Here is a 72,089-nt window from a genome sequence, read left to right as displayed (position 1 = left end):
AGGCATTTTATTCTTACCCTCAAGCTCGCTCTCTCTCTTCTAAGCTATAACAGAATATCTCTAAATCTTACTCTCTGGTCTGTGTTGAAATTCATAAAGACTAGAATCTGAAAGGCCACTGACTCTGAGAGTTTTGTGGGACCATTGATCTCCCGGGGCCTCTAGCTTCTAAGTTGCTGTACACTCAAGAGCCCAGATAAGGCTTGCTGCTCTCGAAGGCACTCCAAAGTTCCCCTCTCAGTATTATATACAGCATGGATATCCTGGACTATGGAACAATGCATGAACTATGCTAGATGGACCAGACAACTGCTTTTCTCTCTCTACTCAGAACTTCATACAATTGAAAGTTACGAATTGGTTTTTTTTTTTTTCCTGGAATTTTCCATTTCATATTTGCAGATCATGTTTCATCATGGAAACTAAACTATGGGTGAGGAAGACTGGCGACTGCTGTATTTTTGTTTATTTACTTATTTGAGAGAGGGAGAGAAAGGATATGTCAGGGCCTCTTGTTGGTGCAAATGTGTTCCAGATGCATACGCCACTTTGTGCATCTGGCTTTACGTATGTACTGGGGAATTGAACCAGAGCCGGCAAGCTTTGGAAGAAAGTGCTGAGCCATCTCTCCAAACCACTGTGTTTTACCTTTTAACCGATACTAAAATTTCCTTTCTCCTGATAAATCTCGCCAGACTGCCTAGGTTTTCATTAGGGGACGCTCTCTTACAGGGACCTTAGTTTTTTCACATGAGGGAGCCAAGCTACAGGTCCTCCAGGATGCTGTGGAGTGCCTGGACCTGATGCTAGAGGAGCAAGGGGCGTGGACATGGCTGGCCCTGGGTGTGTCTTACTTAGTAAGGGCTCTGACCTCCTCACATGGAGCTGCTTCTGTAGACAGCTTGTCCTGATATGTGTGGGCTCTCAATCTGTGATTAGAATCTGTGGGTACCCCGCCCGGGTTCGGCTGAAAAGACACAGATAATTATGCCTGGTGCAGGGCTGGGAGAAGCCTGCTGGGCTGGAGCCTTCAGCCCTGGGCTCATTTGCATGAGAATCAGGCCTTTCGTCACCCTGCAAGCTCACATGCAGACGTGCTGGGAAGAGGCTGTTCTTGGGGCTTGGGAACCAGATGAAAGGGCTCAGGGAAGCCTGCCAGGAGCTGGGCTCTGGAAGGGTTGACAATGGGGCGGGGGGTAGGAGGTTGCTCAGAGGTCGTCCTCCGCAAAACGCACTGTGCCCGCTGGGAGGGCTTTCCAGAGCTGACTTTCCCAGGCTGGGCTGTCTTCCAAGCCTTGCCTCTCTCCAGCAAGACATTTAGCCTTTCTGTGCCTTGGTGACTGGCATTAAAAATGGAGCTAGAGGGTGTGATGAAGCTGTCATCTCCTCCTTCATCTTCATCATCTTTATGGTGATCAGTACCTTCTGCATCTGTGTGTGTGTGTGTGTGCGCGTGCACGCAGCAGTACAAATGGGAAGGTCAGAGGTCAGCCTCGGATGTTGGTCCTCTCCTTCCACTTTGTTTGAGATAAGGCCCCCACCCTTTTGTTTTTAATTTAGTTTTTTCAAGGTAGGGTCTCACCCAAGCTCAGGCTGACCTGGAATTCACTATGTAGTCTCAGGGTGGCCTTGAACTCATGGTGATCCACCTACCCCTGCCTCCCGAGTGCTGGGGTTAAAGGTGTGCGCCACCTCACCCTGCCCCCTTTTCTTTCTCTTGCCACTTGGAAGGCCAGACGAGCTCACATGTGAACTTCGGAATTCTGACTCAGTCTCCCCTTGTTGGGAATGACAGACAAGCCAGTGCTGGCATCTGAACTCTCGGTGGGCAGACTTGCAGAGCAGCAAGAACCTTTCACCACTGAGCCACCTCCCTAGTGTCTTGGCTGGCATCTTTATCCAGCGTCGTGGGGAAATGGTAGTCCCATGACAGGAGCCCTGCTGTGAGGGAACTGGGAATGAATATTCATTTGTCATTATCATTTTCCAGGTGTGTCATAATGAGAAGAGTTATAAACATCCTCACATGTCACCAAAATGAACAGAATAAAGCCCATGAGAGATCTGGGTGGCAGCGAACTAGGAACAAGTCAGTAACCAGAATGTCTTTGGCATGAGTAGTGTGGGGTTTCCAGAAATGGATACTATTCTGTCTCAGAGCTCCCCAAGTGTGTGACTTAATTCACTGACACACATCAGTCAGTTATAGGATGGGCAAACCTCACAAACAGAAAGTTAGAGAAGAAAGAAAGCAGAAATAAGAGTGCATGCTAGGGCTGGCGAGGCATCTTGGTGTTTAAAGGCACTTGCTTTCAAAGTCCGCCTGCCAGGGTTCGATTCCCCAGCACCCAAGCAAAGCTAGATGCCCAAAGTGGCACGTGTACCTGGAGTTTGTTTGCAGTGGCAAGAGACCCTGGTGTGCCCATTTTTATTTGTTTAGTTTTCAAGGGCACAAACAGAGCGAGCGAGCGAGAGAGAGAGAGAGAGAAGTGTAAAGCTGATCTTTCTGAGTCCTCATGCACACTGATAAGTGGCTGGAGGAGGACGGAAGAAGCAGGCGCGACACCACACAGTCGCCACTCACCCTGTCGGCTGAAATTGTTCTCGGCTCCTCTCTAATTCCCGTTGCACTTAGAGGCCAAACAGCGCTTAATGGCTCTCTGTTGCGAGGTCTCAAATGCCCTGTCAGTCGGGCACGGCTGCACAATTGTTTGGCACGATTGGGGAATGGAGAGATCCTCTGTGCTCCCCACAGGAGGACAGACTAAATGGAAGAGGTGGGGGGGGGTGATGTGAGACAAGATGTGTGGGGGGGCACCTGACAGGACCCCACTCTTCCTCTTAGTTCTATCTTCGTTTGTGTGATTTATTATTATTACTATTTTATGTTTTTAGAGAAAGTGCTCAAGCAAGAGAGAGAACTGGCTTGCTAGGGCCTCAGCCACTGCAATCAAACTCCCGACTCTTGCTCCACCTAGTGGCCATGTACAACCTTGCACCCTGTGCATCTGGCTTAGGTGGGATCTGGAGAGTCAAACATGGGTCCTTAGGCTTCACAGGCAAGTGCCTGAACTGCTAAGCCATCTTTCCAGCTCCCTTTTGTGTGTGTGTGAGTGTATGTGTGTGTTTTAAATGTATTTGCCAGGATGGATGGTGTGTACGCTGTCATCCCAGCCCTCTGGAGGCTGAAGCAGCAGATGAGGAGTTCAAGGTGAATTTCTCGTACACAGTGAGGTTGAGGCCAACTAAGCTATGTGAGAACCTGTCTCCAAAAAACAAACGAGCAGGAGAAACAGAGACAGGAGTTCCCTGAGGCTCAGTGGCCAGCCAGTCTATCCTACTGGGCAAGCTCCAGGTCAGTGGAAGAGCCTGTCTCAGGAGGGTGCCTGGGAATGACACCCGAGGTTGCTCTCTGACCTCCTCGCGCACACACGTATGCACACTCAAGCTCACACCCCATGCCAATGGCAGGCCATGTTGGGAAGACGTCCGTCATCAGCCCCCTGGAACTCCAGATGGGATTCTGGGGAGACGTCACCCTCTCTTGATGCCAGGCGCTCTTTACATGTCACTGAAGTTGTTGGGGACGTGTCTTTCCAGCCCCATGGGAAGACCATGTCTCCACTGCTTGAGTTACACTGAGTCAACATTCAATGAATAATGGATTATAATAATCATGACTGGAAGAGATGCATGCCCTAGCGTCTACTAGGTCCCAAACAGAAAGAGAAAACGCATTGTAAATTTACACCCTGGGACCAGTGAGTGAGTAACACAGACGCCTCCCTGGAGACCTGAACAGCGTCAGCTCATTTAAATTAATAAATCCCACTTTCCTCGGTGCCCGAGGAACAGGCTTATTTATGTCTCAGAATCGGACAGAATATCCAAGTGGAGGAACATAACAATTAGTGATGCTTCCTCACACGGGGAGCTTGCGAACTCTTATTTTGGCTGAGAATATGAAAAGGGGAAAAAAGAAATTGAATTCAACCCGATAAATTGATTGCCTCTAAAGCGACAGGCGGCCAAATAACCAAATTGGCTAGATTTTTCACTTTTCAATCGCTGCTCTTTTTGCCTTTTCAAGTCATAGGCCTATAAAAACCCTGACAGAGACTGCTCTTTCTGGAAAATGTCCCGGCTCAGCTTGTGGCCTGGAAGGGCGAGGTTGCTGGGCAGGTCCCTGTATGAAGATCCTTAGCACTCAGGGCTGACATTTGAAATAAATAAAAACTTGTTTGTTTATTTATTAATGGGAGAGAGAGACAGAGTGAAAGAGGCAAACAGTAAGAGAGAATGAGCATGCCAGGGCCTCCTGCCACTGCAAACTCACTGCAGATGCGAGCTCCATTCTGTACCTCTGGCTTGATGTAGATACTGGGGAATTGAACCTGGGCTGACAGGATTTGCAAGCAAGAGCCTTTAATGGCTGAGCTATCTCTCCAATCACAGGGTGACATTTTAAATACTTAGCAAGATGGAAGACCCTGGTCTTGAAGCTCTAGGATGGCCAGGGGTTTGTGGGGGGATTTGGAAAGAACAAGGCAGAGCATTGGAAACTGGGCAGTATGTCCCAATCAGGATAAAAATAGCAATTCTGCCTTACTGATTGAGCAAGTACAAAGGGTCCCCTCAGCAGTATGTGTGTGTGTATGTGTAATATATATATATATATATATATATATATATATATATATATATATATATATATGCATACATACATATATATATATGCATGATCATATGTGTGTGGGCACACATGTGTTCATGATCGTATGTGTGTGGGCACACATGTGTTCCTGTGCATATGGAGGTCAATGTCAGACATTTTCCTCAGTCACCCTCTTCCTTCCTCTTTGTATAAAATGACAGATACGGGGCTGGAAAGATGGCTCAGCAGTTAAGGCGCAAAGCCTAAAGATATGGGTTTGACTCCCCAGTACCCATGTAAAGGCAGATGCACTAGGTGGCTCCTTTGTCTGGAATTTGTTAGCAATGGCGAGAGGCCCTGGCATACCCATTCTTTATCTTTCTCTAAAGATTCTTTTTTCATTTATTGGAGAGAAAGAGAGCCAGTGAGAGAGAGAGAGGCAGATAGAGAGAGAGAGAATGGGCGCACCAGGGCCTCCAGCCACTGCAAATGAATTCCAGACACATGTGCCACTTTGTGCGTCTGGCTGACATGGATCCAGGGGAATTGAACCTGGGTCCTTAGGGTTCACAGGGAAGCACCTTGTTGTAGTCAGGTTCACACTGCTTACAGAAACTATCTGACCAAGAGCAGCTTGTGGGAAAGAAGAGTTTATTGTGGCTTACTGGCTCAAGGGGAAGCTTATAATGGCAGGGAAGACAATGGTATGAGCAGAGGGTGGACATCACCTTCTGGCCAACATCAGGTGGACAACAGCAACAGGACAGTGTGCCAAACACTGGTATGGGGAAACTGGCCATAATTCTCAAAAGCCCACCCCCAACAATACGCTGCCTCCAGGAGGAGTTAATTCCCAAATCACCATCAGCAGGGAACCTAGCATTCAGAAGACCTAAGTTTATGGGGGACACCTGACTCAAACCACTGCACACCTCAACTACTAAGCCATCTCTCCAGCTGCCCTCTTTATCATAAACAAATAAATAAGTAAATAAATGAACATTTTTTAAAAAGACAGATTCTGGTACTGGTCCTTGAGCTCATAAATTATCTAGACTAGACTAGATAACCAGTTTGCTGTGAGAATCTACCTGTCTGTCCCAGCCCTGGGATTACAGGTTGCATAGGCCTTCTTACACAGGGATGGGGGATTTGAACTCAGGGCCTCATGCTTCCATGCCAAGCACTTTACCCACTGAGCCATGCCTCCAGCCTTTCTGCCACACTCAGAGCAGCTGTGGCGTGGACAAGGTTCTGGCCTCTGACTTGGGGATCATATCTGATCTCTCCAGTCTGACCCGCCCAGGTGATTCCTAATCAACTTGCCGTGTCCACCCCAGCTCACCTGGCTAGGGTGCTCTGCACATCTCATACAGACTTTCGCAAAACTGTCCTCACCTGAGATACCAGCCCCCAAGTCCCTGAGGGCCCAGCACACCCATACTCCTGAACCCTACAAAGTTAGAGCATCACAAGTCCGTCTGAAGGTCACTGGTCCACCAGAACGCAAGTATATGATCGCTTCCCTTTGCTTATGTATGGTAAAGGGTGCAAGTCAGGGTGGGTGATGGCGACACCCGTGTGTCCTCAGGACACATCACTCTCCTGGTGATGACTCGTGGTCGGTTGCCTATTTCCAACTATGGAAGTGTGTCTGATTCCAACACCTTCAGCGTGTTTTTTTTTTTTTTTTTTGCATGCGTATGTGTGTGATGTGCATGTTCGCATGCATGTGGGCACATGCGCATTGTTCATGTCAACATGAAGGCCAGAGGCTGATGTCAAGTATCTTCCTCAATGGCTCTCCGCATTATTTGTTGAGACAAGGTCTCTCGCTGAACCCACAGCTCACCAATCCGCCCAGACAAGCTAGATGGGAAGCCCTGAGGATCAGAACCTACCTGCCGCTGGTTCACCAGCGCTGGGATGACAAGTGCATGCCACCATGCCCGGCTTTGGTATGAGGGCTGGGCGACACAGACCTGGATCCTCCTACTTGCCTGGCAAGTGCTCTACCATCTAAGCCGTTCCCCCGCCCTCTGTGTGCAGGAGCTTGAAGAAGCCATGGGATGACCTCACGTGCCGTTCCCCAAAAACCATGTCCATCTCCTTTGAGACAAGTTCTCTCATTGGCCTGGAGCTCGCCAACAAAGCTAGAACAACTGGCCAGCAAGACTCAGGGATTCCCCCTGTCTCCACCTTCCCCAGCTCTGGAAGGACAAGTGTGAGCCCACCATGGACCAATATTTTTATGTGGGTGCTGGGGATTGAACCCGGGTCCTCATGCTTACTAGATGAGCACCTTAGCAGCAGAGCTCTCTGCTCAGCCTGGCACCTGGACTATTTCTTAGGATGTCTTTCCCTGGGCACAGCTGATGGAAACCTGAACCATGTGATCACACTCCATCATGTGCCAGGGGCTAGAGGGGGGCGCCCATGGAGTTGAAGAAACACCAACCCAGCACAGGGGAAAGTGTGTTCAGCACAGGTCTGTGCAGAGAATGGATGACCCCTGTGGGGCAAATTGTCTCCATCCAATCTAGAGAAACAGGTTCTTGGTGACATTTTCTCAAATAGGATGTGTCTCCATACTGGACATTTGTCACTCCCCAGCTAGGGAAGAATTCCTCTTCCTGCCTTCCAGCTCCAGTTTGAGGGCCCTGGGCTTGTGGGGCTGAACCTAACCTGGGCTCTCTATGCAGCAAGAGGCTGGCAGCCTTGTGCTCGCCGGCCTCCTGAGGAGCAGGGGCTCAGAGGAACAGAAACCAGATCTTTGTTTCTCTGCTTTCCTTAGAGAACCTCAGTCAGCAATATCATGTTGTTATTCCAAAGAAGTAGATGAAGCAGCAGAGGAAATAGGTGATCTCCAGAACGTTCTTAAATGACTGCAGGATGGATCAAGGCGAGGCTTGGGGAAGGACTTCCGGAAGGGCAGGAGAGCAGGCTGCAGGGAAAAGGAGGAGGACCCACAGGGACTATGAAACCTCTCACTCAAGGCCCCGCATCTGGGTGGGTCCCACCTGGTGACAGACAGACTGACATGAGGTCATCAGGATCCAGGGGACCAGAAGAGGAGTGTCTGTCTTTCAGAGAGGGGTCGGGGGCCTGTGAGTCCACCTCTCCCTCAGGGATTCTGAGCTTGGGTACTAACACTGTGAATGATGTTATGCTTTGGGTTCTGTTTGCCTTATGTTGTTATTTGCATCAAGGTCTCCCAAAGCCCAGGACTGGCACTGAACTTGCCATGTCACCAAGGATGACTGTTAACTCCTGATCCCCCTGCACTGCTGAAGGTCACACCACGCTGAAGGTCCTGACCCATGTGAGTCAGGTCACACTGTCACAAACCCAAGGCCACAGTAAAGAGAGGGTGCTAATAGGAGCTCCCTACTCCGAGTTACTTACTTTTGTGTTTGTTTTAAAATTATTATCATTTTGTTTGTTTGTTTTTCAAGGTAGAGTCTCACTGTAGCCCAGACTGAGCTGGAATTCACTATATAATCTCAGGGTGGCCTTGAACTCACGGCGATCCTCCTACCTCTGCCTCCCGAGTGCTGGGATTAAAGGATTGGGCCACCACACCCTAAAATTATTTTTATGTATTAATTTGCAATCTGAGAGAGACAGAGAGGGAGAGAAAAAGAGAGAGGACAGAGACAGAATGAGTGCACCAGGGCCTCTAGACACTGCAAATGAACTCCAGACACATGAGCCACATTGTCCATGTGGCTTTATGTGGGCACTAGGGTACTGAACCTGGGTCATTAGGCTTTGCCTTAACAGCTGAGCCATCTCTCCAGCCCTGAGTTACTTTTAAAATCATAGCTGTACATGTGGAAGTTTGAATACATAACTCCCATAGCCTATAATAATTTTTTTAAAATTTTGTGCCTATTTTTATTTATTGAGAACGACAGACAGAGAAAAAGGAAGATAGAGAATGGGCACACCAAGGCCTCTAGCCACTGCAAACGAACTCCAGGTGCATGTGCTCCCCTGTGCATCTGACTTACGTGGGACCTTGGGAATTGAGCCTCAAACTGGGGTCCTTAGACTTCACAGGCAAGTGCTTAGCCGCTAAGCCATCTCCCCAGCCCGCCTCTGGTATTTTATTATTATTATTATTATTAAGGTCAAACTTCCTGCTTAAGTCTCCTGTTGGTAGGGGGGATGGTCACTGGGGGCTGATCTGAATTCCAGCCCAAAGGCACGGAGGGCAGTCTGAGCTCTGGCGGGGTTCCTGTTTGCTGCTTTTTGGTGTGTGAGGGCTCGTGGTGGCGTCTCTGCGCTTGGATTCCTGAATGGGAGCCAGCTTCTTCCACAACGGATGGAACTTCCCCTGCACCTGGGAGCCTGAAATAAATCTTTCCTCCCATGAAACTCTGGTTGGACACTTACCCCAACAGCGTGGACTGTCTACGACAATGCACACATATGTGTTAGTGTGCGTGACCATGTGTGTCTGCACACGCGTTTGTGCAAATGGATGCGTATGCACATTTGTACATGCGTGTATGTGCTTGTGCAGGTCAGAGAACAGCCTCGGATGTCATCCTCAGCAGTGCCAGTCACCGCCCTTGACACCGTCTCTCACTGTCCTGGAGCTCAGCAACCAGGCTAGGCTGGCTGGCCAGGGAGCCCCGAGGATTCTCCTGTCTCTGCCTCAGGAGCGCTGGGGTCACAGGCTTGGGCCACGGCCCCTGGCATCTTTTACATGGGTCCCGGGGATCACACTCAGATCGCTTGCAAAGCAAGCACTTTGCTGATGAACTATCTCCCCAGCCCCAATAAAATAGAGACAATAAAACAGAGGAAGGACTACCTTGAAAGAGGAGGGTCCTCAGTGGAATGGAGGGTTGGTGGGGGAGACAAAAGAGATCAAATGGAGACTGGAGAGATTGCTTAGCGGTTAGGCCACATGCCTGCATAACCTAATGGTCTGTATTTGATTGCACAGTACCCATATAAATCCAGAGCACAAAATGGTACGTGTGTCTGGAGTTCGTTTGCAGTGGCTGGAGGCCCTGGTGTATCTGTTCTCTCTATCTGTCTCTCTTCTCTCTTCTCTCTCTCTCTGCTTGCAAATAGATACATTAATAAATAATGGGAACATGACCAAATTACAGTGTGTTCATATGTTAAAGTTTGTCAACAGACTCTTTTTTTTTTTTTTTTTTTGATGTAGCGTCTCACTCTAGCCCAGGCTGACCTGGAATTCACTCTGTAGTCTTAGGGTGGCCTCGAACTCATGGCAACCCTCCTACTTCTGCCTCCCGAGTGCTGGGATTAAAGCTGTGCACCATCACGCCAGGCTTTCAACAGAATGCTCTGTTAATATGACTTCCTTGGGCTGGAGAGATGGCTTAGCAGTTAAGGCACATGCCTACAAAGCCTAAGGACCCACGTTTGGTTTTCCATGTCCCACGTAAGCCCGATGCACATGGTAGTGCATGTGCCTGGAGTTCGTTTGCAGTGGCTGGAGGCCCTGGCGCACTCTTTTTTTTTTTTTTCTCTCTTTCTGTGTCTCTCTCTCTCCCTTTCTCTCTGTCTCTAATAAATAAAAATATAATAAATCTTGCTTACTGAGTCTTTGGCCATGGAAATGTCACACTCTAGCAATTGTGTAGCTTCCCTCACCCGAGCATCCAGGTTTGATGCAGGATGGCAAGCTCAGGGGTGCAGGTCACGTTAGAAGGAGCAACCAAGACTTTGCCCGCAGACCCTGGACACTAGGTGTTGCATAATTCCCCATCAGGGAGACTGAGTCGTGTGATTACCTGAAGATCCCCTGCGGGAGCCTCCGAGTCCCAATCCTCAGCAAACGCCGCTGTTGACGCCACAAAGGCGTTCTTTCCCACGCTCACACGTCATTCTAGAACAGCCACAGGGCGGGGGTGGGGAGGAGGGTGGGGAGGAGGGTGGGGGAGGAGGGTAGGGGAGGGGGGCGTGACAGCATGGAAGGTGCCTGCGCTCAAAATCCCCGGGAGCTTAATGCCGCCACGACGATAAGGGCCAGACAAAGCACCCACCCGGGACGGCACGTGAGCGGTCGTTCATGTGATGGGATCCAAGAGGACAGAACCCAGAGCCCGAGAGTGAGATTCACTCTCCACCCCAGGGGGTCTTGTCAGCCACGGGTCAGTTTCTCTCTCCGTGGGTGCTAAGAAGCCTGCCAGTTTGTCAGGGCGATGAGACGTGAGCCGCAGGATTTACTTAGCTCATTTCCTTCAGTCACTCAAGAAACACTCTGGGGACTTACTTTGACCCTCTTCCTGATGCCTGGCCTAAATTGGGTCGGGTGGAAAGAATTAATGAAACGATACCCATATAGCTAGAGGACTTCGCTGATTCAAAGCAGGGAGGTGGATTTTGGTGTGTGGGGAAGATATATATATATATATATACGTTCTTTTTAGATGGGAAGGTTCAGAGAAGAGATAGGGAAAAAAATCCTATGATCTGAACAGTGATCTGACTTCCCATTTGACAGATGGCTGTGACACGGAAGCTCAGAGATGGCCAGTGACTTGTCCAGCACGCCAGGCTTACATTACTCGTGAAGGCCTGCAGGTGGAGGAGAAAGCCGGGGGAAGCCAGGTGGCCTCCCACTGGTCCAGGCGCATAGAGGCATGTACCTCTCCCTCCATTAAAAGTTTAAAGGCTGGAGTGATGGCTAAATGGTTAAGGTACTTGCCTGTAAAGCCTAATGACCCAAGTTAGGTTCCCCAGTACCCACGTAAAGCCAGATGCACAGAGCGGTGCATGCATCTGATGTTCGTTTGCGGTGCCTAGAGGCCCTGGTGCACCTATTCTCTCCCTCTCTCCCTCTCTCCCTCTCTCCCTTTCTCTCTCTCCCTGCAAATAAAATTAAAACAAAAAGAGTTCAGGAGCTATCAGTCAGTGAAGTGCTTGTCTCACAAACGTGAGGACCTGAGTTTGCATCCCTAGCACCCCTCTAAAAGCTAAGCAAGGCAGCACATACCTGTAATCCCAGCCCCCACCCCCAGGGAAAGAAGACCCAGAAAGCCCTCCTCCCCTCCCCCCAGCGCCCCAGACTGGCTAATGAATCTAGCCAAATTAGCGAGCGCCACATTTCCTGCGAGATCCCGTCTCAAAATATGAGATGGAGAACAATCGAGGAAGACATCAGACATGGACTTCTGGCTTCCACACATACATGTGTACCCACCCAACCCATGCATGTGAACACGAACCCTCCCCCCCCACACACACACAAATTAAAGAGCCGGGAGGGGTGGGCACACTCATCACTTTAGCACTGGGAAGGAGGAAGCAAGATAGTTTGAGGCTAGTCTGTGTTATGTAGGGAGACCTTGTCTCAAAAAAAAAAATAAAATAAAATAAAGAAAGAAAGAAAGAAATTAATCAAGCAGCAGTTAATCCCCTACAGTGGCAGTAAGTGGTTCCGATAATGGATTTATTTATTAATTATTTTTGGTGGGAGATGTGGTTTCTTGCGGCTGGGGCCAGATGCTCCCCTCTCTGGGACAGAGGAGGTGAAGTTGCATTTCGACCCATGGAACTCTGGGCCCTGCCCCTCCGACTCCCTGGGTGTGCCTTGCTTGCTACCTCTGTGTTTCTTTCTTTTTATTACTATTAATTTTTAATCCCCCGCCCCCCCCCCCCCGTGTTTCTTGTAGCTCAGCTACTTCTCTCTCACATGCTACCCTCTTCTGGAAAGAAAAAAAAAAAAAGAGCAAATGGGGATTAGGCTGAGTGCCCCTGATGGCTGAGGAAGAAGGCATTAGGAAATGCTTGGCCACTGGCTCCAGCCAAGTCTCTAAGCGCTTTGCTCGCACAGCCTGCCCCCGAGCCAGGGGCCCAGGGCAGAGCCCCGCACAGGCCTTCTGTAGGACAGGGTTGACGGCTTGCGGGCACAGCGCACAGCGGGGCTGGATGTGGCCACCTCTCCCCAGGAGTTCTTACTGAAGTCCACGCTCTCTCTTGGGACCTCCTCTGTTAGCAAGTTCATCAAGCTTCCTAGGTTGCTTTTGTGATGGGGTTTTGGGTGTTCAAGAAAGGTAACCTCCAAACCCTGAATTCATGTGCGTTTTTACCAAAGAACTGAAATAAAACAAGGTTGAGAAGGGTGGTTATTAAATTATTATGTTTTTCTTTTTTCTGATGCAAGCCCAACAGTCTGGCCTTTTTTTTTTTTTTTAATGTGTGAGAGAGAGAGAGAGAGAGAGAATGGGTGCTCCAGGGCCTCCAACAACTGTACTCGAACTCCAGATGCGTGCTCCCCATTGCACACCTGTACAGCCTTGTGCACTTGTATCACTGTGTGCATCTGGCTTACGTGGGACCTAGAGGGTCAAACATGAGTCCTTAGGCTTTCCAGGCAAGCACCTTAACCGCTAAGCCATCTCTCCGGTCCTGACTACGGTGAGGGAGAGTCTGTTGGGAGTCTCCCCTGTTTTACTGGGCTGATATGGGGGTTGGTGGAGGGGCTTATTGGGACAGGAAACTGGAAGTTCAGGAAAGATGAACCGTGAACAAAAGAAGGCTTTGCCCACTTAGTACGAATCTATGTATCCTCTTATTGTGGTGGGCTTTCCCCTCAGATGCCAGAGGACCTGAGAGAGAGCAGATTGCTCTGGGCTCAGGGGGCTTGGATCAGGAAGGGATCACCACGTCTGAGCAGGAGGTGAGAGGGCTGACCCACTGAGATGCGGGCAGACGCTGCATTCTAGTTTTGCGGGAGCCCACGTGGGGCAACAGGACATAAGCAGTCACGTGTGTTCCAAGCAGCAGACAGAAATCAATTGATTTCTCTTACGAGCCTCTTTTTTTCTAACTATCTACCTAATAATTGTCTAAGTAGCTCCTTCTCATTTTCACTGTACAGACATGGCCTACCTCCCTTTTAATGCCCTCCTCTGCGTGGAGAACACGTCTCTCACCACTTGTTAGGACCCTGTGCCTGGCACCGTGCCTGGCTGAGCACATTTGAGAAGCGCGGCTGTCCTTTCCCTCCCCTGGAAGCCCGCAGCTATGCACTTTGCATCCGACTCACGTTCTGGGAGCTTCGATTTAAGGAAGACAGCTGTATCTGTGAAACAGGGCTGCACAGCCCAGTACACAGGGATGGGGTTGACACAGGAACTGAAAATCAGAGCAGCCAGCTGAGAGAAAGAGAGAGAGAGAGAGAGAGAGAGAGAGAGAGAGAGATGCTTAGCAAGACTCAACCCCAGAGCACAGTGTTCCCTCTCACCAAACTGAAACTGTGGACACAGCACCATCAGTTATCTGAATCTCTGTGGGATTTGACCAAGGAATTTTGCTACACTCATCTGGAAGCCCTGGCATTGACTTTATCTTGGCGTGGTGAGGTCAAGCAAAACTGAAGGCTGGGTGCTGTTGGCCAGGTAGAAGTGGGCGTTCTCTTTAGTGCAGGTTTCCAATGTCAAGGAAGGGGCAGGGTGGAGAAGAGGCTTTGCAAGCAGGGGGGTAAGAAGTCCTCTTCTGGGGTTGGGGAGATGGCTCAGTGGGTAAGAGCATTTTCTGGACAAGCGTGGTAACCTCTGTTGGATCCCCAGCACCCACGTCCAGAAGGATCCGTATGTCTCTAAGCTCAGCAGGGAGAGAGGTGGAGACAGGGGGATGCCCGGAGCTCATTGGTCAGCCATGCTAACGGAGGAAAAGGTGAGTTCCAGTGAGAGAGCCTGTCGCAAGGAGACGAGGTGGAAGAGCTATGGAGGACAGCAGATGTCCCCCTCTGGCTTCCGTACCTGTGCCCATGGGGCACGGCGTATCTATACACATGCATGTGCACATCAAACCCACCCACACAGAGAGAGAGGGGGTGGGAGAAATCCTCTTTCCCTCCTCTTCCTCTTCCTCCCTCCCCTCCTCTTGCTGTAGGAGCAGAGGCCCAGTCTGAATCTCTATTCTTTCCACAGTCCTGTTGTGGCCTGGGTTCTACAACACTATCCCTGTTCCCTGCTGTCTTCCGGAGTCTCTCTCTTCCACACCTTGCCACTCTCTTCCCTTCCTCATGGGTAAATGAGGAGAGGTAACCTGTGAAGGCCCGGGCTTGCCTCGAATGTCTTCTTTGAGAAGCTCCATGTTTTCAATTACGTCCTAACACACCTCCAGGGAGCCCAGCCAAGCGCGAGGATTAGTAGAATAATGAGTTTAAATTATTTAGGCTTTTTTTTTTTCTCCCCTGTCTTTATTCTGTGGCAATATTGAATCTAATCCAGGTCCAGATGTAGGGAATGATACATAACAGGTGATGGCTAATAACTGATCTCATTTTCAAATTAATATGCAAATTCCCCTGGAGCTGGGGAATGAGAGAAGGGAGCTGGGGATAGCAGGTAAGAGGGTTGTGAGCAGAAGGAACCAGAAGAGAGAGGGGCACCCGCATCCCCCTCTCCCCTGGAACAGAATCGGCATTCTTCACACCATGAGAGACAAGAAGGAGATCTGGCTGATGAGAAATCCTGTCAGATGAGCAGAGGCCCCCCGGAGGGCTGAAGTCTCTCCAACCCAGTTGTTACTTTTCACTTGTTGCAGTGATACAAGCAAAAAAAAAAAATGTATTTGACCCTGTGTTGCACTCAGGTTTGCATTGCTGGTAGAAATCACCCAACCAAGAGCAACTTGTGGGGAAAAAAAGAAGTTTGTTTTGGCTTACAGGCTTGAGGGGGAAGCTCCACGATGCAGGGAAAACGATGACATGAGCAGAGGATGGACATCACCCCCTGGCCCATGTAAGGTGGACAATAGTAACAGGAGAGTGTGCCAAACACTAGCAAGGAGGAGTTGGCTAAAACACCCATAAGCCCACCCCCAACAATACACTGCCTCCAGGAGGCGTTAATTCCTAAATCCCCATCAGCTGGGAACCTAGCATTAGTTTATGGGGGACACCTGGATCACACCACCACACCCTGGCATGCACACAGACACACACACGCCACTGAACATGAATGAAATGAGTTCTCAACACAGAACTCTCACTAAGACACATGTCCACATTCCCTTTTCTCTTCTTGATTCCTCTTGTCTCTTTCCTTCTTTTTCCCTTCATTCTTCTTCACGGAAAAGGGCTGATCACACTCTCTGTGGTCTCACAGCTCCCTAACAGGTCTCTCTGAAGATGAAGAAACATGCGTCCACATGATTCATATCCCAGCTCTCTGCTGCCCTTCTCTCTCTCTGTTGTTGCTGCTCACACAGACTCTGTCCATGTGTGTTGCATGTGACAAGCTAGACATGGTCTGTGGCACCTTCTGAAGCAGAGAAAAGTAGTCTATCATTTTTATTGAATTTGTTTATTAATTTGAGAGAAGCAGGCACACCAGAGCCTCAAGCCACTGTAAGCAAACGCCAGATGCATGTACAACCATGTGCATCTGGTTTACATGGGTTCTAGTGAATTGGACATGGATCCTTGGGCTTCCCAGGAAAGTGCCTTAACTGCTCAGCCCTCTAGCCACCCCTAGTCCATCACTTTTCCAACACTGTGATGTCACGGATATTCACCTGGGAAACAGCCCTTTCCCTGACATGGCGACTGGCTGTTACTGCAAAACACCTGAACCAGGACAGTGAGGATGGTCAGTAAATTCACCCCCTTCCTTCATACGTATGTGTACACCACTTCACCATTTTCTCTTCACTACAACCCTGTGAGGCCAATCTCCTTCGTCCCACTTTACAAAGGAAAATACTGAGCTCAGGATCAACAATTGTCTAGGGTCACATGACAGCAGAGTCAGCATTTAAGCTTCTATTGGCGTGGGAACAATATTCTATAGCTCAGCAACAAGAGTGGTACAGATAACCAAAATGTCAATGTCTTAGATTCCGTGTCTCTTCCCCCATCTGTCTCTGTTACCCCTCTCTCTTTTCTCTCCTCTCCTCTCCTGTCTCCCTATTTCTCTTTTTTTAATACACACACACACACACACACACACACACACACACACACACACACACACTACATAATAATGACATCAAACCTGCAGCTGGTCATGACATCAGTATAAAGCATATTGAGTCCATATGGGTCTCCATATGCTCATCTGAGAGGGAAAGAGAAAGTTCTAGAAAGGGCTTTTACCCATGCCAACAACTCCCTCAGATGCAGAAGGCATAGCTCTGGGCACCGACTCGGCGTGCTCACCCTTTCTTCTACCCTGTCTTTAGAACATTCTGCTGTACTGCAAAGGCTGGCAAACTACAGTGTCCCTTTAGTTATTATTCTATATGTGCATTAAATTTCCCATTAAATGTTTTTGCCCAAGACTCAAGAGAGCATAATGAGAAAGAGACCACACCGCAGTGGCTCTGGGAGGTTGTGGGCAGATATAGCTTTTATCTTTCCTGGAAGCAGTCTCCAACATCCAGTCTTCAGCGTCCTGGATTGCTGAAGGGTGGTTGTGGTGAACACAAAGGTGGACAATCGTATTCTGCACTCACTCACCAGCGCTAGGAGTGATTCAAGACAGACAAGTATAAAGCACAGGGCTCAGCCTCAGGGCTGGGTCCCCGGATCTGCGTTCCTGTCCCCTACCCTTACTCATGGTGATGTCTGTGACCTTGAACTCAAAAGCTTCAAGGGTGGCCTTGGAGGAGCAGCTCAATTGCTAACAACAGTTCCTTAGTGTTCTAAGAGCCTTCTCTGGCCCAGGATGAAGCCTTCGTTTTCTTTCTTTGTTTCTTTCCTTCCTTCCCCCCTTTTTTTTTTTTTTTTTTTTGTTTGTTTGTTTTGTTTTGTTTTTCGAGGTAGGATTTCACTCTGGCCCAGGCTGACCTGGAATTCACTATGGAGTCTCAGTGATCTTCCTATCTCTGCCTTCCAAGTGCTGGGATTAAAGGTGTGCACCCCCATGCCTGGCTAGGATGAAGCCTTTCTGTCCCCACAACAGATAAATAGGTGCTTGATGTCATGATTTCGATCCCTTCCACGGGGCTGACCTGAAGCGAGCATGCCAGTGACCTTCCAAGTGCCGCCTTCCAGGGCTGAGCTGGGTGCTGTGCTCATTCCCAGCATCCCGGCTGTCCTGAGTGGCCACTGTGGCACGTGGCTGCTATTGGTTAGGGTACTTGCTTTTGTTGCACCTTTTTTGTTTGTTTGTTTGTTGCAAGGTATAGAAGAACGATTTTAAAAATGTGGGGACAAGACAGTAAGAGGAGGTTGCTTTCCTGAGTGAGGCAATTCTTTCATCCTGTGTGTAGCGGGGTAGTGCATGCCCACCTGCAAAAAAAAAAAAAAAATACACAACTTTTTTTGAAAGAGTGAACATTATTAGTCACTGGGGAAATGCAAACAAAATCTACAGTGAGATAGCACTTCACACCTACTAGGATCGTAGCAAGAAAAGCAGAGGTCATAGCGGGGGAGGATGTGAACAGATTTGAAGGATTACCCATTGTTGGTGGGAATAATGTAGCTACTGGGGAAACCGGTTCTGAAGATACTTGGAAAGTTTAAGAGAGAACTACCCTGTGGCCCAGCAACTCAGGCGTGGATCCAGGGCTCTGCGGAAGCCCGGAGAGCGCCCACACATAACAACAATCAAGAACACACACACACACACACACAGAGTCCTAACAGGCAGAAGAACAGGCATATCCTCTATTGTCCAAGGCAGAGCTCTGTCCACCACTTTGGTGCTGAAAATCACGCCGTGAGGCACGCCCAACTTCTACAACCAGCTCTCATCTCCCACAGTGTGGAAGCTCCTTCCCCCACGCTCCTGACGTCAGAGAGATCTTCGTTCATCCTCAGAGCTCAAGAAGTTGATTGACATCTTCCAAGTCTGATGACAGCTGAAGACAGACCGATAAGGCTCTGCCACAGTGCATGGGGACCAAATGTTCAACACCTGAGCCTTCGGGAGATTTTTTCCAGATCAAAGGTATAATAACTGAGAGGATGAACTGTCTTCTGGGCATGGGATGCTCAGGCACCCTGCATCTGTGTAATCCAGACGTGCCTCTATTTTGCTCTTGATTTCCGGTCTCCCTGCTGGAAATGGCAGGAAGTGCACATCATTCCACTGCCTCTCTGCTCACACCACGGGAGCCTTATCAGCATTTATTTTAGGGGGTGTCCATTCAGGTCATAATTTTCCCAACGCTGAGTCACCTCCACTTTTACAGTTTGGGGGAACATGAGTGTTTGTCTCTGCCATCCCTCTTGATTAGTATTGACTAACTGCCCCTAAGCACTTTGCAGAGAGCCTGGCTCCAGCCCCCGCCAGCTGCTGTCACCAAGAGGGAAGGCAGGTGCGTGGGAACCGAGATTAACCATCCTCGCCTTTTCCCATCTGCTTCGCGAGATTTCCTCAGTGTGCGTGAGGTGAATTGGGCGGATGTTGGTAGTAGACAAGGCTAGTTCACTAGGGCATGAAATCTTTGTCCACGATTGCATGGAATAACAGAAAAGAATAGTTAAAAATAAAAATGAGATTTGTAGTTAAAGAGAAGCATGTTTAAGTCCCGATGTTGCAGGTTTGGACTGTAATGTACACACGTGTGTAAGTGTGTGCGTTTAGCAGCCATAGGACAACCTCAGGTGTTGTTCCTCAGACTCCATCTACATTTAAAAAATATTTTATTTATTTATTTGAGAGAGAAAGAGAGAGGTAGAAAGCAAAATAATGGGTGTACCTCAAGCCACTGCAAATGAACTCCAGATGCATGTGCCACCTTGTATATCTGGCATTACATGGGTACTGGAGAATCGAACTTGGGACCTTAGGCTTTGCAGGCAGGCACCTTAACCACCTAGCCATCTCTCCAGCCCACGGTCTCTCACTCACTTGAAGCTCCTCAATTAGGCTGGACAGGCTGGCCAGTGGACCCCATGGATTGGCCTAACTTTGCCTCTCTAGCGCTGAAATGATAGGCACATGCCACTATGTCTGTTGTTTTTACATGGGTTCTGGGGGTTGAATTCATGTCTTTATGCTCGCAAGGGAAGCACTTTATTGACTGAGTTCTTTCCCCAACCCTGAGCTTTGCATTTTTTAACATTATGAAGTATGACTTCAATTCTCTTACTTTCACAGTGGGGAAACCCTGGCATGCAGGGGTTAATCGTTCAGCTTAGTACCTGGTGAAGAACAGTCACCGTGAGTGACCTGTCACCTAAGAGCAGAGCCGGTCATATTCAAGATTCGCTTGGTTGCAAGCAATGGAAACCGATTAGGTTAAATATCAAAGGAACTTTGACTGTTCTGTTGATTTTTTTTTTTTTTGTGAACTACCTCCAAACCCTTCAGCAAAACAATCAACCTGCAAGAGAGGCAGGGAGGAGGCCCATCCAGGCATCCAAACAGCCGGAGCAGGCTTGCTTTCAAGAAATGACTCTTGGGTTAGGAGATGAATTAGTGTTGAAGCATGCTTGCTTGCAAAGCTTGACAGCCTGGGTTGGAGTCCCCAGTATCCACATAAAGCCAGATGTACAAGGTGGCACATGCATCTGAAATTCATTTGCAGTGGCTAGAGGCCCTGATGGGCCCATGTTCTCCCTCTCACTCATCTGTCAAATAAATAAATAATTTTTATGTTATTTTATTTATTTATTCATTTCTTACAGAGCCACGTGCCCAGCCCAGGTAGAAATCTCCTGACCAAGAGCAGAGCCGGTCATACTCAAGGAATTTTTAAAAATTTTATATTGAGGAATTTTTAAAAAATTTTAAAAAAGAGGGGTTTATTTTGGCTTGCAGACTCTAGGGGAAACTCCATTGTGTCAGGGAAAATGATGGCATGAGCAGAGGGTGGACATCACCCCCTGGCCAACATCAGGTGGACAATAGCAACAGGAGAGCGTGTCCCACACTGGCAAGGGAAAACTGGCTATAACGCCCATAAGCCTGCCTCCAACTAAACACTCCCTCCAGTAAGCATTCATTCCCGAGTCTCCATCAGCTGGGAACCTAGCATTCAGAACATCTTAGTGTATGGGGGAGATCTGGATCAAGCCACCACACCAGGTATGGGCACAACCTTTGCTTCTGAAAGGACCCCCAGGCCCTGGAGATGCAGACAGCATGACTCTCTGCCACTGCGAACCAGCTTCAGACTAGCGGAAGTGATGCTTTTCTCTTGCATCATGGACAGCCGCAGTGAGGTAGTGGATGGCTGACCAGCGGGGCCATCCCCTGTTTATCACCGGTGATGATAGTTACCAGTTACGAGCAGAGCTGAGAACAGATTTTTTTTTTTGGTGGGGGGGGGGGTTTCAAGGTAGGGTCTCACTCTAGCCCAGGCTGACCTGGAGTTCACTCTGTAGTCTCAGGGTGGCCTTGAACTCATGGCGATCCTCCTACCTCTGCCTCCTGAGTGCTAGGATTAAAGGCGTGCGCCACCACGCCCGGCCAGATTTTTAATCTATCCCTCACGCCCACCCAGTCCCCTAAGCCTCCACTGTGCACAGTGCTCATGGGCAGTTTGAATCCCAGATGCTCTTGTGATAATGCCATAGACGCTTCCTGTTTTACCAGAAGTCCAAATTCTGCTAGTACATTGTGAAACTCCCTGGAATTCCAAGCCTGAACACTAAAGATGACCTGGTCCAGTGGCTCCTAATCCTGATTGTACATAAGAGTCACACAGAACCCAATAATGATGCTCAAATTCCACCCTATGCCTGCAATTCTAATTGGTTGGGCCCGAGAATCAACATGTGCTGCCCAGGAATCAACAAGTTGTTCTCATACGATGATGGCCTTGGAAACATTTTTTTTTTTAAAATATTCACTTATTTATTATTTGTTTATTTATTTGAAAGAGAGAATACGGGTACACCAGGGTTCTGTGGCCACTGCAAATGTACTCCAGATGCATGCACGCGCCACCTTGTGCATCTGGTTTATGTGGGTACTTGGGCATTGAATCTGGGTTCTTAGGCCTTGCAGGCAACTGCCTTAACCTCTCAGCCAGCTCTCCATCTCTGGAAACATTTTTTTAAATCTGATTTTTATTTTTATTTTTTTTCATTTGAGATAAGTTTTATGTTAACAAGTCAGGTCTAAATTTATAGATTTTTAGCTTCCCTCCCCCTCCTTCTTCACTATTTTTCTCATATTTCAAAATCAACTCTGCTCAATGATAAGGCCAAGTGTCACCGTGATGAAGGTTGGATTCTGCACATAAATATTATGGATGTCATTTTGCCACTATTTTTCCCTAAGATTATTAAGTTCTTCCTATCTCAGATCTTCTTTTAAAAATATTTTGTTCAGGCTGGAGAAATGGCTTAGTGGCTAAGGCATTTGCCTGTGAAGCCAAAGGATCCAGGTTCAATTCCCAGGACCCTTGTAAGCCAGATGCACATGGGGCACATGCATCTGGAGTTCATTCGCAGTGGCTAGAGGTCCTGGCATTCTCTCTCTGTGTTTCTTCTATCTCTGTCTGAAAATAAATAAATAAAATTAAAAATATAGTTTTATTTATTTATTTGCAAGGAGAGGAGAGAAGGGAGAGAGATTGGGAATGGGTGTTCCAGGACCTCCAGCCAGGGCAAATGAACTCCAGATGCATGTGCCACTTTGTGCATCTGGCTTTATGTGGGTACTGGGGAATCAAATGTGGGTCATTAGGCTTTGTAGCCAAGCGCCTTAACCACCGAGCAATCTCTCCAGCCCCTCAGATCTTCTTTAATCTTTAAAAATGTTTTATTATACTGGCTTACCCAAGGCCACTTTCATGAATGTACGTAATGTACTTGGAGCATCTTCCCCCGTACCTGACTTCTCTTCCCTCTCTTTCCCTCTCCCCTCTGTGGGGGCCCTTTGTCCTCCTACATAGTTTCACTTCTACTTTCTCATCTTCCGTACCCACATGATTTTATGGACTTACATACAATCTAGGTCCCACAAATGAAGTCAAGCTGTGATATTTGTCTCTCTCTGAGTCTGGATTAATTCACTTAACATGATTATCTATCTCCTCTTGTGTCTATTTTATTGCAGACAACATAGCTTTATTTTTCTTTGTGGCTAAAACAATACCATTATATACACACCCACACCCACCCACACACCATATATATATATATATATATATATTTTTTTTTTTTTTTCCTTATCCATTCTTATATGGACAGACACCGAGGTTGACTCCATAGTTTAGCTATTTTAAGAAGTGCCGTGGTAAACATTGACATGCAGGCTTAGAAGTATTGGTTTGGCCCACGCTCTATTTCACATACAGGAACACCGAAGTGCCCTGAAGAAAATGAGGACATGGGCTAAGGCCCTTGGACTGGCTAGCTGCCAAACTGTGATTTGAACCCTAGTGTGGCCTTGTAATGTACTCAGGTCTCTTCCTACCTGGATAACTGATTGTCCTTGCCTTGTGAAGAGTATGCAGTCTTCAAGAAGGAGATACTCGACTGGGCATATGGCAGGAGGGGAGCCTCAAGCTGAGGAGGACCAAGTCTTGCATACACTATCCATACGCTCTGGAAGAATAGGCAGAAAGAGGCTCTCCCTGATGCCCATGTTAACAACTGTCACACTTCACAACCAGGGCAGTTCACAGTGCAAGTGTGATAGGGTAGGCAGACATTATGACAGTTGTCATTGTGTAAAGAAAAAGCTTGTGTCCAAGGGACTCCACTCAACAATGCAACTTGTCCAGAGTCTTCACGTAAGAGAGCCATGGTGTCTTTGCTTGTGTAGCTGGGTTAGTGCCCGTTGCCAGGCTAGAGATGCATACATCAGATGTAAAAGTAAAAGAAAAACAAAATATCTTAGGCCAGATTACTACCAGAAAGTATGATCATAATTGTAAGACGTGATGGTTTGGCTCATCATTAATTCCAGCACTTGGGAGGCAGAGGTAGGAGGATTGTTGTGAGTTCAAGGCCATTATAAGATTACGTAGTGAATTCCAGGTCAGTCTGGGCTAGAGCAATACCATACGTCCAAAAAAAAAAAACCAAGAACAAGCCAGTCATGGTGACACACTCCTTTAATCCCGCACTCAGGAGGCAGAGGTAGGAAGATGGCCATGAGTTCAAGGCCACCCTGAGACTACATAATGAATTCCAGGTCAGCCTGGGGCAGAGTAAGACCCTATCTTGAAAAACCAACCAACAAACAACAACAACAACAACAAATAAAAAACAAGAACAAGAAGAAAATGATAATATGGAATACAATGATTAGGGTCAATCTGTCCCTGCTGAGCAGACTGGCAGTGTTGTAGAAGGTGTGGAATGTGGAGTTGGGGGTGATTCTGGGATGACAGTGGTCTTAGAGATGGGAGTCAGCCTTGGAAGTGTGCTTTTAGAAAAGACTTCACAAGAGCAAGTTGGCTATACGTCGGCTAACCCTCAAAGGTTAACTTTGATTGGTTGTTTTTAGAAGTGTGTTCAATGAAGCAGGTTATTATTGATGGATTAGAAGTAGGTGAGCTGTCATTGATTGATCAAGCAGGTTTAAAAGGGGTGCTATAAAACCAGCCATCTTCTAGAAGTGCACAGTCTTGATATTTTACTCTTAGTGGATGGCTCGAAACAAGCAGTTAACGGATTTGTTTCCACACATAAGACCAGACACTTGGATGTGTGTATGGGTCCAAAGAGACCTGAAGTGAGATTCATTATTGAAAGTTCACAGAAGACTCCAGATGAGGAGAAAATTCCGGAGTTGTCCAGGAGAATATCACTCACAAAATATTAGACATTGGAGGACTTTGTTAAAACTTCTGGAGATCAATGGAAGGGTCGTAAAAATTCTGAGTGAAAATTATTGTCAACATAGAATTTTATTCCCAGCCCAACTATTACCTGTAAGAAAGGGTAAAATGAGACACCTTCGAACACAGAATCTCAGAAAAGTATTCTTATGTTACTTGCATTATCTCTTAATAACATTCTTCAAAGGTATGTTCTATCAAAATATGAGAGTAGACCAAAAGGAGGAAAAATCTCTGGACAAAGTCCAGATGTATGTAATTCATAATAGGCTGAAGACATGCAATGAGGTCACACAGCAGCCTGCTTTCTTTCTTACCTATGGGTGGAATTTCCTGATGTGCTTAACTGCTGCAAGTTTGTGTTAACTCAGTTCCAGCCTGTGGCCAAAGGCTCTGTTCACAGCTCTGTTTACTTTGAAAGTCTTGATCCAGTGGGAACCATGTTGATTTTTTTCTTTTTCTCTCACATAGCTTCTGCTTTTGAGACTGGTACTTAGTTTGGGGATGCATGCACAGTCAGCAAAAAGTAAAATCTATGATTAAAATAAAATTATATGATGATTATTATCTCTTGGGCGAGGGATAAGCAACTGGAAAGTTATGCATATGGTCTCATGCTGAGGTATCTGTGGGGTATTGGCTCCAGGAAACTCCTTGGACATCAAAATCTATAGAAGCTCAAGTTCCTTATATACATGGTATGTTATTTTTCTATAATCCACATATATTCTTCCTAACTCTAAAATCATCTCTAGATTTATTATAATACTTAAGACAACAATACTGCATTGTTCCAAGAATAATAACAAGGAAAGAAATTCCTACATATTTAATACTGATGCAATTTTTTCCCCCCAAATGTTGTTGATCTGCCTTCAGTTAAATCCACAGAGGCAAACCTGCAGATACAGAGACTGACCGTACTGGTATTTCCTGACATAAAATAAACTCATAATGATCCCTTTAGCTGTAACTATAGCCATGTTTTTTATACTCTTCTGTATGTAGGATACATTTCTCAATTTAAAAACTCCGAATCATCCAATATAAATAAACCCACCGTGATGCTTAGCATGCTCCTTTCTGAAGGTGCATCATTTTCAATTCTGAAAAAAAAAAAAAAATAGCTCAGTGAACATTCCAACTGGACGAGATGAATAGTTCCACTCTTATCTCCCTGCCACAGCAGATGAAATTGTTTATTAAAATGAACAGATTGATTTGTGGCTGTCTTGAAGCCTAAACAGGGCGAGACGATTTTAAATCTTGTTGGTTACTTCCACACGTATTAATGGCTGAACTAGAATCCATTTACACACAGACACTCTCTCTTCTCTCTCTCTTCTCTCCCCTCATCCTCACCATGCACAAACACACTGGTAATTGTTATGTTAGAGAAATTGGCAGAATTTCTTTAATCATGAGGTGATACACAGATGCTGTCTTTTGGTGGCTGACAGCAATTGGAAAGGGAAGAAGAGAAGGGAAGGTTCAGTTTGAGTGTGTGCTTGTCTGAGGTAAGAGAACGCACCCCAGGGACGGGGATGCCCACTCGCTAGTGGAATTGGAGTCGAAAGACGCCTGCTTCCCACCAAGCATGTGTGGGTGACTCTCCATGTAGAAAGGACTTAATAAGATGACGAAAAAACCAGTAGTTGTCATTCCAAAGTTCTGTCGCCTTAGAGAATATAGTAAAAGTCCATTAAGAGTATTATTTGGGGGGCTGGAGAGATGGCTTAGTGGTTAAAGCACTATGTCTGCAAATCCTAAGGACCCGGGTTTGATTTCCCGGTACCCATGCAAGCCAGATACACAAAGTAGCACATGCATATGGAGTTCACTTGCAGTGGCTAGAGGCCCTGGTGTACCCAATCCCCACCAATCATCTGTATCTACCTCTTTTTCTTTATCTTTCTCAAATAAATAACTAAATACACACACACACACACACACACACACACACACACACACACAGGCACATGAGTGAATAAAATACTTTTTTAAATACTGTGAGGGAAAAGTATCCCATATCTTACACACATTGAGAAGTGTGCTAGGCACAAAAGGGAGCAGCTGACTTAGGAGTCAGTCAAAGAGACCTCCCTACATTGAACTTGGAGACTAGGCAAGACTAAGCATTACTGTTTCTCAGCTTCCTCCTGAAACTAAACCCAGGGCCTCAAACATGCTAGGCCAGGAACTCTACCACTAAGCTCCATCCTCAGCCCCATACCCTCAGGACTTGGTTCAAAGCACTTCTTTATCCACACGGTGTAGCCAGGACAACACAGTAGACCATCACCACAGTGCCCTCCTCAAGTGCCAGACATCCATTTGCAAACACATTAGAACACAGATGACGCTCCCCATTGAACCAAGTGATTTTTTAAAAAAATATTATCTTGGGCTGGAGAGATAACTTAGCGGTTAAGCACTTGCCTGTGAAGCCTAAGGACCCCGGTTCGAGGCTCGATTCCCCAGGACCCACGTTATCCAGATGCACAAGGGGGCGCACGCGTCTGTAGTTCGTTTGCAGTGGCTTGAAGTCCTGGCGCACCCATTCTCTCTCTCTCCCTCTGCCTCTTTCTCTCTCTGTTGTTCTCAAATAAATAAATAAAAATAAACAAAAAAATTTAAAAATATCTCACTGGGCCCTAATCTTGCCCCAGTATCCTGCTGCTAATAAAAGCAAGAAACTATTAATTGAATAGCTCTTAAATGTCCAATAAGCCATGCTATGTTATCTTCTGCAAGTGTATTGGGTAATTATGATTTTTCACACAGGGAACGAGGAGCTTGGGGAACACACATCTGTTCAACAGAATCTAAACTGTCAAATGAAAACAGTAGATATAGTATCCCTACCATGATCCAACTCTGCCCTTCCTAGGGCAACAGTAACAGTGTTTCATCTTCTTCATCTCCAGGTTATATGGATGCCCTCACCATTGAATCACATCTTCCCTTCAATATTTCATAACTTTTATGCTAAATATAAATTACTACTAATATAGCTTATCTCAGGTGACAGGAGGATGCAAACGAAAATGGGTAAATAAAATATAATATATATTCATATCGAAATACAAGAGAAATACTCATCATTGCCCCATCTTCCTGTCTGTAATGTTTGATATGGTTATTCCTGATGTTTATAGCTGACCTTCTCCCTCTACTCATTTCATAGGCCTTCTGCCCTCCTCCTCTCATAGTTTTTTTAAAAAATCATTTATTTATTTATTTACATTGGCAAGCAGAGAGAGTTATAGAGAAGAGAGGCAGACAGAGAGAACAGGCTCACCAGGGCCTCCAGCCATCGCAAAGGGGCTCCAAACACAAGGGCCATCTTGTGCATCTGGCTTTACACGGGTCCTGGGGAAAGAAACCTGGGTCCTTAGTCTTTGCAGGCAAGCGCCTTAACCACTGAGCCATCTCTGCAGCCCCTCTCATGGGTTTTTGCCTGGTGAGGTAGCCCAAACCATTAACCCTCCAGGGAGCCATAGGAAGGACTGGGTCATTGATTGTCTCAGTGTTCCATCTACTCACCTGATCTGGTCATTTTAGAAGGCCATTGGAGACTGACTGAATTCCATGTGATCTCTGGTCATCGACATAACAGGATTTAGAATAATAATGGGGAAAAAATATCTCTGGGAATGTCTGTAAGGGATTGCTTTTTCTACATGACATTTATTGGAGACTCATCCTAAATGTAGGCAGTGCCATTCCATGAGCTGGATGTCTTGAATTATATAACAAAGGAGAGCCGGAGAGATGGCTCAATGTTTAAGGCACTTGCCTGAAGAGCCTAAGGCCTTGGGTTCAATACCCCAGTACCCACATAAAGCCAGATGCACAAAGTGACACATGCATCTAGAGTTCATGTGCAGTAGCTAGAAATCCTAGCATGCCTCTCTCTCTCTCTCATTCTCTCTCTCTCTCTGCCTTTCTCTCTCTCTCTTTCTTTGCAAATAAATACTTTTTCCAAAGGAGAGATCTGGGGCTGGAAAAATGGCTTAGTGGTTAAGGTGCTTGCCTACAAAGCCAAAGGACCCAGGTTCAATTCCCCAGGACCCACATAAGCCAGATGCACAAGGGAGCACATACATCTGGAGTTCATTTGCAGTGGCTGGAGGCTCTGGCATGCCCATTTTCTCTCTCTCTCTCTCTCATCCTGCCTATTTATCTCTCTCTAAAATGAACAATGAAAAATTTTTTAAAAATTAGAAAAAGGAGAGAGGTGGCTGAGCATCAGCATTCATAGCTTTTTGCATCCTCACTGTCGATGGAGAGGAACCAGCTGCCTCAAGTCCCTGTGGCCATGCCTTCCCTATGGCAATACACTGGGATTTGAAGCTGTAAGCCCGAAGAAATCCTTCCTTTCTTCATTTTCCCCTTGTCAGGTATTTGGCCACACAACAAGGAGAAAGTAGCTGATACAAACTCCTACCCACCCTGAGTGTCCAATTGCCCCTCAGTCAGCATCAAACCCGCCCACCACACCCACCCCAGGGATAATCTCATTTTTTGCTTGTTGATTAATGAGTATGAAGATCTCAGGTGCTGTAGAACCACCGACATGTTTTACTGTCCAACATGAATGATGCCAGCTGCTGTAGCTGCTGCCCGCGGAGGTAAGCATGCCTACCTTGTCACATTTAAAAAAAAAAAACTTGTAATTATTTCATTTCATTTATTTATTCATTTGGCAGAGAAAGAGGGAGGGAGAGAGAGAGGGAGAGAATGGGCATGCCAGTGCTTCTGGCCACTGCAAATGAATTCCAGATGTGTGCATCCCCTTGTGCATTTGGCTAACGTAGGTCTTGGGGAATCGAATCTGGGTCCTTTGGCTTTGCAGGCAAATGCCTTTACCCCTAAGCCAGCCTTAACTTGTCACTTCTGCAAATGCCTGTCACTGTTTCTGGCCACCTACAGGTCCATTACATCCATCCCACATGGAGAGAGCCCAGGGTGAAGGCTGGTATTCCCACGGCTCTTCCTGGTTTCTAGGATGTTATAGCTATAGAGTGTCCCATCAAATCTGGGTTCCCTGTGATGCATTGCTCACATCCTTGGGGAGAGGAGAGTCCTCTGGGATTTATTTGGGGATGCAGAAATATTCTTCTATTGCCATCGCTAAGGCCTTTTAAAACTATTATATTTATTTGAGAGAGAAAGAGTGAGAAAGAAGTAAGGAGAGCTAGAGAAACAGAGAAGAGAATGGGCATGCCAGGGCCTCCAGCCACTGCAAACAGACCTTAGATGTATGTGCCACCTTGTGCATCTGGCTTGTATACCCACTGGGGAATTGAACCCAGGTCCTTAGGCTTCACAGGCAAACGGCTTAACTGCTAAGCCATCTCTCCAGCTAAGGATTTTTTTTCATAGCTTTCCGTCTGCTGCACAGGAAAAGCTGGATTTTCCTCCTCACGGAGCCTAGGCCATTGTGGAACTCAGGTGTTGGTCAGTGAACCAAGCAGAAACTTAGAGACACTGAAGCTAAAACGAAAATTCAGAATGTTTGTCTGCTTAGCAAGCTCATTCCAGTAAGTTCTTCCATTCTGAGCCAACACCCTTGGGTTCTAGTCCAACCTGTATACTGTAGATTTCTCTATAAATTGGGGAAAATGCATGCATTTCTTTGTGTGTGGGGGGGGTGTGGGGTGTGCACATCTGCTATCTTTGCTATCTCTGTTTGCGCTTTGCTTCCTTGGGAAAGAGTCTCTCACGGAACCCAGAGCTGCTCTTTTTGTTTTTAATATATATTTTTATTTTTATTTGTTTGACAAAGAGAAAGAGAAAGAGGGAAAGAGAGAGAGAAAGAGAGAGAGACAGAATGGGTGCACCAGGGCCTCTAGCCACTGCAAACGAACTCCAGACATGTGCGCCCCCTTGTGCATCTGGCTAACATGGGTCCTGGGGAATAGAACCTGGGTCCTTTGGTCTTGCAGGCAAATGCCTTAACCGCTAAGCCATCCCTGCAGCCCCAGAGCTGCTGTTTTTAGTCACACAGGATGGCAAGTGAACCTAAGCAATGCTCCAGTCTTTGCTCCCCCACAGCACTGGGGTTAAGGGTGTGCATGGCCACAGTGGAATCAAATTCTTCTTGATCAGACCCTCTCACGCCCTCATGCTTGTGCGGCAACTGCCCTTGTTCACTGAGTTGTCTACATGTTACCTGCAACCCCTTTGGGGCACATTACAACCCCGACAGGTGATAGGCTTCACCTAACAAGGCAAGGAAAGCAAGGGGAGGGAGGGTTGGGAGTTGTCTTGCAGGGAATCTGCCTTAGAGGAAGCCTTGATGATTTCCTCAGGCCAAGGGAGACTGATTTCCTCAGCCAGGAAGGGCGTTGACTCTTCTTTTGACAAAGGAAGATTGGCACAACCATGGGGCCCAAGGTCTCCAACTTCCTCAGGATCTCTGTATGTCTCCATTAAATGTTTTATAGCGCTGCTTCTCAAGCAGAGCCCTGAGTTTAATCTAAGCACTGGAGAGGCAGGAGATTCAACTTACATTATGAATCAACCTCCTTAGGCTTAGCTTCAGAAATTTCAGTAGCTTCGGATAATAAGGTTTTTGGACAGTTATAGATATTTTTTTGAGTCTGCTTAGCAGAAGACGACCTGGGAATTTCAAACTAGCTCCAAGTCCATCATTTTCCTTCTCTATATCCTACAGCAAAGTTGGGACCAACAAAATAACTCCACTCTGGTCCTTATTGTCACTAAATATTCTATGGTCGCCCATGAGGCTTGATTAGACCAGTGACCTACAAGCTCTCATTACTGTCCACAGTGATGGCGTCAGTAGTTGTTTGTTGGGTCACAGTGGCTATGAAATGTTGGGTCTGCTTTCCCGCTGGAAACATGACCATTAATGACTTTATTTATTTATTTATTTATTTATTTATTTATTTATTTATTTATTTAGTGACAGAGGGGATGGGCACACCAGGGCCTCTGGCCACCTCAAACAAATTCCAAATGCATGCACCACCTTGTGCATCTGGCTTACATGGGTTCTGGGGAATTGAAACTTGGTCCTTATGTTTCACAGACAATTGCTTTAACCTCTAAGCCACCTCTCCAGCCCCCATTAATGACTTTAAATCTAGTCTGCTCAGAAGAGCAATTACACTTAACCCAGAACCAAGTCAGAGGACCCAACTTCATGGCTGTATTTCCTGGATCATTCCCAAAGGTATGTCATACAACATGTGTATGGTGGTTTGAACGTGCTTTCCAAAAGCCATGTTGTAATACAATTGCCACTATGACTGTCTGGGGGAATGTCTAGGTCGTGAAGTCTCTGCCCTCCTGAGTACACTAGTACTATTATGATAAAGAGAGCATAACAATCATGGGAGACAGTGACGAAACAGTAAGTTGAACCCCCTTTCTATAACATACATTCATGCTTTCTCCATGGGTGTCTTTGGCTTCAGAATCATGAACCAAGAAAGACCCATCCCAGAAATGTTGGCCCTCCAAATCTATCAGCAAAAAGAACCTTTATTTATTTATTTTTGTAGTTTTTTTTTTCCCAGTCTCATATATTCTTTAGAAGAAGCAGGATTGGGCTGAAGAGATGGTTCAGTGGTTAAGGCTCTTGCCTGCAAAGCCTAAGGACACAGGTTCGATTCCCCAGTACCCACATAAAGCTAGATGCACAAACTGGCACATGTGTCCAGAGTTTGTTTTCAACAGTTGGAGGCCCTGGCACACCCATTCATTCCCCCCCCCCCATCTCTGCTTGCAAATAAATAAAGATTTTAAAAGAAACAGGATTAAGACCATGATGTTTACTTGAGGGACTTAATGTGTGGGAGACAGAAAAGTCCAAGCTCTGAATTTGTGAAATTTTTATTTATTTATTTATGTGAGAAAGAAAAAGTGAAAGAGGGAGAAAGAGGTAGATAGAGAGGAAATGAGAATGCCAGGGCCTCCAGCTGCTGCAAACGAACTCCAGATGCATGTGCCACCTTGTGCAGCTGGCTTCATGTGGGCCCCAAGGAATTGAGCTGGGTCTTTTGGCCTGGTAGGCAAGTGCCTCTATAGCTAAGCAATCTCTACAGCCCTAATGTTGTTGTTTTTATTTTATTTTTATTTTTTATTTGAGAGAGAGAAAGAGGGAGAGAGAGGGGAGAGAGAGAGAGAATGGGCATGCTAGGGCATCCAGCCACTGCAAATGAATCCCACACACATGTGCCACCTCATGCATCTGGCTTACATGGATCCTGAGAAATCAAACCTGTGTCCTTAAGCTTTGCAAGCAGGCGCTTTAACCACTAAGCCATCTCTCCAGCCCCTGATGGTGTTTGTTATATTGTATTGTATCATTTTCTGTTGAGCCCACTACTGTGCCCAAAGTTACCAGGCAAGGATTGGGTAGGAAAACTCTTGCAGAGTGTGGTGGTGGTGGTGGGGGGTGGGCAGCAGAGTTAGTTGGGCCCCAGAGGGGAGCAAGCTGAAACCCGTTGATGGCTACTCTTGTCCTAGTCTCTTGCCTTTAATGTCCTGCAGGAGATTCTGGCCATCTCAGGGCCACACACATTCTGCACGTACCTGGCTCAGGATTTGGGACAGTTGAGGGAAGATTTCACAGGAGCGGGAGATGCTGCTGACCCCTGATAGGACCTGGACCAGTAAAGTTAAGCAAACCAGCAAAGCAGATTTGAACAATGAAAAGTGTGTGAGCTCCCAAGCAGCCTTCATTTTGTGCTTCGGGGGTTCGGGGGCTGGGGGGGGGGTTGGAAACATGGTAATTGCCTCCCTCTTTTAAGAACCTTTCAAATCTCCCACTCACCCCTTATGGCTCTAACCAATAACCTCCCCCAGAGAGACAGGGGGAATTCTGGGAAATGTAGTTCCTCCTAACCAGTTCACATATGATTTACCCACCACAGTATTCTAGGTAGCTAGAAATGAATGTTCCACCAGAGAGATGAGAAACAATATGGTGTTCTGGGCACCAGTCAGTATAAGTCTACCTCAAAGGACCTTTTCAGGGAACCCAGTACCCCATATTGGGACTGCAAGCAAAACTCCCACAGGGCATGAGTCCTAAGCTGCTGCCTCGGCTGGAGTTGACTGCCACTTTCTCACTGGCCCGGGCCTTATGGCTAACATGGCCTTCGCCCCTCACATCGGTCAAGCTCATGGCGTCCAGTTGCTGCAATACCATGGACTCCCCTCAAGCAGGTTTTTATTGTTTCTTAATGTTTATTTTATTTATTTCTGAGAGAAAGAAGCAGATGGGGGGAAAAAATGGGCACACCGGGGCCTCTAGCTGCTGCAAATGAACTCCAGATGCATGCAACGCTTTGTGCATCTGGTTTACATGGTGTTGCAGTCAGGTTCGCATTGCTGGTAGAAATCACCCAACCAAGAGCAGCTTGTGGGTAAAAGAGGTTTATTTTGGCTTACAGGCTCAAGCGGGGAAGCTCCAAGATGGCAGGGAAAACGATGACATGAGCAAAGGGTGGACATCACGCCGTGACCCATGTAAAGTGGACAATAGCAACAGGAGAGTGTGCCAAACACTGGCAAGGGGAAACTGGCTATAACACCCACAAGCCTGCCCCCAACAATACACCACCTCCAGGAGGCATTAATTCCCAAATCTCCATCAGCTGGGAACCTGGCATTCAGAACACCTGAGTTTATGGGGGACACCTGGGGAATCAAACCCAGGTCCTTAGGCCTCACAGTCAAGCACCTTAATCGCTAAGTCATCTCTCCAGCCCTGGGTGTTTTTTATTTTTTATTTTATGTTTTTTTTTAATTTTATTTATTTATTTATTTGAGAGTGACAGACACAGAGAGAAAGACAGATAGAGGGAGGGAGAGAATGGGCGCGCCAGCGCTTCCAGCCTCTGCAAACGAACTCCAGAAGCGTGCGCCCCCTTGTGCATCTGGCTAACGTGGGACCTGGGGAACCGAGCCTCGAACCGGGGTCCTTAGGCTTCATAGGCAAGCACTTAACCGCTAAGCCATCTCTCCAGCCCTGTTTTTTTATTTTTTATTGGTTTTACAACCCCAACTTGGAAGGGGACAGAAAACAAGTCAAGTCAGTCTTGTCTCTGAGTATTCACAATGGCAGGGCTGGATGGTGAGTCAGGTAATCTCCTTTATCCCTCCCTTGGGGAAGGCAAGTTTATTTTGACTTGTACTTCAAGAAGGTGGAGTGCATTGTGGTGAGGAAAGTATGGCAGGATAAGAGAGCAGTGTCCCATCATCATATCAGCAAGAGGAAGGAGAGAGAGAGAGAGAGAGAGAGAGAGAGAGAGAGAGAGGGAGAGAAACTTCTAGCAAGGTTGCAACCTAATAAAGGTTCCACAACTTTGCCAAACACTGCCACCAACTGAGGATAAAATATTCAAACACATAGGTCTGTAGGGGTCATTTCCCATTCGAGATATACAGATATATTCAAATATGTATCTATATATATGTGTGTGTGTGTGTGCGTGTGTTGTGTGTGTGTGTGTATTTGTTGTTGTTTTGGATTTTTCTTTTCTGTTTTTACTAAGCAGAAACTTCGCATGGACGCATCATGTGTTGCTGTGATGATGTGATGATGATGGCACCGTCATTTCCCTCCTCACTACCCCCATTCCAGTGAGGGCTCAGCTGGCTTCTTACAGCTTTCAAATGTCTTTCTCTCTACAGGAGTCGGCCCGTGTCAGTTAGAATGAATCAAATGGCTTCTAAGCTATTGGGGGTGGGGAGGGAGCCTGTAAGAGACCCCCCCTTTGTGAGATAAGGGTAAGAAAATCCTACAGCAGTTGGAGACTTGACTTGAAAATAGCCCATCCCCACCTCCCTCAAACTGTTTGTTTGATTTTGCTCATTAAATGCGCATAATTATACCTTAAAGTTGTTTTCATTCGCGTTTCTTTAATTGATAGTGTGGTTGCCTTTTCTCTGAGCTGTTCACCATCCAAATATCCCTGCCTTAGCATCTGCCCATCTCCCTTAATCACGTGTAGTCAGGCGTGTTGGGCATCACCCTTATATATTTTTAGCAAGCCTTCATATATTTTATGCAGTAAATACTTTTGATTATGTTCCTCGAAAAAAAAATATTTATATGTATATTTTCTTTTCTGCTGCCTTCCTTCTGATGTTTACTTTATCACTTTATATTGTGCAAAAGTCCTTGGTCTTTTGGACTTCACACATCCATCTTGTTTCTGATGATAGCCTCCATTTTTAATATTCATAAATTTATTCCTCTCAGAACTGAGATAAATATTCTGTTCTATTTTCTTGCAGATAACTTTTTTTTTAATTGGCTTTTGATATTTATCTTTGACCCAACGGAGTCCATAGAGAGCGGTATTAAAGAGCCCTGCCTCTGGGCTGGAGAGATGGCCTAGCAGTTAAGGAGATTGCATGTAAAGCCTAATGGCCATGGTCCAGTTCTCCACTATCCACCTAAAGCCAGATGCACAAAGTGGTGCATGCATATGCAGTTCGTCTGTAGTGGCTGGAGGACCTGCCATACCCATTCTCATTCTCTCTCTCTCTCTCTCTGTCTCTCTCTCTCTCTGTCTCTCTCTCTGCAAATAAATAATTTCTTTTTTAAAAAAAGACCCCTGCCTCTGGTGTCAAAAAAGCTATGAGTGGCCCAACATGGTGGCGCATGTCTTTAATCCCAGCACTCAGGAGGCAGAGGTGGGAGGATTGCCATGAGTTCGAGGCCACCCTGAGACTCCATAGTGAATTCCAGGTCAGCCTGGGCTAGAGTGAGACCCTACCTCAAAAAACAGAACAAACAAACAAAAAGAGCTATGAGTGAAAAAAGAAGTTATGAGTTTAAATTCTAATTTTTTTCTTAACTCCTATATGACCTTGGAAAGAAATTATTCATCATCTCCAAAATGATTTTCTCAGATTATCCCATCACCCTAAGTTTTCTTTCTTAAGTGCCTTTAACATTATATAATCCACAATAAAATGCCCAACACATAAATGTATGCCTCATTATCTTTTTTATTTATTTAGTTGCAATCAGAGAAAGAGAGAGAGAGAGAGATACGGAGACAGAGAGAAAGAGAATAGGTATGCCAGGGACTCTAGTCACTGCAAATGACCTCCAGACACATGTGCTACTTTGTGCATCTGGCTTTACCTGGGTCCTGGGGAATCGAACCCAGGTCATTAGGCTTTGTAGGTGAGCTCCTTAACCTCTGAGCCATCTCTCCAGCCCCTCATCATCTTTTCTAAGTTGTGTCTTCATCAGCATCTATTGTTCTAGCTGGATTCCGCTCCACAGTGGGAGAAGCAGCTACGTCTAGAACAGCATCAACTCTCACATTTATATCACCCTACTGCAGTGTGGGCATTTCCTGGCTCCAGTCATACCCAAGGAGGGGCTGTTTGAAGGCTGATCAAAGACGATAGCTGCCGGTGAACGTGGGGATATCTAGGCAGGCTGGGAGATCGCAGCATGAGTCCATGAGCAGAGACGGAGAGAACTGAACATGAGTGCAGAAAGCACGGCTGAGCCAAGAAAATCTGAGCGCTGGTGAAAAATGGGCAAAGTGGACCACTGACAATGTGGGTGTGAGAAGTGCCTCCCCCCCCCCCACCAAAGGCCTGGTTCCCACGCATCGGTGTTCAGGGGTGGAGACTTAGGGAAGTGAGTGAATCTCGAGGGCTCAGACCTCACGCGTGGATTCACAATTTGACAGCGTGACTGCGAGGTGGCGGCAATGTGCAGAAGTGGGGTGTTATTGGAGGAAGCAGGCTGGAGACAGGAATGATGGTTGGTTACAGGTCTCAGCTTCCTCTGCTCTGCTCCACTTTGGGAGAGTCTCTCCTGCCCAGTGCTTGCCCAGAGACTTTGGGCTCCGGAGGAGGATCCAGCAAAAACCAAACAGAAGTCTTCTTCCATCTTCTGTACAATGTCAAATCCTTCAACTAAACCTCACTGTCGTCCTTATTGGTCTAAAAGAATGCCTGAGACAAGGGAAATCATGAACAATAAAAGTTCTTTTGTCTGATGGTTCTGGAGGCTGGGAGGTCCCGGTCTCTGGTGAGGGTCTTCTTGCTACATGACTGAAGGCAAACCATGGAGAGAGAGTAAGTACATGTGTCAGGCATCAGGGCTCAATTCAGCCTTTTTTCACCAATTCCTGTGATATTTACTCTATGAAGAATGTATATTGGGCTGGAGAATTGGCTTAGCAGTTAAAGTGCTTGCCTGCAAAACCTAAGGATAAGGGTTTGGTTCCCCAGTACCCACATAAGCCAGATACACAAGGGGGCACATGCTTCTGGAGTTGTTTACAGTGGCTAGAGGCGCCAGTATGCCCATTCTCTCTCTCTCTCTCTCTCTCTCTCTCTCTCTTTCTCTGCCTCTTTCTGTCACTCTCAAATAAGTAATAAATATTAAATTATTTTTTAAAAAAATATTGGGCTATAGAGATGGTCTAGCAGTTAAACTGCTTGCCTGCAAAGCCTATAGACCCTAGTTCGATTTCCCCAGGATTCATGTTAGCCAGATGCGCAAGGGGGCACATGCATCTGGAGTTCATTTGCAATGGCTGGAGGCCCTGGTGAGTCCATTTTCTTATTCTCTCTCTCTTCCCTCTCAAATAAGTGAATAAAAATAAAATATAAAATATATTTTTAAAACGAATATGTCAACCCCCCACCCTGTCTGTGTATCTTGCTCTAATTCCTGTCTGCTGTAAGAACAAACAGCCACTTTCTTCCCATTTTTCTTCTCATTTTCCCCACTGTGATGTTCTTTCTTGCCACATAGATGCCCACAAGCAACAGAGCCGAGTAGCCATGGATGGAGACATCTGAAAACAGGAACCAAAGTAAATCTTTTTTTTTTTTTTTTTTTTAATGTGAAGCTGATTTTCTCAGCTCTGAGTGTCAAAAAAAAAAAAAAAAAACAACCAAAATAACAACAACAAAAAACCCAGAGGACAAAGTCCACCATTCCAGATACCTGGGCAGGTAGCTCTGTGGGAGCATGCAGGGCCAGCACCTGCAAAGCCCTGGGGTCCATCAGATGAAAAGGTGTCACTTTTACAGTGACCTTGGCATGCTCAGGAGACAGGGACAGGGAGGAAAGCCTAAGCAATACAAGTGTCTCCGTACATGGCAACATTTGACGTCCCTGGGCACCAGGCAGCTCTCTCTCCCCCACCTGTTAATGTGTTCTTTCCGCCATCAAATATTCCTAATGTTATTTGAATAAATCTCTTATGGTGTATGTTTCTATTAAAAAATTTTTATTACCATAAATGGGCTCTTTGTTTTTTTTTTCTTTCATTTTATTTTCAGTGTGCTACTGGTATGTAACAACACGATTGATTTTTGAGACTGCATATTATACCCTACAAGTCCAGAGAATTCATTTATTACCTCTAACAATTTTTTGGTTGATTTCTTTTGATTTTCTAGGTCACCAGTAAAACGGAATATTTGTATTCTTTTCCTTCGTCTATTCGTCTTTTATTGTCTCCCCTCTCCAGCAGTTATTATAAGCACCCGTGGTACTATATTAAATGGATATGGTGACGAGAGGCTGTTTGTTTCATTCCTGTTTTGTTTTTGCTGTTAAGGAAATGACTCTAATGTTTTCCCCACACACATCATGTGCCTTGCACCAGAAATGCAACATATGAAGTTGGAAATGAGATGAATAATCACTTTTAAATGATTAATTTCAGTAAAGGAATCAATCCATCTAATTATAAAGAATTGTACACAAAATGGGATTTTTTTTTGAAACCGGCAAAGTCATTTTTGATACATATTAACATAATGACACTCTTTTTCTGCCACTATGATCAATAGCGTGAAGGCTTTTAATTTATGTGTGGTATCCTTGAAGTCCACGGTTAAGCCTCAGACTCCTTAGTTTGGGATTAGTGAAGGATTCTCGTAAGGTGCTTACTTTAGTTCCTTTATGTTGTTATTGTTTTATTTTTGTTTTGTTTGGTTTGGTTTGGTTTGGTTTTTCCTTGCGATAGGGTTTCACTCTACTCCAGGCTGACCTGGAATTCACTATGCAGTTTCAGGCTGGCCTTGAACTCACAGAGATTCTCCTACCTCTGCTGCCTCCCGAGTGCTGAGATTAAAGACATGCACCACCATGCCTGGCCCCTTTCCAGTTTTATTTGAGATTTTTCTGAAGTGAGTTATTTTAGTTTCTCTTTGTGGTTGGTATCTATCGAATTTGAGAATTTTCTCCATTTCTCTCAAAAATATAAGCTAGAGTATAATCTTTTTTTAAAAAACTTTTTTGTTTATCTTTATTTATTTATTTGAGAGCAACAGACACAGAAAAAGGGGCACATAGAGAGAGAATGGGCGCACCAGGGCCTTCAGCCACTGTAAATGAACTCCAGATGCATGCGCCACCTTGTGCATCTGGCTTACGTGGGTCCTGGGGAATTAAACCTCAAACCATGGTGCTTAGACTTCACAGGCTAGCGCTTAACCTCTAAGCCATCTCTCCAGCCCTAGAGTATAATCCTGATAGCTCTGTGAGACTCACTCTCCTTAATTTCTTGGAAGTTAAGAAGTACATTCTAGAAATCTATGAAGAGCAGGTTCCTTATGATAAATCTTTGATTTTAGGACTTACTGTTTATTATTTGGTTATTAGTTTAGTCGTAACCTTTCTTCTCATACTAGTTCTTAAAATTTAAAAACATACACAAGAGAAATATGTATTTCCAGTTAGATAGCAACTTTATTACCATATAACTTCTAAAATTATAATATTTTTATAAATAAAATAAATATAAAATAATAATATTTTTCTCATTGACTGATGTTATTAGTGATCTTATTGGGCTTAGAGACTTTTTCTTTTATTTTTTTAACCCCCAGAGCCAAATAAAATGTTGTGTTAGGTTAGTGTTTATTAAATTAACTATTTTAACATTGTTACTATAACAAAATACTTTATAAAGAAAATTGGTTTATGGGACTAGAGACATAGCTTAGCAAAGCCAAAGGACCCAGGTTCAATTCCCCAGGGCCCATATAAGCCAGATGCATAGGGTGACACATGCATCTGGATTTTGTTTGCAATGGTTGAAGGCCCTGGTGCTCATATTCTCTCTCTATCTGCCTCTCTTGTCTCTCCCTCTCTCACTCAGATAAATAAACAAAATAAAAATAAATTTAAAAGAAAGCAGGTTTACTTTAGTTCACAGTTCTGGTTGAAGATCCAAGGGCTACCCCTGGTGATGGGTTTCTTGCAGGCAGACTCCTGTGGTAATATAGTGCCGCACCCAGCAAGAGGCACATTCCTTCTCCACTCTTCTCTTCTTATAAATCTACCAGGATCCAATCAAAGATACAGTGGAGGAGTCCATCCTAACGCCCTTCAGTAACCACCTCCCAAAGGCTACACTGCTTCTTTCCATAGTCACAGTAAGTTTGTGTTGTGGTCAGCTCCATATTGCTGGGATGAACGTCCAAACCAGACCCAGGTGACAGGAGGAACTGTGGATTTCAGCTTGTCAATACAAGGGGAAGTTCCATCAAAGGCAGAAGAAGCTGGCCTCCATTCATAAATCCAGGCAGAGAGAAGCAACCAAACAGCCAGCCCCACAAGCAAGCACAGCTCAGCATCGAGAAAGCACGAATCTGCAGCAGCAGGAACCCCAGAGCTCACCCCGCTCTGCATGCCTAAAAGTGGAATTCAGATCTGCCTCCAGTGACCGCCCCACCCCCATAGCAGGAGCCTACCTGCTCGGGGCAGAAGCTGCAAACTCAATTTTGATAACACCTGAGTCTATGGGGGGGGCATACATTCAAACTACCATAGTTTCTTTTTTTTAAAAAAAATATATTTTATTTATTTGCAAGCAGGGAGAGAGAATGGGTGCACCAGGGCCTCCAGCTGCTGCAAATGAACTCCAGATGCATGCACCACATTGTACTTCTGGATTTTACATGGGTACCGGGGAATTGAACCTGGGTCATTAGGCTTTGCAGTTAAGCACCTTAACCACTGGGCAATCTCTCCAGTCCAAAATACCACAGTTTCTAACCTTAGCACCTCCCAATAGTAATCCCAATGAGATTGTCTCACAGCATAAGCCGTGAGAGGACATTCAAGCCCCAGCATAGGTTGAACTCATTGTCAATACTAAGTAAGAGTATATAGAATAAACCAAATAAAGGATAGGCCCTGGTGTGGGGACACATAACCGTCATTCCAGCACTCAGAAGACAAAGGCAGTCTGGGGTCTGGGCTATATAGCAAATCCTAAACCAGCTAGGGATTAAAAAAGAAAAAAGAAAACAAAGAAATGATCCCCTTTCTGCATAGCTTATAAATTTAGCTTGTCTCTCCCTCTTATTTCAATCCCATCTACACTCACCATTATTTCTTGGGAGTCTAACAACTCTACAAGATAATACATGCTTTGTGATTTATGTCTTGCCTAGTCCAAGAAGGTAGGCTCTAATATATTAAAGGGTATAAAAACATCACTGTGTTTAAAGATAATAAAAGAACTTGAAGTGTGGGAAAATAGATGAGTTAAGCACCGATAAGCATTAGATATTGGCAATAAAACAGTATGATCACTACGTCTTCTAATCCTCCATAATGTGTTTAATTTCCTGACAGTGTTATTTCATATAACTGGGGGTGATATTATTGAAGATCTACTTGTCCTCTAGAATCTCAGGGACCCTCTGCTCCTTCGTACCTTATGAACTTTTCTGAGCTTTTTGTTTGTTTGTTTGTTTGTTTTTCAAGATAGGGTCTCACCGTAGCCAAGGCTGACCTGGAATTCTCTCTATAGTCTCAGGCTAGCATCAGACTCATAATGATCCTCCTACCTCATTCTCCCAAGTGCTGAGATTAAAAGCATGCGTTACCACATCCAGCTTCCTTATGAACTTTTGGATCTTCCTGCTTCCTCTCAAAGTCTTTCCACCTTGGCAATGCTCTTCTGCCTGAGCCCAGTCAAGTAGGGATCAAGCGTTGTATTTCTCTATGACTCTAATAATTTCTTCAGGAGCAATGTTCTTGTCTTACAGTCTGAAAAGAAAGCTTAGGTGCATCTCCATTCTTCCAACTTTTAAATATTTTAACTTTATTTTATTAATTTATTTGAGGGGGAGAGAAAGAGAGAGAACGGGCACACCAGGGCCTCCATCCACTGCAAACGAACTCCACATGCATGCAGCCCCCCCTTGTGCATCTCTTACGTGGGTCCTAGGGAATCAAACCGAGGTCCTTTGGCTTTGCAGACAAACTCCTTAACTGCTAAGCCATCTCTCCAGCCCTCTTCCAACTTTTAATATGATTTTTTTTTTCTTTTCTGTTTGGCCACCTTAAAAAATCCTGTCTTGAGCCAGGCACAGGTGATACACACCTGCACCCACGGTACTTAGGATGCTGGATCAGTTACGTTCTTGGGGCTCGGACAAAATACCTGACAAAATTCAGTTTAAAGGAGGGGAAAACACTATTTTGGTTTACAGTCCCAAGTTACAGTCTATCACGGCTGGGAAGACATGGTGGCAGAAGCCTGAAGCCACTTCTCACACCCAGTCCACAGTGAGGAAGCAGAGAGAGATGGATGCTACAGGCTTATACTGTTATCACCAGCCTCCCCTTGCCCAGTGTTAGGCACACCATTGCTGTTGTCTACCTGATGTTGGTCAGGAGGCGATGCCCACCCTCTGCTCATGCCACCGTTTCCCCTGCTACCACAGAGCTTCCCCTCGAGTCTGTAACCCAGAATAAACCCTTCCCTCCTCCCACAAGCTGCTTTTGGTCGGGTGCTTTGTGCCAGCGAGGAGAAGGTGACAGAGACAATTCACTTCACAACGTTGCCTGGATTGGGGCTGGCGCGATGGCTCAGAGGCTAAAGGGGCTTGCTGCACAAGTCTGCCAACTGCAGCTCACGTCCTGGTACCCGCGCACTCCGTGATCTCAACATGCCTGGGGCAACGGGAGGATGGGAGACAGACTCGGGCCAAGCCTGAAGCTTATAGGCCAGCTGCTGTAGCCTTCCCAGCAACAAATAACAGCGAGAGATGCCAAACAAGGGGGAAGGAGAAAACCGGGGCCCAGCCCTCCACAAGCACTCCATGGCACATGTGTGTCCCACGCACACGTACACATATCATACATGGACACACACCTATGCATACATGAGGCCTCAGGGAACGGCTCCGTAGTCAAAGGTGCTTGCTCCCAAAGCCTTCTGGAACACTTTTGATTCTCTAACACAGATAAAGCCAGACAGGAAACATGGCAAACACCTAGTGTTCACTTGCAATAGCAGGCGCTGTTGCACATACAAATTTTATTTATTTATTTTTTTGGGGGGAGCGGGTGGACAGAGAGAGAGAGAGAGAGAGAGAGAGAGAGAGAGAGAGAGAGAGAGAATGGGCACACCAAGGCCTCCAGCTACTACAAACAAACTCCAGATGCATGCGCCACCTTGTGCATCTGGCTTTATGTGGGTCCTGGGGAATCAAACCTGGGTCCTTTGGCTTTGCAGGCAAACGCCTTAACCGCTAAACCATCTCTCCAACCCATAACACTTTTGTTTTGCAAATGGACTGCCCCTCAAATGTGTTAAATGCTTGTTTTCCACAGTGAAGATCGTTGGAAGGGTGTGGAAACATGCAGAGGTGGATTCTAAGGAGAGCCCTTGTTATCAGCGAGTCATCAAAGGAGATTGCGGAGCTCATCTCTCTCTCTTCTCTCTCTTTCCCTCTTTCCTGCTCCCCACACCCAAGAGCCATGAGAGCAATGGCTGTTTGCTCACACTGCCACACACTGTTCTGCTTTACCACAGGCCTTCTCAGTCATGAACTAAAACCTTGGAATGAAATTTGTAGTTACTTGGGTTTCAAAGTGATTTTCAAAACAAAATATTTTCAGATTTAAGTCTACAACATCCTATCCACAGATCTAGCCAATTTAAATAAAAATTACTTTCCACAGGACTAAGGGCTCCAGCTAATCAAATTGAACACATTCCATTCACTCTGAACAAGTGCTATAATTTCTACACGTAGCTAAGTTTACTAAATATTTAAACAATCTATAGCTTTAACATATTTTGTCTATAATAAGGCCTTCATGTAAACAACTCTTTAGCCTAACAAGAGGACCTTTTTCAATGCTTAAGCAACTGTGCTGAATTGATTTATTTATGAATTTATTATGAATACTGATAGTTATTAAAGTTAGTCAAATGATTTTATAATGCTCGACTCTAAAATCACTAACATAAATTTAATCATGACTTTTAAATTGGTTAGTTTAACAAATGAGTTTTTAAAAGTATGGGGGACCAGTGACCTATGACTGAAAACTAAGAGAAAAACCAGTCACTGTGTGAGGACTTTGCTTCCTGAATCAAAAAATAATTTGGTACTCACATGTCAGAGGAGAGAGAGGTCATATCGTGCACAAAAATATTACACAAAGATTTTATAGTATTTATAAAACCGTGAGAAATGGGAACATTGGCTGAACATTGGGGAAATTTGTGTGAAAACTATGATTATATTCCACTCTAATGGGGGGGGGGTGGCTTACCCCTTCCCTGGGAAATGGGTCTTTTTTTTTTTATTAGTTTTGTATTCAGCAAATATAGGCAGTTTGGTACCATTATTAGGCTCATCCATGCCCTACCCCCTCCGCATTGGCCCCTCCTTGTTGAGGTATATGGGTCGTGCATTGTGGAGTTAACCCACAGTTATTGGTACGATAAATGTCTCTGCATATCACGACCCAACATGTGGCTCTGACATTCTTTCTGCCCCCTCTTCCACAGGTCTGTCTGCATACCCTAGTCTAGGCTGGAACTTACTGTGTAGCCCTGACTGGCCTGGGCCTCAAGATCCTCCTGCCTCAGCCTCTCAAGTACTGGGATCACAGGTGTGCCCCACCACAGCCTGCTGAGTTGGCAGTTGTTGAAGCTGGGTAATGAGTTCATGGGCTCATTAAGCTATGCCATAAATTGTTGTGTTGGTTACAAATTCTGCATAATGAACACATCTCAATGAGTTAAATGGGACTATTATGGCCAACTCGTGAGACTGTTTCAGATAGCATGTTTTCAATAAGGACTCATTAAGCAACAGATTGTCTCTGTGTTTGCAAAATGTATTCTTTAATTGAGACAAAGATATTAATACCAGAGGTGGTTTGGTTTCTTTTTATTCCTCCGCATCATCTCTCCTAAAAGTATTCAAGGTGGACAAGTGCCTAGAGGCAGGGCTGAGGACCCCTGCATAAACTCAGTGCCTGGCAACCACTGCGAGATCGACCTTCTTCCTCCGAGCATGCTGTTGTCCCCCTCAATCTTGGGGGGGGGCATTGAACACATGCACTCCCCACAAGTTCCAGAGCATGCTGGAGCTTGCTGGTGCTGCTGGCTCAGGGACCACACTTTAAACATCACGGCTGCAGAGCAAGTTGATGTACTTCCTCCTGGGCATCCGAGCCTCCAGGCCAGTAATTCAAGTCCGTTACAAGAGAATGCTCTCATGTCAGCTGAGGGAAATCAATGCTGTGACTAGTGGGCACCAGCTCCTGGACGCTTATCCCTCGTTATGGGTGCTGTTGCCAGGGTGGAGGTGGCTCTCGTGGTCATTTATGGCTTTACAGTCTCTTTTGAAAAATGATATTTTTTTTATTTATTTGTTTATGAGGGAGGGGGATTGAATGGGCATGTCAGGGCCTCTAGCCACTGCAAATGAGCTTCAGACCGGTATCAAACCTGGTACTGGTCCTTGGGCTTCGCAGGCAAGCGCCTTAACCACTAAGCCATGTCTCCAGCCCCGGTCTTACAGTCCTTATTTTCTGTGTGCCCGTACACATAAAAGTAGGGGAAGATGTATCCCTTTCTTTCTCTACTAGCTTCCTCCACTGCCTGCCTAGTGTTTCTATATTTTAAAATATTTTTATTTATTTATTTGCAAGTAGAGAGAGATGAGAGAGGGAGACAGACAGACACACGCAAACACCCCCCCCACGCACACACACACAGAACAGGTATGCCAGGGCCTGCAGTCACTACACAAAAGCTCCAGACACATGCGCCCCACCTTGTGCATCTGGCTTTACTGGGGAATCGAACCTGGGTAGTTAGGCTTTGTAGGCAAGCTCCTTAACCGCTAAGCCATCTCTCTGGTTCTCATCTGAACTATTAAAGCATTTAAATGCAAGCCTTTAGGGTCCTCAATTTCCTCAGCATCTTGCCTGGTACTGGAGCTCTAGCCATTAATTCCCAGGGTTGGAGCATCCTCCTCCCGAGGTAACAGGGAAGGCTTCGTAGAAGAAATGTCTGTGACCTGAGGCTCAGAGAGTGCGCTGTAAGATGCAAACACATTTGCATGCTGGTGTATATAGATTTTTTTTTTTTTCTAAAAGGGCTGAAGGCAGGCTAGCTATATGTATGAGACTTAAAAAGTTTAATGTATAGGAAAAAAGAAAAACCAGAATGCAGATTAAAGAAATAGGGACGATAAGGCAAATTCATGAAAGAGGTTCATGTTGGGTCACTTATATTTATTTGCCAGAGAATGGCCATGAACTTGACTGTTGACTTTTTCCCACCGACTGCTGGAGAGCGAGGCTCAATTCATCACTTGATTCCTGGAGCCTGTAAGATAAAAGGGCTCCAGCTGCTAGAATGAAACAGAGCCAGAACGGGCTCAGGAAATAGAGAAATCTCTCCCGTGGAGCCTCAGAAAGAGAGAAGGGTCGATGTGCCAAACAAAAACCTGGGTCTCTCAGGGTGAGATCTTATTTGCCTGAGAAATCATTCCTATGGGTGGAGACTGAAGAGATCAGGCTGAGAGACAAGGCTTGATGTCTCTGCCTTTTCCCCAGACGAGCGGGGCCTAGCAAGGCCAGCCACTAGCCAGACTGATTTTATGAACAGATATATATCTTGTCCAAGAAGCAATAGATATGTTCCTAGAAACAGAAAATAACAACGGTAAACAGCAGAGAGGGAACAAGCAATGGAAACCAGGCGAGAAAGAAGGTGAGACGTCTTGGGCATGCTCAGCGAGGAAGGGTCTTAAAGACAGAGCCCGGGTGCATCTAAGAGGGCTTGGCCCATGGGCCCCGTGTGTCCCAAGATAGCTATGAACGTAACCCACGGCGCAGCAGCGCAAGGTCAAGCGGTTGGCCATCGTTAGCTGTAGCAGAAGGAGGGCCAGGTAGGAAGGTAAGCCTCTGCCAGGCCTTGGCTTGGGCTGCTGGGTTGGAGGGCTAGTTGAAAGGTTAGGAGTGAAGTGGAAGGAGTGGCTTTGGGGGTTGAACGTTGGGGACAAATTTCTGAGTTCACGTTAAGGCCATGTAGGGTGATGTCCCCGAAAGTACCCAGGGCTGCGTTTTATTGCATTGGGTCGGTGTTAATGTGTTGGTGCCTCCCCCTCCCGCAACGGGACCTTCCTGCTCGGCCCTGGAGGTCACTTACAAACGGCGCCATGGGCACTCCTAGCTTCCCACATCTCGGCCACTTGTGAGAAGGGTGTGAGTCTTTCTTGTCGCTGGAGTCAGGCAATCACAGATTGAAAGGAGTTCATGTCACAGCTGCCACTCTCAACCAGCAATGGCCACGAGTCATCGCTTGTGGATGGGAGGTGGGGACAAGGCACTGCTTGCTCCCGGAGCCCGGCCGCCGGAGTTCAGATCCCCAGCAGCAGCGATGCGAAGCCAGATGCTAACGTGGTGCGCGCACCTATAACCCCAACAAGCCCATGGCAATGGCAGTGGGAATGGAGCCAAGAGAATCCCGAACTTTGCGGGTCCAGCCAGTCTGGTCTTCCCAGCAGCAAAAACACAAAATAGATCTTGTCTCAAACAAGGTCAAAGGACAGGACCAATAACCCAAGGTTATTCCCTGACCTCCACACGTGTGCTGAGGCATGTGTGCTTCCTATAGACACATCGTCACACACATACACTCATAAGTTTATATATACATATATATCTTGGGCTGAAGAGATGGCTTACCTGTTAAGGCGTTTGCCTGCGAAGCCTAAGAACTCCTGTTCAAATCCACCAGATACAGCCAGATGTAACAGTGATGCAAGCATGCAATGCCTCGCATGCCCACAAGGAGGGCACACATCTGGAGTTTGTTTACAGTGGCTGAAAGGTCCTGACGTGCCCATTCTCTCTCTCTTTCCTCTCTCTCTCTCTCTCAAAAAGAATTATCTCTTGGGAGACAGGCAGAGTGGGAGTTGACGCTCCCATTCAAATCATCCTTCTAGAACAGAAATCCCAAACTGTGTGTGTATGCAGGTTTTTATGGTGTGGGTGCACAGGTATATGTGGAGACCAGAGGTCAATGTTGGGGGTCTTCCTCAATTACTCTCCACATTATTATTATTATTATTATTATTATTATTATTATTTGGAAATAGGGTCTCTTACTAAATCCAGAGCCCACCAATTTAATGAGACAAGCTAATCAGTGAGACCTAGGGACCCTCCTCTCTACCTCTCCAGTGCCGAGATTACAGGTGTGCACCTGGCTCTGACATGGATTCTGGTGCTCCACAGTCAGATCCTTTTGCCTGAACACTAAGCAATTTAGCCATTGAGCAATTTCCCCAGCCCCTAGAAATGCTTTCTTTTGAGATACACTTTTTTTAAAAAAAAAAGTTATCTGCTATTTCATTGTATAAAGTGATAGGCTTTGTAATGACATTTTCATTCAATTATATCATATTCCTTGATCACAGTCATCCCCGTGACCTTCTCCTGTCCCCAAGAATCACTTCCCACACGTCCTTCCCCTGCCTCAGCCCTGTGTGATCTGAAATGGCAGCTCTCCTCAGGCAACAAAGTAATAGGTTTTCCCTGTCGTCATTCCATTTCAATTTCCTGTCTGGCCACAAGCCATACGGATCCATCCTTAATAAGGTCCACGGCAGTAGATCCTGCCTACGGCTTGGGTTGTGGGGCTGTGGCAGTATGGGAATATATAAAAAAGAAATGAAGTTCTTTTTTTTTTTTTAATTTTCTCTTTTGGACGTGGGCACATGAACTGCCCCACCTCCTGGTCCCTAACCCAATGGCTCAGTCTGGGAAAAAAAAAAATGTGCCTTTGACAGAAAGTAAATCTCTAAGAGTTGGAGACTGAGAGTTCAGGAAGGCACAGGGAAGGAAGAGGGATTTAGAGAGTCAATCTGTCAAGGTTTCAGTCAACCAGCCCCGTGCCCCATCAGTCCCATGCACACGGAGAAATCATGGTCCCTCTAGTGACCTCTTGATCAACTCCCTCATTTCACACAGCCTGGCTGCTGCTGAGGGCACTTCCTCATGGCGCTCCACACACCCTCCTTCCTTTTTTAAAAGTGCAAGCCCAGAGAGATATAGAGAAGAGACACAGGGAGAAATGGGTGCACCAGGGCCTCCAGCCACTGCAAATGAATTCCAGATGCATCTGGCTTTATATAGGTACTGGGGAACTGAACTCGGGTAGTTAAACTTTATGGGCAAGCACCTTAACCACTGAGCAATCTTTCCAGCCCACTGTCCTTCTGGCCACAGTCCTCCACAGCACCTCTGAGTCCTCTGCCTCTGTTAGGGTCACAAGGTCCAGGTACCACTGTCTCTAAGAAGCTAGCAGAACTAGGGAAGATGATTGCTGAGAGGGAGATGGGTCCCCTAGTCCTGATCTTCAGACGGTGACCCCAGGCCAGAGCAAGGAAGAAGGAAGGAATCTAGAATTTTCCTCACGCCCAGTACAGTCACAAGAGTCATAAACATCTTGTACATATCAGGTCATTTCATCTTCTCTGTTTTTATATTCATATTTTTTTTTTCAAGGAGGAAACCGAATTGAGAGGAATTGCCGCCGGCCACCCAGCCAGTAAACATTGGCACCGAATCAAAGACTGTCTGAGTCCAAAGCCTGTGGTCCTCTTATTTTACCAGTTGAGTGGAGGGTTGTAGCATCCGAATGAAAATGTTCCGTGGAGCTATTTCTCCCACTGATGGACCCATGGGTCTGGGAAACCAAGACAGAAGAGGGGAGTGGTGTGTTTCATGAGCATGCGCAGAGACACAGTCCTGAAAAGCATTCTTTCTTTCTCATGGAGCTACGCTCTGCTGCCTCAGGGAGAGATGTTCCATCAACAGCCTTAACAATGGAGCCAGGAGAAACAAGGGGTTACATGCCACATGCCTCCCTTGGGAGGTCCTCATAGGCACGTGCAGTGGGAACCAACCACCTCCTCTCCCGTGTCCCTGTTGCATCAATACCAAGCCAGGGTTGCAGGTAGCAGGGATCTCTTCTCATGTCTGAATGACTTTAAAGTTCAACACGCACATGGAGACTGGGTGGATGGATCAGTGGGTAACGTCCTCGCCACACAAGCATGAGGACCTGAGTTCAAATCCCCAGAGGTGATTGATGTCTGTAATCCCAGAACTGTGGAGGCAGAGACAGGAGGATGTCGGGAACGTGCTAGCTGCCTATTCTAGCCAAATCAGTGAAGCTCAGGTTCAGGGAGAGACCCTGTCTCAAATAAATAAGGTGGGGGGGCTGGAAAGAGGACTCCACTCCATGGGTACAGTACTTGCTGTGCAAGGGTGAGGTCCAGATCCCCAGCACCCATGTGAATGCCAGGTGGGTGTCATAGCCCACCTTTAATCCCAGTGCCCAGGTGGTAGCTGGCGAGGCTGGCTAGTTTGACTAGTCAAGTGGTGAGCTTTAGATTCAAGTTCAAGTGAGAGACTCTTCAGCAAATCAAGTAGAGTGATTAAGGAAGATACCTGATCACACACACACACACACACACACACACACACACACACACACACACTTGTCCCCACATACATACAGACACACATGCATGTGCAAAAAATAAAAAATAGAAATAAGGGCTGGAGGGATGGCTTAGCATTTGCCTGTAAAGCCTGGGGACCCAGGTTTAATTCCCCAGAACCCACATTAGCCAGATGCACAAGGGGGCGCACGTGTCTGGAGTTCGTTTGCAGTGGCTGGAGGCCCTGGTGCACCCATTCTCTCTCTCTCTCTGTTAAATAAATAAATAAAATAGAAATAAGGTGAAGAGAGATAAAGGACACCCAGCGTCGACCTCTAGCCTCCGCAAGCACACACACATGCACATCACCTGCACACCCCGTGTACCTACACATATGAACACGCATACACACATCCATGTTAGTCAAATCACGTACTCGCTCTTGTAAATGGCATTGGATTTAAGACTCACACCACCTGCATATGTCCCCCGTGTGGCCATTCTGCTATAGGCTTCCTGGGCCTTTTTCAGGATTCATTTCCCCACCTGCCAGGTCCTTGAGGATTGCTTCAGCCAAAGGCAGCTCTTCCCCCAGACAAGTTTACCCATAGTGACAGCTAGATACAAACACTGGCTGATACAGATCCCTCCCATCTTGGTTATCTCCCACCCCCTCCAAAAAAAAAAAAAAAAACTGGGCCATGTTTTCATTGAAACTGCACCCTAGCCCAACTTCTCCCTCTGCCCAGCTGTTTCTAACCCTTGCCTTCCCCAAGTGTTGCCCTGATGACCCCAACCATTTCCCTCAGAGACTGCTTGGGTTCTGGGATGTCCTTAACGTACGGTCCCTGAGACTCCTAGACAGATGGCCTCTGGGGCTAAACTAGGAATTCAAGAAATCGTTCCCCAAGTTTGGTGCCCATGTTCTTTCTTCCCTTTGACCCCTCAGCTCTAGGGAACATCATTCTTGGAGAGGTTCCTCCAGTCAAGAACGAGGAAAAGCGGAGACGGAACAGGACCAAAGGCAACGCAAGGGAACAAGATTTCTTGCTTGCTGGCTGTCTTCTCTCTCTTTCTAAACCCCTTTCTCTTCCTCCTCCTCTTCCTTTTCCTCCTTCTTTTGGTATGTGTGTGTGTGTGCTTCTGGGGCTGTGATGCAGGGGTCCCCCATAAACTCGGGTCTTCTGAATGCCAGGTTCCCAGCTGATGGAGATTTGGGAATTAATACCTCCTGGAGGCAGTGTATTGTTGGGGGCGGGCTTATGGGTGTTATAGCCAGTGTCCCCTTGCCAGTGTTTGGCACACTCTCCTGTTGCTGTTGTCCACCCTTTGCTCATGCCATCATTTCCCCTGCCATCGTGGAGCTTCCTCTGGAGTCTGTAGGCCCAAATAAACCCATTTTTCCTCCCACAAGCTGCTCTTCGTTGACTGTTTTCTGCCAGCAATGTGAACCTGACTGCAACACGTGGTCACGTATGCAGACCACGTGCACCAATGAGCACGTGCGGAGATCAGAGGACAACGTTTGGATGGTGGCCCTTACCTTCCACGTCCTCATTTTCACCGGAGTATTCACTGATCCTTCTGCCGGTCTAGCTGGCCCGTGTGCTTCTGGAAGATTCCCCTGTCTTCAACTCCCTGCTCACAGTAGTTTGCTAGAGTCACAGACACCTCCGACAGCACCCAGCTGTACAGGGCTGCTGGGGATTCGAACCCAGCCTTCACACTGGGACAGCCAGCACCTTATCTACCCAGCCCCGATCATGTCCTCTTGCTCAGAGAAGTGCTTCAAAATACTAAGTCTAGTGGGTTCCCTCTCTCAAAATCCAGTCCTCTCCCCAACAATGAAAAACATAAAATAATTTTTTAAAAAAAAAACAAAAACACTGTCCACCAGTCACAAGGGTCTTTCTCCAGGGGCCAGTTCTCCTGAGTCCTGTGAGGATTTCTCAAACACGGTTGTGGAGAGGATAAACAACTACAAAGACAAACAGATACTCCAGCCTCGAGGCACCTGCACCCAGCACAGGGAGGGAAGAAGGAAGGCTCTGAATGACACAGAGGTTCCTCATGCGTTTTTATTTTTATTTATTTATTGGAGAGAGAGAGAGAGAGAGAGAGAGAGAGAGAGAGTGCGGGAGAGAGAGAGAAAGAGGGAAAGGGTGTACCAGGGCCTCTGGCCACTGCACACAATAAACTCCAGACGAGTGCCACCATGTGCATCTGGCTCACATGGGTTCTGGGGAGTCGAAGCTGGATCCTTAGGCTTTTCAGGCCAGCGCCTTAACGACTAAGCCATCGCTCTGGCCCCAAGGTTGTTCACTATTATCCTGGAACTTGAGAATGACCGAGGTGCCCTGCTGGGCTCCACAGCATCTAGCCCTGGACCAACTCCATCCTCCAAGTGCTTCCACACCCAACTTCTCCCACTTGATCTCAAGCCCAGGGTCCTCCTCTATCCTACTTCTGCCCAGAGAAATGGGGTAGGTACCAAGGAGTGGCAGGATGCCAGCTGTCTAATGCAATGATCAGTTTATACTCTATGCTGGGTACAGAGTTGATATCCCGGGGCAACAGGACTTTAGCCATCAGGCAATGGGTCTCCCCCTAGTATCTCAGGACACCCTTCACAAAACCGTCAGGGAGCTCCAGCTACAGACATTTCCAGCAGCCTATAGGCACGATGCTATCCTGCTCTTAGTAACAAATGCCTGACCGGTGCCACAGCCATGGTGAGCCCCCAACTTCCATGTCACATTAAGGGAGCATAATCCATCTCCCAAACCCTCCTCCATTACTCAGCCAACTGGGCACTGGACACCTGATCTTTAGCCTTGATTTTTTTTTTTTAACTACTTGAGCATGATAAAAGAATTCAGAATTAGACATGGTTGGCAATGTCCTGCAAGCCCACATTGCAAACTGACTATGCAAAATGGTCAGACTGTAAGCTGAACATCTGTGAACCACATAGGCTGACAGGCATTAGGCTTTGGGATGGGTCCCCTCTGTCAGCCTCGAGTGGCTTCCAATAACCTTTGACTCCATAGACTGGAAGCGCCCAGGACTCCCTTCCTCAGAGTATCAGGACTAGCCTCAGAATGACTGCACTTAACTCCCTTTACAGGATCAGCCTTTAAACAGGTTGGGTCTTATCTCTCATGCTGTGCCTCTCTTGGGACAGGCCGTGTCTCCCTCAGACTGGGGCTCCCTGAGGACAGACCACAACTTCCCCAGACTGGGCTCCCTGAAGTTAAGACACATGCTGGTTGTTAAGATTTTTCAGGAAGGCCAGGTGGACAGCGTCCTTCTTGAGCACAAATTCCAGCCGAGAAAACAGCCTCGCACCCACACAAGTGTGCTGAGCATGATGAACTCAGACATGGGTCCCGTGTGGCATATGATGTGGGACCTAAAGACACATTGTGACCATGACAGTTGTTTGGCCCATATGTCTCTAGCAAATGGACCAAAGTTCTCCATAGGTATTGGGTCATAGGTTTTCTACACCTGAAAATTCACCTTTGTGCTCTGTATCTGGTAGGCGCCCTAACCACCTACCCCATGTGTACATAAATGTCCTCCAATTCCAGACCATTCCATCTCTAGAGACAGGCTTTTCAAACAAGTTGGCCATAATCTATTTAGCTGACACAGGTCCAGGGAACCCATGGCTCTCCTACAAAGTGCCTGAAGTGTCTTACGCTTGTTATCCATCGTACTGCTCTGGAATAAAGGGTTTCTTCCGAAGCTCTCCGGCTCTAGGTCCCTAGGTGTGCTCTGCAAAGTGGAACATGTGTCCCCAGAGTGCAAACCATCCTTGGCCAAGAGAGCTCTGTGGAGTCCAAGTGGGGATGAGGACGTACGCGAGGAGATGGCTCTCAAGTCTGGCTGGCCTCTACATTTGTGTCAGGATGACCTCTGACCCCAGCCTTCATCTCACCCGTATCTGAACCAGAACATTCTCTCCTGTTCACATGCAGCCTGAAGAAGTTCTATAAGGTGTGGATCTTTTTTTAAAGATTTTTAAACTTTATACTTATTTATTTATTTGAGAGAGACAGAGAGAGGGAGAATGGGTGTGCCAGGACCTCCAGCCACTGCAAATAAACTCCAGACACATGTGCCCCCTTGTGCATCTGGCTTACGTGGGTCCTGGGGAATTGAACCTAGGTCCTTTGGCTTTGCAGGCAAAACGCCTTAACCACTAAGCCATCTCTCCAGCCCACGTGGATCTATTTTTAAAATATTTTATTTGTTTATTTACAAGTAGAGAGAGAGACAGAGAGAGAGAGAGAGAGAGAGAGAGAGAGAGAGAGAGAATGGGTAAACCAAGGCCTGTAGCCACCGCAAGCGAACTCAGACACATGCGCCACCATGTGCATCTGGCTTTACGTGAGTACTGGAGAATTGAACCTGGGGCTTTAGGCTGCAGGCAAGCACCTTAACTGCTGAGATATCTCTCCAGTTCCTCCTGAGGATCCTTGCCCGGCGTCCATAATCCCTCACTTGGCACCTTGTCTGAGAAGGCTCACTTACTGTTCCCATAGGAGAAAGTCCTTCAAGTGGCTTGCTTCTTAGACACCGTCTTGCTCCCCGCTTACGGTCTAAGTGAGGTCCCGGAAATGTCCCTTCCTGCACATCACACCCATTCATCACGTGTCAACTTCTCTAAGCAAGTTCAAAAGACAAGGTCCCTGGTTCATAACAGAAGGGAAAGCCAGGTGGGGAGACTCACAGAGGGGCTGTCAGCAAGGCACAGGCAGGGGTCTGATCGGGGCTGGCAACAGCAGAACATTTGTCCTAAGAACACTTCTGACTTTTTTTTTTCATGCTGACTGATGTCCACGCCTCACCGTCTCCATCATGCCACAGAGGTGTGCGGTGTGCGCTCACTGTGTGGCCAATACCTCTTCTGGGGCATGGAAACAAATTAAGCCCTAACTATCCTGGAGCTATTCTGAACCCACAAAGTAAAAACCTTGATTGAACTTGACTAGTAAGCTCAGAACTCAGTGGTTCTTGTTATCCATAATTTTTTCTTTATTGACAGAGAGAAAGAGGGAGAGAGAGAGGGAGGGAGGGAGGGAGGGATAGAGAGAGAGAGAATGGGTGCACAAGGGCCTCCAGCCACTGCAAACGAACTCCAGACACGTGCGCCCCCTTGTGCATCTGGCTAACGTGGGTCCTGGGGAATTGAACCGAGGTCCTTTGGCTTTGCAGGCAAATGCCTTAACTGCTAAGCCATCTCACCAACGCTTGTTGTCCATTATTTCATTACTCAGTAGCTAATGGCAAGACTTGGGGGCAGTAGTTTACAAAGTCTTTAAAAGTCTTGAGAGACTAGGGAGATTGCTCAGTGAGTAAAGTGCTCGCCTTGAAAGATTAGGACCTATGTTAGATCCCCAGAACCCAGGTAAAAAATGCCAGGTGTGCCTGAAATCTCAGCACTGGGGAGGTAGAGACAGGTGGATCCCTAGTGGGTTTTTTTTTTTGGCCAACTACTCTAGCTTAATAGGTAAACTACAGTGAAGCAGTTACCTTCATGCTGCTGGGACAAAACATCTTACCCAATGCAGCTGTGTGGGGGTGAGGGGCGCGGGCAGGCTTATTTCAGCTGGCAGTTTAGAGGGGATGTTTCATCATGGCAGAGAAAGAATGGCACGAGCCGACGGCTGGGTGCCACATCTCGTCACATCCGTAGGGAGGAAGCAGGATGCGTGAATTCCTGATGAACACCTTGTGGGGCTTGATAACAAGTCAAACAGCCAGTGACACAGCTCCTCCATCAAGGGTCCACCTCCCCAAGCCTCTCCTAACTGAGAACGAAGTAGGAGGCTTAATCACACACACACACACACACACACACACACACACACACACACACACACACACACACACAAGGTTACGGGGTACATTTTCTATTCAAACCACCATATGCAGGCCAGTGAGAGGTCCTGTCTCAAAAAGAGGTGAACAAGCTTCTTGACAACACCCAAGGTTGTCCTCCGGCTTGTGTCTACACGTGCTTACACACACACACACACACACACACACACACACACACAGGAAATGCCCGGAAGGAATTCTACATAAGCCCAGGAAATGCCAGTTTTACCACCCGTCCACCCTCTTCTAACTGTCCTTCCTGTCAGATTTCTCTGTGTTCTGATGCCCACGAGTTCTCACAGGTTGGTGCCCCAGAGAGCAGCCCGCGGGAGTGCGCATATGTCTGGCTTTGCAACGGCGCTGTCATTCCGTACCCTTGTGGGCAAATAAAAATAAGATGTAGTTCCTAAAACCAGATCTACTTCACATTTCATTTTACTTGAGAAAATGGAAAATGCTGAGGAGATGCTTGGAGGTCAGCTTCCTCTGACTCTTTTTTTTGAACAGAGCCTAAACCACCTAAATTGAAGAAATCTTTATGCTACTACTGACTTCGCAAATCAATCATATTTCTTCCCAAGCCTGGCTCAGAGCACCCCGGAACCCATGCCAACCAGCATCTGTTCACTCTTCTCTGTTTCCCCCACATCCAAGTCAAAGACCCCAATACACAAATGACTGTGACTTGCTAAATCCTTGGGGCTTGACTAGATACCTATTCCTAATCACATCTCTTAGCCTTGAGCAAGACACAGTGATAAAAAGGGAAGGGAGGCTGTTCGTGTATACTGTGCCGAGGTGGAAATTTTCTGAGGTTTCCTCACAATCATCTTTTACGAGCTATAGTAAAAACCACATGTTTAGACAGTCTCTCTCCCTAAGCCCCAAACATTTTAGCAACATTATCTTATGTAACACCTGGGGTTTGCAAAATAGAGCCCCGAACAGCAACACTCACTTATGCAAACAGTACTGATTTTTCCAGATGTATCCATTTCCCTTCCCATTAGCTTATTTGGAAGGTATCTTCCCTTTCACCAACCCTGCACGCCCCCATCCTTCTCCCTTCACCTGCAGGTAACATTCGTGTCTAAAAAGAATTTTTCTTTTTCAGTCAGATGGAGGTCCTTTTTGGATTTGTTTGGCAACTCCTGAGCGATATTTTATCTCAGTCTCTCATATTGAAGCAGGCTCAGATCGGGGATCTGCTTTCAACTCCTTTGCCTCCATCTCCTGCATTTGTTTAGCCACAGGGCCTGCTTACTATGTACAAAATGGTTTTTACATCTCTCTTTAGTTCCTACAGCTGCCGCCCCACTCAGAGACTCAGACTTGTAAATTCGCAAGTTCGGCTGGCTGCTTCATCGGGCTTCCTACAAATCTCCTGCTTCGATCTGTCTTGCACATTAACAGCCTTGTAAATCTCGTCCGTCGGTACACGCGCTCTCCCTTCTGCCGAGCGCTGCTCGGGGCTGCCCGTCGTCTGCTGGCAAGGGTGGACAGACCACAGGGAAGCCTGCGTGGGGGGGGCGGGGGGAGCACATATAGCCTGCAGGCTATGTTGGTAAATAAAGCTTTACTGGAACACCGCCACACCCACTTTATTTATCCAATGAAGCTGTTTTCCAGGGGCTACAATGACAGACCTCAAAGCCTCAGTTTACCATCTGGTCCTTCGTAGGTGAAATTTGCCAAGCAGCTCACCCATGGGATAAGGAGTGTGTGCCCGACCTCAGCACGCAGGCTGCGTGGTTCACCCTCTGTTGGCCCTCGCTGGCCCAGTGCCTGTGCATGTCATTCCCAGACCCGTGTGGCTTACGAGGACATCCCCTTCATCTGTCCCCATCACCATCATTCCTGTGGTGCAAAGACTTACACCAACGTGCACCCTTTTCTTTCCTTGGAGTTCTGTGACACCTACGCCCTCAGCCTGTGCCCACCCGTCACCCAACATTCACTTCCATGCCCGACCTGTGATGTAGGGGAGATGGTTCAGGAGCCATGGTACTTTGAATGCCAAGCCCCCGCCCCGACAATAGACTCAGGTGTTTTTAATGAAAACTTGGATTTGGGGCTGGAGAGATGGCTTAGTGGTTAGCGCGCTGGCCTATGAAGCTTAAGGACCCAGGTTCAATTCTCCAGGTCCCACGTAAGTCAGATGCACAAGGTGGTGCATGCGTCTGGAGTTTGCAGTGGCCCTGGCACTCCCATTCTCTCTCTTTCTCTCTCTCTCTCTCTCAAATAAACAAATAAATAAAACAGTTTTTTAAAACTTGCATTTCCTTGGGCTGGAGAGATGGCTTAGCAGTTAAGCGCTTGCCTGTGAAGCCTAAGGACCCCGGTTCGAGGCTCGGTTCCCCAGGTCCCACGTTAGCCAGATGCACAAGGGGGCGCACGCGTCTGGAGTTCGTTTGCAGAGGCTGGAAGCCCTGGCGCGCCCATTCTCTCTCTCTCTCTCCCTCTATCTGTCTTTCTCTCTGTGTCTATCGCTCTCAAAAAAAAAAAAAAAACTTGCATTTCCAACCACCTGGCTAGAAGAGATATCACTGGGGAGGTGGATCCTGAGGTCCAGTCCAAAGGCGTTGCTGGGGGCAGATCTGATTTCCATCCTGAAGGTGTGCAGGGGGCTTGAGCTCTGCCTGGGGTTCCCTGCTGTTGGCTGGCTGCTTGCTTCTGGTGGCCCTGGTGGTGGTTTTCTCTCTACTCGGACCTAGGGGGGGGGGGCAGCCTCCTTTACCATTATGGAACTTGCCCTGGATCTGCAAGCCTGAATCAAATCCCTTCCTCCCATGAGCTGGGTCTGATTTGGAACTTCATGCCGTGGCATGAGGCCAACCGTGACAGCAGCTAAGTGCACCTGCCAGGCTGGCATGAGGGCCTCAGAGGGCCTGAGTTTGATTCCCCATGTGCATTAAAAAGCTAGGCTTAGGGCTGGAGAGATGGCTTATCAGTTAAGACACTTGCCTGCAAAGCATAAGGAGGATCTGTGTTTGACTCCCCAGTACCCATGTAAAGCCAGATACACAAGATGGCACGTGCATCTGGAGTTCATTTACAGTGGGTCGAGGCCCTGGCACGTCCATTCTCACTACACGCCTGGTTCACAGGAAACAAAAGATTTTTTATATTTTCCCACTATTATTCCTCTGCATGTAAGTATTAAATTAGTATGTCCTTGTATTATATTGTTTTGGAATATTTGTTCTGAAAAGTTGCTCTTTTAGTTGCTGACTTGTGTGTGTTTTGATCATTAAATGAATTTTGGCTTGGCATTTCCGACTTTGGAAGTGGCTCTGGGCACGCCTGTGCTGGTTTGCGCTGGGCGCGCATGTGAAGGGGTGTTGTCAGTCCTCAGCACTGACAACTGTAACCTTGGGACTCCGAAGACTGTTGAAGGTGACATGCACCACCCATCATCCCGCAATGTGAAATCCCCAGCCAAGATTTCATTGTTTGTTCTCTTAAAATTTTATTTATTTATTTGCAATTAGAGAGAGAGAGAATGGGCATACCAGGGCCTCTAGCCAGTGCAACCAAACTCCAGATGTATGCGCCCCTTGTGCATCTGGTTTACGTGGGTCCTGGGGAATTGAACCTGGGTCCTTTGGCTTCACAAGCAAACGCCTTAACCACTAAGCCATTTCTCTAGCCCTAAGATTTCATTCTTTATGTAAAAACAAACAAGCGTATCCATCTCATTAGAATGCAAATCTGCTTTTGTCTGTATTAGGTGGTGAAATTACATGTATACTAAAAATTGTTTAAAAATGAATTTTTTAGATGTTTCATTTGTGTACCTATTTTATCCACCTAATATACCTGGGGCACAAAAATGTGTCAGGTGAAAAGGGGTTGTGAGTGGAAAAACTTAAGAGTTTAAAATTAAATTAAAATGAAAACAATAATGCTGGTTTAAGCTGTCTACTTGAGATTTACTTGGTTTTATGGGTATTTCGTGATGGAGACACACTTGTCAAACTTTCCCAGTTCTCCTCTTACTAATCTTTCTATTACAGAGGGCTCACTATAGAAGGGAAAATATCTTCCTTCAGTTCCCACTGAGTGCACACTGAATGGATGAATGAATGAATGAATGAATGAATGTGGAGAGCAACTTTAACTTTATCTTGCTCCTTCTACTCCCCTTCTATACTGGAATCAGCTAAGCTGCCCACAGGTAGACAAATGAATAATGGAAATGTGGTCCACACATGTGATGCAGTTCCATTCAGCAGTGTGGAAAAATGAACTTGCAAAATTTTCAGGGGGGGAAAAAAACCACGTATGGATCTGGAAAGCATCATATGAAATGAAGTGACTCAAACTCAGAAAGAGCAAAACCTCATGGTCTCTCTGATACGTGGGCCTTAGCTTGTCATGTCTATAAATAAGTATATAGACAGGGACAGATGTGGACGAAGCCTCCACAGATAGAACTATAGCCAAAGGCAAATGGGGGGGGGGGGATACAAAGGAGGAGGGCATGAGAGAGGATTGGGATGGAGGGAGTTCCGGCGTAGGACGAGGCACAGGAATCAACAGAAACAAATTGTATTTGAAAATGCCAGAGTGGACTCCATTGAAAACAAAGAGAAGACAACAGGAATAGAACCCCAAAGTGAAGACACAACATATGTGGTCCTGACCAAGCAAATGGCAGAACTGGCAGCAAATCAACAAAAAGCCAATAATAACATAAATGAAATCCAAGCAGCTGTCTTCAGTAGGATTGACCTAATAGACAAAACCCAGAGAGCCCTCAAAAGAGAGTTAAGTGAACTGAAGGTGAGCCCAGAAGTAGGGGATCTCAATAATTATCTGGTTAAGCTTAATGAAGATATAAATAAATGCAAGAATGAATTCTAAGAAGCACTAAGAAAATCAAAACATGACCTGAAATTAGAACTCGACAAAGGGATGTATACTATAAAAAAAAAAAAAAAGGTAACAGAAGATACAAACCAAATTGAATTAGACAAAAACCTATGTAGAAACCCTCAAGAACAGAGTTAATCACATGGAGGGCAGAATCTCAGAGTTCAAAGACAAAACAGAAGAAATCATTCAGGAGTCCAAAAGCTTTAATAAGGTCAAAAATTCTTGTGAACAAAACATGATGGAACTGTGGGATACTCTAAAATGTCCTAACATTTGGATCATGGGTATAACAGAAGGGAATGAAATTCAGACCCAAGTCATGGAGAACTTATCCAACAAAATTATCAAAGAAAACTCTCCTGACCTCTCAAAAGAGAGAGTCCCATCAAGATACAAGAAGCTGACAGATCTTCAAACAGATTGGAACAAAGAAAAAAAACTCTCTAAGGCACATCATCATTAAAACTCTTAACAAAAACAGAGAGTGTTAAAAGCAGCAAGACAGAAACAAAACATTACATACAAAGGTAACATCATCAGAATTACCTCAGATTTCTCAGTGGAAACCCTGAACGCCAGAAGGGTTTGGAATGGATCACTTTAAAGTCTAAAAACTATTACTTCCCACCCAATCTACTGTACCCATCAAAAGTATCCCTCATGCTGGGCATGCAAAAGACAAATATACAGAGAAAGAAATCAATGAAGCTGTCCCATTTTTCAATAGCAACAAAAATTTAAATACCTTGGAATAACACTAACCAAGGATGTGAAAGACCTATACAATGAAAACATATAAACACTCAAGAAAGAAATTGAGGAAGACTTGAGAAGATGGAAAAACCTCCCATGCTCCTGGATAGGTAGGATTAATATTGTGAAAATAGCAACCCTACCAAAAGCACTATACAGATTTAGTGCAATACCAATACAAATTCCAGCATCATTCTTCACAGAGATAGAAAAAATATCATCTCAAAATTCACATGGAATGGCAGCAGGCCTCAGATATCCAAACATATCTTCAGCAAAAGAAACACCTCTGGAGATAAAACCACACCTATCTCAGGCTATATTACAAAGCCATAGTAACAAAACCAGCATGGTACTGGCATAAAAGCAGAAGGACAGACAAATCGAACAGAATTGAAGACCCAGATTTTAGGTCAAGTGACTACAGATACTTGATCATACACAAAGGAGCCTATGCTGGATACTGGAGAAAAGACAGTCTCTTCAACAAATGGTGCTGGACAAATTGGATAACCAAATGCATAAAAATGAAACTAGACTCACACATCTCACCATGCACAAAAAATCAAGTCAAAGACCTCAATATAAGACCTGACACTATTGTCCTACTGGAAGGAAAAAAAAAAAAAAAAAAGGAGGAACTCTTCATGATACAGGAGTGGAGGAAATCTTCCTGAACAAAATCCCAGTAGCTCAGGAACTTAAATAATCACCCAACCAATGAGATTTCATGAAGCTAAAAAGCTGCTGCACAGATAAACATACCATAATCAGAGCCAGTATATTACCCACTGTATGGGAGAAAACTTTTGCCAGCCATGCCACTGATGGAGGTCTGACATCTAGAATCTACAAAGAACTCAATAAATAATAATATATAATAATAAAATTAAATTAAAATAATAAAATAAAAGTAAAACAATAAAAAAATCAAACATCTCACTTAAAAAATGGGGCAGATAACTAAATAGAGAGTAAAACTAAACCCCAAATGAACTGATACCACAGAATAAATACAAATGGAAAACACACACTTAAGAAAATGTTCAACACCCCTAACCATCAGGGAAATGGAAAGTAAAACAACTATGATATTCCACCTTAACCCAGTAAGGATGGCAATTATTAAAAAATCAAATAAATGTTGGTGAGGATGTGAGAAAAAAGGAATGCTCCTTCACTGTTAGTAGGATTGTAAGTTTGTACAACCCCTATGGAAATCAATATGGAGATTCCTGAAAAGGATGAATAAAGAGCTGCCAACAGACCCACTTATTCCCTAACTGGTCATTTATTCTAAATCCTCCATGCTCCACTTCAGAGACATTTGCTCAATCATGTTTATCACTGCTCAACTCGTAATGGCTAATAACTGAAATCAACCCAGGTGCCCATCTTTTGATGAATGGCTAATGAAATGGAATTCTACTCAGCAGTAAGAAAAAAAATGACATAATGAAATTTGTAGGAAAATGGAGGGACTTAGAACAGATCATACTCAGTGAACTCACACAATCACAGAAAGACAATCGCCACATGGTTTTGCTCACCTGTGGTTCCTATCCTGGATCAGCTCAAGTTGCTGGCATACCTGATAGGCAACTTGATGCCCAGACAATAGGGATGGAAAGACTTGAAGGAAGGGAAAATAGAAGGTGGTGGTGCGGGGGTGGGGGGGAACACAAAACTAAACCCCAAATGAACTGATACCATAGAAACCTTTATCCCCAAAAATAGACTAAACGATTGAACCCTCAACAGGAGCATAGGGGGAGCCCATGAAAAGAAGGGCCCTGGAGAAAATGAGATGAAGCCTAATCTAAATTTAATTTAATTAATTAATTTATTTATTTAGCTCTGGCCTGTAACTCCCACTAACAGAATGGAGTTGCTACCCACAATGAGCTTCTGATCGGAGAGAGACTTACTAGGTGCCCAAAACAAGACAGGCTTCTGTTCAAAGCACCTGATTATCCACCTGAGGTAAAAGGTGAGACCCTATTGCTGAAGACACCAAATGCTGTTGGCACAGAACAAGGCGTGACCTGGCTAGAATCCAGAAGAGAGCCAGTCCCCAGACAGCCTGCCTAATGCTGGAAAGTGCTGCATGAGCTACCTCAGGAAGGTGGCCAGCAATGGCCTGAGCAACCAGGGGTCTAAGCTGCTCAGAAGCAGCCAGCCTGATGACATGCACTCGCAAGTGCCATGGTGGCGCACAGCCTTGTGGGTAACCAGTAGCTTTTGTGATTGGCTAAGAGATCCACTCAGTGGAAAGAAACCCACATCTGAAAGTGGGAACCAGATCCAAAGCTTATGGAGACAAAGATGATGCTCTCCAGTGTCATTCATAAACAGGACTCGCTGCCTGCCTGGGTTTATAGCCATGGCTTCAACATGCATTTAGAATGTGGGCATGTGTGGTTCATTTGCATGTAGCTGTCGACAGATAAGCTTCCCCTATCTTTCCCACCCTCCATCTTCCTGCCAAGATATCCTAAGAAAACACCTACCTACCCTCAACTTGAGACCCCCTCCCCATAGACACACAATTCATTCATTCACCAAGTGTTGCTGATGAACATTCATTTAAAAAAGAAATACATCTTCCCTCTCCAAAAAAAAAAAAAAAAAAAAAAAAAAACTATCTTCACAGGGCTTGCTTACTCAGGGAGACAGATAATAAATGACAAATATAGATAGAAAGTGATTGGTGCTTAGAGATTGATAGAATTGGAAACAGGGAGGAACTTTAAGGATAAAAAAAGGCTGGGGAGATGGCTCAGTGGTTAAAGGCATTGGCTTGCAAAACCTGATGGCCCGGGGTTCAATACCACAGTACCCATGTAAAGCCAGATGCACAAAGTGGTGCATGCATCTGGAGTTCATTTGTAGTGGCAAGAGGCTGTGGTACACCCATACTCATTCTCTGCCTCTCTCTCTCTCTCTCTCTCTCTCTCTCTCTCTCTCTCTGAAATAAATAAATAAGTAATAAATAAGATATTTAACAGGTAACTTATTTAAGCATTTCTTAATTAGGAAGGGCCTCCCTTACTTTTACCCACTTTTAGGAGTTTTTGCATAATGCTTTACAAGGCTAGAGAGTGGGGTTAAGATATGCATCCACATTTTAAAAAACAAAAATGCCAGTCGGATGAATAAAGCAAGGAGTGAGGAATTGAGGAAGGGTTCCTTTATTATTCCTTAAATAATGGCTTCTGAGTATTTCTTGTGCCAGCCAGGGTGAATCAAGCATGTCTGGACGTTATTTCGGGAGGGATTCACTGGGTAGTAGTTACATAAAATGGAATCAGTGAGGGGAAAGTTGGATTTGGAGACACCAAAAGTGCGACGGGCTGATCCAGGGCAGCCGGGCTGACAGGCCAGTGATGGGACAGGAGGACTGAGTCGCCAAGTGTTCACCGAAAATGTAGCCTACGCTCAAGATCCTTCCAGGAGAAGCTGGGTTTTTCTAACCCTCACCTGACACCATGGTTACAGGTGGGATGTGGCGAGAATGGGAAGGATTAGATTAGAAAGGAGGAGGGGGCTGGAGAGATGGCTTAGTGGGTAAGGCACTTGCCTGTGAAACCTAAGGACCAAGGTTCAATTCCCCAGGACCCACGTTAGCCAGATGCACCAGGGGGCCGTCACACATCTGGAGCTCAGTTTGCAGTGGTTTGCAGCAGCTGGAAGCCCTGGTGCACCCCCTCTCTCCCTCTCTCTCTTGAATAAATAAGTAAATAAAATATTTTTAGAAAGAAAGAAGGAGGACCCAGTCCTGTGGGGCACGGAGACAGGAGTGTGAGGGCTCACTAGTCAGCCAGTAGCTGAACCCCAGGGAATAGAATGCCCAGGTCAGTTCCTGGCTCATCACAGGCACTTGGTATTGGGAAATTCCCTTCTCTATTGTTAGAGCTAATCAAATGCCAGGCAGAGATAGTTGTTGAGGTGAGGGCTGTGAAGGGGGGGTGCATAACAAGGGCTCCAGAGTTTGAAGGTGATCATTTCCATATCCGGTTAGGACAGTCTTCCTGGTAGAAGGGTCGTCTCACTTCCAATCCTCTATCATGCAGTGGCAGCACCCACCCCAGAGGAAATCACAGGACCACGGTCTCCACCACACGTTTCTCTGTCATCTTCCAGCTTACGGTGTCTCATTGCTCCCTCAAATGGAATGAAGTGGACTTCCCAGCATTGCAACGATATCCATTTTGCAGAGGCAGCAAAGGACTCGGAGAGCTTAATTAGCTTGACTTAAGCCTCAGCATGTAATTGGTTCAGATGATATTTCATCAAGTCCCCCGTTTCAGAAGGCTTAGGAAGATTCCCGTTTCAGAAGGCTTAGGAAGATTTATCGGTGAGACTCCACCTCTCTCTCCCTCCTCAAGGTCTGAATTTCTCCTTCTCCTCCTTCTCCCTCTCCCTTCTCCTCCTCCTCATCCTTCTCCTCCTTCTTCCATATGTCTCTAAAGCAAACTCAGCTTCTCTTGAACACACTGGCTAAAGTAAATAATGAGTTTTATATTTCAGGTTATTAATCTCTTACATGAGCCTGTGACATAGCTGTCTTTATCATGTCAGTTTCATAGTCCTCACTCTATACAATTCAACAAGCATCCCAGTCCCACCAATGTCAGGGCACTCTGAAGCTCAGTGGTCACGGAGTACACAAGGGACAGTATCAAGGGACAAATCCATGGAAAGGCTGTTTTCTGGGTGATAGAAGAATGTGGCTTCTCCCGCAGTCAGAACCCCAAATCCATCCAGGCAAAGCACTTGCCTGCGCTGATTGTAGCTCTAGCCCCACCCCTTTCTGATTTCTCCCATCCCAGATTCTCAGGGTTTTCCTCCTTGGGGACCCTGTCTTAGTTACTTTCTCATTGCTGTCACCAAATGCTTGCCCAGAAGCAACTTAAGGAATGAAAAGTTTGTTCCGACTTGCAGAGGATACTTTCCACCATGGCCGGGAAGAACTGGTAGCAGGAGGCCAGCTTCTAACGTTGCATCCACAGCCAGGAAGCAGTGGGCAAACAGGAAGTGGGGCTGGCTATAAGACCCCAAGGCTAACCCTCACCAAGTGCCCTGCTTCCTCCAGAAAGATTTAACTCCTCAAGGCTCCACAACCTTTCCAAAGAGCTAGGGGCCAAGTATTCAACCACATGAGCCTGTAAGGGACTATGGTGGCTTGAATGTATGCCTCATAGACTTAAGCATTTTAAATTTATTTTTATTTTATTTATGGGAGAGAGAGAGAGAGAATGGACATGCCAGAGCATACAGTTGTCGTAAATAAACTCCAGACACATGCGCCGTCTTGTGCATCTGGCTTATGTGGGTCCTGGGGAATTGAACCTGGTCCTTTGGCTTTGCAGGCAAGTGCCTTAACCACTAAGCCATCTCTCTCGCCCGAACATTTTCTTTTTTTTAAAGTTAAGATTGAGCTTGCAACTTGAGTCTCCAGTGGCAGAGCTGGGAGGAGGCGTGTATGTCTCTGGAGACAGATTTTTAAGTTTTTCCCTAGTTGTGTTCAGAGCAGTTTGAGCTCTGGCTGTTTGAGTTTGTGGGTGTCTTTCTTCTATGAGCTACGGATGTGAACCAGCTTCTTCTGCCATAGGTGGTACGAGCCCTGGATTCTGCAAGCCTGAACTAAACCCCTGTCCTCCCATGGCTGTTTCTGGTTGGATGTTTGTCCAGAAACGTGAAGGTCATTTCAACAGGCACATTTTGCATTCAAACCCCAACAGGCCCCAAGCTGCGACCTTTCCTCTCCTCATCAGAGAACATCTTAGACTTAGACCAGCTCCTGAGGAGAACCTCCACACATGCTGGTCTTCCACCCTTTGGTCACAGCATCCCAGTGCATGAGCCGGATCATGTCGCCTTGCTGCTCAGAAAAACAGTATTTTGGAGCATAGATTGAGTTTTCCCAAGCAGACTATGCAAGGCCAGTTAGTGTTTAAGATGAGTGTTTTGGAGTGCTTTTGTGATCAACATTGTTGGGAAAGGAAGGAAGCATGAACAGATGGAGGAAGACGTTGAGCTACGGTGCAGAGGTGACAGATGACAGCCTCCAGGACCGTGAATCATAGGGATGTCCCTGTGAAATTTTTTTTTAATATTTTATTTTATTTTTATTTATCTGAAAGGGAGAGAGAGAAAAAATGGGCGTGATACGGTTTCCAGCCACTGTAAATGAACTCCAGACACATGCACCACCTTGTGTATCTATCTGACTTATATAGGTCCTAGGGAATTGAACCGGGGTCCTTTGGCTTTGCAGACAAGTGCCTTAACTGCTAAGCCATCTCTCTAGCACCTAATATACCTTTTATAATCCACAGTCCCATTCAAGATCCCACAGTACAACTATAGGTACGTTTCCTTAAGCACCACTCACTTGTAATAGTAGTTTGTTGGAATCTGCCCCTCTCCTCTTTTTTAGTAATTTTTCTTTGGTGGGGGAGGAGAGGGAGAGAAAGAATTGTCATGCTAGGGTCTCCAGCCATCGCAATCAAACTCCAGACACATGTGTGATTTGAGAGCTTGTGTCACCTTGTACATCTGGCTTATGTGGCGTCTGGAGAGTCGAACATGGCTCCTTAGGCTTCCCAGATAAGCACCTTAACCTTTAAGCCATTCTGCCAACCCCATACTTGTTTTTCTTTTGCCTGTTTGTTTTTCGAGGTAGGGTCTCACTCTAGTCCAGGCTGACCTGGAATTCACTGCGCAGTCTCAGGCTGGCCTCAAACTCATAGCGATCCTCCTACCTCTGCCTCCCGAGTGCTGAGATTAAAGGTGTGCGCCACCACGCCCACCTTTGGGCTTTGTCTCACACTTCTATATGTCCCCCAGCCACCTCCACCATCACAGGTACAAAGATCTTCCCACTCCTGACCCTTTCCTTCTCATCACTGTCAGGGTGACTTCACAGCACACACAGGACAATGCGGCTATTGTCTCATTCCGACTCTGACTTTGTGTCTCCATGTCCATTAAACGTTTTCGTAGTCCTAGTCCAAAATCCCTAGGAACAATATTAGTTCAACGTATTAAGGGGAAAGTAATTAAATATTTGTTCTGGGGTAATTGTGTATAAATTGCACGACAATTGAGCTGGTGATGTAATTAGTGAATCTTAATTGGAGACTCTTCGGCAATCGATGTTTAATTTACTAACAACTGTTTTGGCGCACGTGCAAATTAAACACTTGTCATTGGCTATCCACACCCATGACTTCAAGACCCACCCACTTTCTCGCTGACTGCTGTAGTTGGCTTCCCTACAACCAGGCAGCCGTGTGATCACCAGCAAGTGCTGAATCCTCTGAGGAAATCAGTTTTATTATCTCCACAAATGAGAGTGTTGGGGAGAACAGGGGTGGTAATGGGTATGGAGTCACTCCTGTGGCTTGCACACTGTTCTAAGGAAAAGTAGGTAACTCACCACGTGTGGGTAGTTCATTCAGTCCTAACAATCCTATAATTAGATCTGTTTTATTATTCTCATTTTATAAAAGAAAAACACCCACGGCTGGAGAAATGGCTATGCAGTTAAGGTATGTGGCTAAAAAGCCAAAGGATCCCAATTTGATTTTCCACGACCCACATAAGCCAGATGCACAAGGGGGCGCACGCATCTGGAGTTCATTTGCAGTGGCTGGTGGCCCTGGCACACCCATTCTCTCTCTCTCTGCCTCTTCCTCTCTCTCTTAAATAAATAAATAAAAAATAAATAAAACTTTTAGAAGTTTAAAAGGAAAACAAAACATCTGAAGCAGAGGGGAAAAGGAAATGGGGGTTGGATGCAGAACCCACAGCCCCGATCCTTTATTTAGATATTCAAATCTTTCCATCAGTGATCTGCCTCTAGTGCAGAACACTTTAGGTGGTTAGTTGAGTTCTTGATAAGCCACAGCCTTTTCGATTTGCACCAACACCAGCAGTGAATGACTCCCCTCACCATCTTTCCTGGACGTGTCAGTCAGCATGGCATACAATGCAACAAGGGCAACAAACGGACCTAAAAAGTAAAATGGCTTGCCACAGAGGTTTGATGTCCATGTAAGTGTGAGCACTTACATGGATCGTAGGCGGCTCCTGTGTCCTGTTTTCTGGATGTCCAACCATCCAGTTGGGCCTCTGCTCCAAGCTGTATTCACTCTGGGGCCCAGACCCAGACAGAGTCTGGCTCAGGACAAAGGGAGAGGTGGTTCTCAAGGCTTCGCCCTAGAAGCAGTGTAAGAGACTCTGTCACACCCTTAATGGCTTAAAGCAAGGGTGTAGCTACCTCAGAATTCAACAGAGTGGAGGCTCCTACCCCTTCTGCAAGATGGGGCACCACGCACCACAGCCCAGCCTGTTCTTAGGGTCGGAGGGATTTCACTTGCTCACAGAGGCTGCACTGAACCCACGTTTCAAACAGTACCAAAACCCGTCTCATAGCTCTTCCCTTGGCGCCCTGGCCTCTGCCCTAAGGTGAGATGTCATCACCTTGATACTGAACTTGTGCATCTCTGCTCCGGGGCAGAACCTTCCTTCCTTCTTATTGTAATACTGGCTGAGAGGACACAGGAGATAGACCATTACAACCCACTGAAGTCCAGAGAAGAAAGCCAGATGGTTATTTTAACAATGCTGAGCACTTCCCTACATGTCATTCCTCCCTCACTTCCATCCCTTTTCTCCTCTTACCTACTCAAGTTCTCTGTCTCCACCTCCAGATCTCTGTTTCCATCCCAGATCTATGACTGCACCCCCAGATCTTTGTCTCTACCCCAAGATCTCTGCCTCCACCCCCACACCTCTGGCTCCATACCTGCACTTTTTTCCATCCTATAAGAGTTCGATTGGTTCTTTTTGTTTTATCCTGTTATGTTTTGGCATATGTATGTGTGACTGCATGGTCCTATGCCTATGGGCACATGTGTGCAGATACAATGTGTGTGTGCGTGTGTGTGTGTGTGTGTGTTGATCAACATTGGGTGTCTTTTTTCCTTAGTCCCTCTCCATCTTCTTCTCTGAGACAGGGTCTCTCACTAAACCTAGTGTTTATGCTTTCAGCTAGATTAGCTAGTAATCAAACTCCAGGGATGCACTCTTCCTACCTCCCCAGGGCTGGGATACAGGTGCATGCCATCATGCCTGGCATTTTAACATTGGTGCTAGGGATCTGAACTGAGGTCCTCACATTTGTGGGGTAAAGGCTCAGCCCATGGAACCATCTCCCCGGCTCGCACTGGCCCCTTACCATCCCTTTCAGTGGCAGATTTTGGACTCTTGGCGGTTTGAAGGGAAGTATCTGTCTCACATGTTGACGTCTGTCTTGATGATAGTACAGGCTCCATCCACAGTGACAACATCACCTGCACCCACTAGCCAGGATGAGCTGAGGAGTAACACAGGAAGAGGAGGAAAGGGGTCAGAGACCCCTGCTGCTGGTTTCCAGTTTCCCCTTCAACCT

The sequence above is a fragment of the Jaculus jaculus genome, chromosome 8 (assembly GCF_020740685.1).
Source record: "Jaculus jaculus isolate mJacJac1 chromosome 8, mJacJac1.mat.Y.cur, whole genome shotgun sequence".
Classification (NCBI taxonomy): domain Eukaryota; kingdom Metazoa; phylum Chordata; class Mammalia; order Rodentia; family Dipodidae; genus Jaculus; species Jaculus jaculus.
Note: the sequence above shows the minus strand (reverse complement) of the source record.